Source organism: Osmerus mordax, chromosome 24 (assembly GCF_038355195.1).
Source record: "Osmerus mordax isolate fOsmMor3 chromosome 24, fOsmMor3.pri, whole genome shotgun sequence".
Classification (NCBI taxonomy): domain Eukaryota; kingdom Metazoa; phylum Chordata; class Actinopteri; order Osmeriformes; family Osmeridae; genus Osmerus; species Osmerus mordax.
Genome location: NC_090073.1, coordinates 10,099,356 through 10,171,444, shown reverse-complemented (window position 1 = coordinate 10,171,444; position 72,089 = coordinate 10,099,356). Strand labels below are relative to the sequence as shown.

Sequence of the window (72,089 nt, the reverse complement as noted above, 5' to 3'; positions counted from 1 at the left end):
AACAAAGAGAGAAATGTATTTGTCTCAATTCCGACTAGGCTACTACCCCATAACATTGTTCTTGTAGTACATTAGCAAGCTTCAATGCTATGTGCGCGTTAGCAACCGATCGAAACTTACCTTTTGAAAAGAGAGGCCAAGCGGACAACTCTCATCCAGGGGCACTAAAACATCCTATAGGGAAGGGGAAAAATGAAGGAAAGAATTGAAATTACAGTGAAAGCTTGGGAAAACGAAACCCGGGCAAATATCTAAAATTACTAATTGGTTTACTGATCAGTTGTACTTTGTTCGATTGATTTGCAATTAATTCTGGTTTGTGGTGCATAAAAGACAGAGGCTGGCGCCAACCTTGGAGCCTGTGGACACCCTATACCCACTGAGAGGGCGATGGGAGAGAACATCAATACCATGTTGTGAGTCTGAGGCAGGACTTCAGGCGATGGGGTTTTCTTCAGCTGTTGGGTCTATGGGATTGAGTGTATAGAATGATACATTTTCTGTCAGTCTTAAAAGGGAAGTGATGGATTATAATCTGTTACCATGCAGGTGGAAAATGCTACTGTGACCCCCCCCCCCCCCCCCCCCCCCCTGTGCCATTAGAGTGAGTCTATTTAACTGAAGTGCTGGTTTTGAAGCTAAACTAATAATATCAACTATAATGTGATACTGGTTGCAAATATAGCTTTATTTCCCCCCATTCATATCCCATATCACTGTATTAATATGTTACAAGTCAATACACTACCATTCCCATAAGTGTACTGATGATATAAACTTCTTCTTTTTTTATACACATCTACAGATGAATATCATGCTATCCTTAGCAGAACCCAAGTATGTATTTGGCTATTCTTACCAAACAGACAAAGAGCCTCTATATATGGAACTATGACCCAATGTCTGTCCAAAATTGATCTTTTAACCACATGTTGTGCCTAGTATTCTTTTGGCCTTCTCCTTTGTTCAGAAATGTCCTGCAATATTGACTTTTGGGGGTCTGAAAGACACTATTTCTCTTTTTTTTGAGGGGGAGGGGGGGGGGGTTAAGCAGTGTCTTTAAAAAGACCATTATCACCTCGCACGTGATAGAGGACCCATCGTAAAGATTGTAGGGAGAAAAAAAACAAGTTTGCAACAACTATTTGAACCACTTTGTCTCGCTTTGCAATTGCTGTTTCAGTATCTTGGCTGTGAGAGATCTTAAGGACAGATTAAAATACGTAATCCTTTCATATGGTAAAACAAAACAAAAAACTGCCCGAAGAAAGCAGTAACTGCCTTACAAAAGTTCTCATTGACTGACAATCATGAGAAGTAAGATAGCTCAGCAGGCAATTCTTGTTCTCCAACTGTCATTTACATTTACATTACATTTAGCAGACACTCTTATCCAGAGCGACTTACAGTAAGTACAGGGACATTCCCCTCGAGGCAAGTAGGGTGAAGTGCCTTGCCCAAGGACGCAACGTCAGTTTGCATGACCGGGAATCGAACTGGCAACCTTCGGATTACTAGCCCGATTCCCTCACCGCTCAGCCAACTGACTCCGCCTCATGCGATGACAAGTCTCTCCTGTGGTTCATACACCTTCTATGGGTAGGTGTCTTTCTGTATGTGAAGAATTGTCAGAAGGTTATTATGGGAGTCAGGTGGCTGAGCGGTGAGGGAATCGGGCTAGTAATACGAAGGTTGCCAGTTCGATTCCCGGTCATGCCAACTGATGTTGTGTCCTTGGGCAAGGCACTTCACCCTACTTGCCTCGGGGGAATGTCCCTGTACTTACTGTAAGTCGCTCTGGATAAGAGCGTCTGCTAAATTACTAAATGTAAATGTAATGTAAATGTATTATAAAGACCAATACACGTGCCCGATATTGTGTATACTCTTAGCTTGCCGTGGAATGAAGATATACAGTCTGTTCCATGATCCTGACCAACAAACAAACCAACAAACTGTAGAACTTCTGATCCTCACTCTTCAGATGTACTTTCTATAGGCACTATTTGCTCATTGCTCTGGATAAAACGAATACTAAACGAATAAAATGTAAATGTAATGTATGATATCATTGGGTTTAATTGTCTGATTGCAAGGACAGCTGACATGTTGTGCCTGTGTGTGATCTATGGCCTATGCACAAACTGCATCTTGATCATCATACAGACAACTTGATCTCATCATCATCATCATCGGCAGATTTGTTCTGTCCTTTTAACTTCTAAGCCACAGAACACAATGATGGATATATGATTGTATAATTACTATAGTTTTATCAAATTAGTCATGCATCATACTTTGACAACACACACAAACATTGTATTAGGACAGGCCAAAGAATGCCTAATCTTGTCACTATTAAACTAGCTGGAAAAAATGGACACACATTAATTATCCTGAAACGATTAGTCAAGAAAAAGTATTAAGGTTAAGAAAAATCCTCCCGTTACATGGATGGTATTTTTCCACCAAATACAGACATGGCTGTTGGAAACGTCGCCCCACACAGGCCCCACCAGGATCATGAGGGTCCCAGACGACACATCTCACCAGAGAGAGCTGGACCCTGGCTGAGCTGCCGGAGGAAACCGAGATAAGGATGGAAGAGGCCGAGGGAGTGAGAGAGACAGCGAGCCCTGACCACAGACGCCTTCCCGGTCCAGACTGTTAGCTTTTTAGCGCAGAGTGTGCAGTGATCTGGTTACCGGCTGCGAATGCAAGCGCCGGGAGGGTCGTCTCCCGCCCCCACATTAGAAGACACGCTAGAAGGTCTCCTGAGAGCCGGTAGCAGGTTCTCTGTCTCCAGCAGCAGCAGAAGAGGGGCTATCTGTCGCAGACGTCATCATGTCTGTCTGAGAAACCTGGGGGAGCCGGGTGCCTGCCCAGTCCTCATCAGCTCCCACCGTTCAGACAGTGTTGCTAAGGAGATCGGTGTGTGTGTGTGTGTGTGTGTGTGTGTGTGTGTGTGTGTGTGTGAGAGAGGTGTGAGTGTGTGAGAGGTGTGTGTATGAGAGAGAGAGACAGAGAGAGATAGAGAGACAGAGAGACAGAGAGAGAGAGTGTGTTAAGGAAAGGTGTCTGGTAGGAGATACTATGATGGAAGGAGGGAAGGCAGAGGTGAAGAAGGTAAGGACACTTCTGAAAGGGAAGTGAGATCTATGGCATCAGGATTGTTGGTAGAAAACAATAGAATTTAAATGTTTTTTGTTAGTTTGCAAGTCAGTAGATGAGAAGAGACCGTGAGTGTGATGTTATGTGGAGACCTGAAAGGAACTATTGTGTGTAGTAACAAAAGGTAGCCAGATGCTCAGCATTTATTGTCATGTTGTTAATAATAATAATTAATAACTTCCTAAATGAAAATACAAAAAAAGATGAATGTCCAGTGGCTTGCATCTAAGTTGTTGTCTCAGGGTTTGGAGAAAGATTGTGAATTATTCTTGTCTTGTGTCAATGGTGACCTCACCACTAAGAAGAAGTTGGTCTCCTGGAGTTGGGCTACCGATAGCAAGAAAATGTGTTAATAATCATTAAAAGCTCTTTTGAATATTCATTTCTATAGACTCTTCCACAGACAATCGTTTCTCGCCCTTGAGTACATCAATCAATTTAGTTTATATGAAAAATTACACAGGTACTCCAAGGTCTGAATAATTATTCGGCTGTTTGTGTCAAATTAGTACTTAAAAAGGTTTGAACACCTGATGGCAAAGAATATGAGCCTTAGAGATGATTACCAAGGCCCTTTCATTCCAGTTATACACCGTAAGGCTACCTTGATATACCTCAACAAAATTCGTATTATTCCGTTAAAGAAATAGATTACGTTTACCTCACAGTGGACACTGTTATTATGTGGTGAGTGAATGACACGATCCCTGGTGATATAGTAGTTTCCATTAGACAGCCACCAACCAAAATAATGGGCCCCAAAATCTATTTCAGCATTTTTGTAAAGATTTAGTATTATGAGGGTCTATAACCCATTCATTGACCCTTGACGCAAAAGTCACATTTTTTCTGGGTCTTTATATTCACCCCTCAAATAAATCCTGGGCTCGACTGAAAGACACAAATACGCTATTGATGCTAGTATTGATTCATGCGTACCAAATTATCTAGTTACTGAGGATGCTAATCTTGACACACACACACACACAGACACCTCTCCACACACACACACACAGAGTTCATATGCTGGGTCAAGGAAAGTGACTGCAGCTCAGACAAACACGGATATATTCTTAGTTTAAGCAAACCACTGTTATGATGCATTTTATAAACAGCGTTGCAACAGCACAGAACCGTTTTGCAATTCATACATGAAACTGTGTTTTGGCTACATTATAAATGATCAGAAACTGAACAACGCCACCCAGTGTGTTCCCTTGCCTAAGAACTCCAAAGGAGCAGAGGGCCAGCGAAGTATTAGTCTGATAAACCGAAGGCTTCATTCAGGACTGTGCTCCCTTGTCCCTGCCCTATAATGTCAGCAGTGGTACTCCATGCGTACGCGTGCACACACACACACACACCTTTTATGCATCACTAAGTCTGCACTGTACTGTTGGACACCAACTGATTTATTAGCTTTTGTGAAGACAACTGCAAATGCTGCTCTATAAATAACAAAGCCCTGATCCATAGCCACCTTTTGCATGGCCCCTATACAAAGAAGACTGGTTGCTAGGTGCAGAATAGCTGTTCACCCATTAGGGAACTGATGTAGTTTTGCTTCCCCCTTCACCATGGCTAAACTGTAATTGGAGATTAATTGGGGGCTATATTAATACCTCCATTTCCTCTGGTTCCTGTGTGCGTGCGTGCATGTGTGCAAGTGGAGTGTGCGGCTTACATGAGTGTATTACCAGCCTGCAAATGACAGACTTTGAGAGATGGAACCCCTCTGAAAAGTCCTCACATAAGACAATAATGAATATGTACAACAACAATCACGCATGCAGATGCAATAGACCCAGACAAAAACATTGCTCTTCAAGACAATACAGTCTAATGCCTTGTTCTTACAATCAGTGTAGATCAAAGCTGTGTCAGGAAGACAGCAGCTAGCCATCCCTGCCCTATCCCCTCCAACATGATTACCTTAATTGTACAGTAGCATGTGATACCTGGCTTAAGCTGCAACATATTCTCTCGTATTTTCCCTCAGATACTGAATAGGCAAGAGGCCTGAGCTTGATTCCTGTCTCAAGGCCTTCGAAGGAAAATTACTTCATTGTGGATGAAAAATTGCGTTTTTTGGGGGGAACCTTCCCTCATCCAATGGCATGTTGTATCCCTTTGAAGCAGTGCGGACCTCAGCTAAGGGAAAATGAGAAAATTGAGGTACTTTTCCATCATTATGACTGGCTATTTCGAGTCAAATTAGATCAAGGATGTTGCATCTGCCTTGTGTGGCACAATGAGATGTATTTAGTTTGTGGAAAGGTGGATGGATACATCACAGAAAATCAAAAGATTATTCTGTAAGGTTGTTTGTATTTTCCAGCTTTTTTGCTTAACAGGATTTTTGTGAAGATTTTGCTTCTGAAAGAAGCCAGGAAAATAAAGGCTAACAATAACTCAGAACATGGGTTTGACAGCTTTGCTATATAGGTACACAGGTGATTCTTTTGTGCCATGGAGGCACTGAAATAGCAAGAAGCTGTCAATCATCTTTACTATTTATAACAATATTATAACACAGAATATAAACAAGGGATAGCATAGTGGTGGTGATAGCACAGTGGTATCATTTGGTAGCCATGAAATTGCAAGTTCAAATCCCCCCATTCATAATGAAAGTGCCTCATTGAAAACATTTGCATGGGAAACCTGACAACTGTTCTCTGGGTTAAGGACTTGGTGGTTGACATGTGACATGCATGCTTAATTCGGTACACAAACAATAAACCAAAATTGATTGTGTATTTTTATGTATCCTTTGCCCAATTTTACTTTAGTCATGCAAAATCAGTACACAAATCCTCTCTAAAAAATGTATGGGTTTCAATTTCATTTTACACATCATTATCTGATTGAGTTTAAATGAATTTTTCACGTGAAAAGTCTGTATGTTTTCTCTGTTATGTTACTCTGCCTTCCAACACACAGATACACAATCAGGAACACACACACACACACACACTGCTGGACATGGTGTGGCAGAATATCAGACATATTCCATCTTTATTTAGCTTAAAACGTTGGTATGTTGCTAGACATGAGGTCTTGACCTTAAAAAAAAAAAAAGTCTACCTATCACTTGTCTGTCTTTTAGTCATATGAAATGAGGTTGGTGCTTATGACCTTGAATTTTTGTAAAAGGGATTTAAATAACATACTTTTATTTAAGAAAACCCACTTCAAAAGGCATTGTGTTGTGAAGGTTGTAGTGGATTGTACTCATGTGTTTCCCCTGTGTTAGCCCGTAGAGCTAAAGCTAAGATAAAACTGTCCACTTTCTCAGGTATTCAGGTTTCAAACTAGGTAAGTCTTCCTACAAGTCCTCACTGTTCAACGCTGAATATTCATTAGGCTACAGCATTTGGTGAAGCTAGCTCAGCCATAAGTCATATTTGCCCCCCAACTCCAACATCGGCTTTCGTAGTATAATATTCTCCCCATCACCATGGCAGCTGAGATTACTCTATCTCAATAACGCGATAACAAACTGTACATGCGTACAGTACATCGTTTGCACGTCAGAAGTGACTGGCTGCCAATACGAGCTGTGTGCCCTTTTGAACAAAGATAAGAATGATAAGGCGTCAAGGGAGTCAGTTGGCTGAGCGGTGAGGGAGTCGGGCTAGTAATCCAAAGGTTGCCAGTTCGATTCCCGGTCATGCCAACTGACGTTGTGTCCTTGGGCAAGGCACTTCACCCTACTTGCCTCGGGGGAATGTCCCTGTACTTACTGTAAGTCGCTCTGGATAAGAGCGTCTGCTAAAATGACTAAATGTAAATGTAATGTAATAAGGCAGGGGAGGACGTCACACGCTGTTTAGAGAACCAGGCCCACGGTTATCCAAAGCCAACAGTGATTGTGCATTTTTCTCTGATTATCAGCCTGGAAAACAGAGGATAAAAACTTGAAGACTGAAAAGCTGAAGACGTAAGATAACTGAATCGCTGAAATAATTTCAAGCACACTTCTTAATTTCCTGCTGTAAAATCTCTACCTAATACAGACTAAGTGATAATATAACCTTTACTTACAGACCTTAAAGCTCGAGTTTGTGACCTGTGTTATAAACAATCAAGCTGTCGATAGCAGAACAATGACTCAGGAAGTGATTACATTACTCTACAACTCTACCTCAGCAGATACAATTAATACTCACTCCTCAAATATTCATTTGAATGGTCAGAATCACACACAATATCCTTCTGACAAGGTCTGGAACGGTACGTAAAAAAATAAAAAGAATTTGATAAAAAAAAATAAAAAAAGGTTTTAACCTTCCATGCTTACTTAGTGTGAGACTGCCCTCTGCTGTAGTCTAGCCTTAGCCTCAGCGGGTGATTAAGACTGACTTCCTGTTTCTGACCACCCGCCTGTGTCACCGTCAGGTCCAGGGTAGTCCTGCTCCTGTCAATCCTTAGTCTCAGATTATGGATTTAAGATGGGGGGGGTCCCTATAGAGCACTAAAACTAGTAAGTACCCTGTAACATCTGGGCAGGACAAAGATAATTCAAATAACAAAGGACAATGAAAGCTAAAAGCAGATTAGAGAATATAAAGATTAGTCTATGATCACCGCTTAGAATACCTCACTAGCAAGTGTGAATTATAATGATATGACTGAATGACCTCAGATGAATCGGTTCACCACATGGTCACACAGCACATGTAGCCATACCATAACCAAGACCACAATATACGAAGATTAGATTACTAATTCTGATACTGAGGACAAATACATACTTTACAGTTAGATTTTGATCTACACTCCGAATGCCAAAGGGGTGAACGCATGCTTGTCCTAGACTGTGAATATGATCAGGAGTCAGGTGGGAGTCAGGTGGCTGAGCGGTGAGGGAGTCGGGCTAGTAATCTGAAGGTTGCCGGTTCAATTGCCAGGCCGTGCAAAATGACGTTGTGTCCTTGGGCAAGGCACTTCACTCTACTTGCTTCGGGGGGAATGTCCCTGTACTTACTGTAAGTCGCTCTGGATAAGAGTGTCTGCTAAATGACTAAATGTAAATGTAATGAGCAGCTGTCATACTAACGTTTGGTACACAGTAACTGGATCCAGTGTCAGGATTGTTGATTTAGTTGGATACTGTAACACCAGTGGATATGATCATTTGTGGCCAAACCAGAGCTGTCATCAACAATGATCTTTCCCCCTAATTATGACAGACATTAAACTAGACATGAATTTTGTACGAATCGTTTTCAGTACACAGAAACATGATAATAGGCTGTCATTTAAATGTTTTTTGCAATTAAAATAGATTTGACATTTTCACAATGTGATTTTTAGCATTTCACAGTGGCAAACGACTAAACCCTTGAAGACAAACATGAAATAAAATGTCAAAGGCCAACACGTCATCACAACACGGCTTCAAGGCCATCTTCGAAAATAAGAAATTAGAATTAATTTCCATCAACCTTTCTTTCTTAATGTCTTAGAACCCATTAAGACAGAACAAAGACACTGGAGTGAAGAGGCGTCTCTCAATAGCCATCTGAATAGCCTCTGTGTCAATTTCAATTTAGTTTTTTAGTTTTTTGAAAGCTTTAAAGTAGAACCGAGGTTCTCCAAAGAACATCGGAGAGAGCACCTGTGTTTGATTTCTCCGGCGGCATCAACACTCATTAGCTGAACATTCAATTAGGCTGCATGTGCACTGCATTGTGTTCCTGAGATCTGGGTTAAACGATTGGTCACTTTGAAGGGTTTGAACACTCCCCCGTGTTCACAAGGCAGCCGTTATGGGTCTGGACATGCATGAAGGGTGTATGAGTTTAAGGCTTTTGATCAAACACTTCTGGATGGCAGTGAATGGAGGGACAAACGTTTTGTGAATGAGTCACTGATTAAATGTTACACTTCTGTCTAGCGCCACTGACATTTCTACCCCGTATGAAAAAGCCAATACCCACTTTTGGGATCTCTTCATAAAGCGGGACCTTAAACTATATTCATGTTTGTTTCATAACATTTTTGTCATATGGTAACAGAAGCTTACAAGCGTAACAATGGGAGACACTGGCATGGATTCAGCCCCCAAACCAATATCCCAACCTGTCATTTGCTGGTACTTGAGTTATTAAAGCTACACAGTACATGGGGAAGATACTCAGGAGCCTTGAGAGGTCTTCATTATGGCAGAAAGGCTGAAGAGTCCTGTTACACTGGAAAATAATGGGGAGGAAGACATGAATTTATTCCTCCAAGACAAGTAAACATGACATTTCTTTTTACTGGTTTAGAATAATACGTCCTACTTCAGAGAAAGACCTTGATGTCGGTTCATCTCGTTGTAACTCCCCAATTCTGGAATGAGTCAGGTAAACATGGTTTGATGAACAGTTTGGATTACCTGACAGTATTATTGTTATATGAAAACACTTCATAATACCTCTATAAATGTCCATTCACTCAGGTTCGCAGAATGTTTTGAAATGTTTGCAGCACAGACAACCAATTTATAATATTTAATAACAAAATGAATCATAGACTGCACCGTTATGAATTATCAATTAATTCATAAAATTATTTTAAAATATATCTAAAACAGATGTATATAAGATATAAGATCATAGAAATTTTAACATTTAAATTTCTAATCAGGGAAACTTTATTTGATAAAACACAACAAAGAGATAAACCTACATTTAACAAAACACACCATTTCAGTCAGGTCCACCCATGTGGAGCGTGGTTATAGTAAGCAGAGGAAGTCAAATCCCGTAAAAGGCTTTGGATTGACACGTGAGCATCCTGAATGCTCGTGTCTCGCCTGCCCTTCACGGATCAGCGATGCGCTGGCGTAGAGACAACCCGGCAGTGGCCAGTTCCTCTAGCTCGGATTCTGTGTCAGATATGGGGTATTTCTGAGGCCAGATGGTGGCAGAAGGCCTGAGCTCTTCCCTAAGGTCTTGTCAGTGTCTGCTACAATCTATTGTCAGACCCTGTTTGGGTAAAAGGATCCTGGCCCGGTACACGGGGACCGAGGAAGCTCAATAGGATCAGCAGGGTTGTGGGTTTCACCACCTGTGTTGGGCTCAGGTACACTGTAATAATTACAATTTTTATCTCAATCACTCGACTCCGCCAACACATATCTTGTCATCCATGTGCGTTTGAGGGAACAATTTAGCAGATGCTTTTATCCAAAGCGACTTCCATTTAGCACTAATATTAAATTTTTTAAGCTTTTTATATAAATACTGTGTTATCTCCATGTGTAGAATATGCCGTATGTACCACTACAGTATTCTTAGACCTGCTAAGTAGTCCTGTATGTTGCCTTTGGAAAGCATTCAGCCCCTTAATAAACATAATAATCCTCTTCTTGATTTGCATTGCTGGATTCAAGGTATTTCTCCCATTTCTCCTTTCTGGTCGTCTCAAGCTCAGACAGTTGGACTGGGAGTGTTGGTGATCTGCGATCTTCAAGTCCAGTTTCTGGGGGTTCATGTCCAGGCCTTCGGCAGGCCACTCAAGGAAAGTTGGAGACTTTTCCAAAAGACCCTGCAGCTGGTCTGCCCCGGCAAGGTTTTCTTCAAGGATCTCCTGTTTGGCTCTGTTTGTGAGGGCCTGTTCTGTTCCTAAACCTTCCCAAGTGTTCTGGTCCTGGTTGCTAATAAGAAGGAAGGTTCTCTGGAAGGTCCTCTGGGTTTGGCCGGTCAACCTTCTCCTAGTGCTTCCAAATGTCTTTCATTTCCCAAGGATGGAGCGCATTGCTCCTGTGAACTTTCAATGCTGTATTTATTATTTCATAACCTGTAGGTGTTTCTTCTAAATCTTTGTGTTCTAGATCTTTCTAAATGAGTGCATCATGTGCACTCCAAGTTCTCCAGACATCTCACAGATGATCAAAGGATAACAAGATGTACCTGGGTCTGAATACCAAGGTTAATAAGTATTTTTAATTTTAATACATTTGCACAATTGAAGTATACAGGACACAACAAAAGGAAGCGGTTATGAAGATTTTTTTTAAACATTGTATACTTTTCTACCTGCTGCACTAAAGCAATAACGCATAAAGTCAACATTCAAATGTCCTTCTAGGGTACGGACAATTACATGCGCTTCTATAATAGTGGTAAAATGAAGCTTTATTAAATTGCAATGTTCTCCATATACCACCTGCCAGTTTCCTAATGAGGAAGCAAATAAGGATGCAAATCAGGGTAAGAAAAGAAGAGTACCCGTTCTCTTTAATGACGACCAATTGCAGCCTCATCGCATTGGTGAATATCTCAATAGGCCACGTTACAATGAAGGCAGGAGAGGGAGAGAATAGGCATACGAGAAGCACATCACCACAAAGAGGTTTACAGCACAGGCTTATGCATTTGAGGAAGCCCTTTCACCACGCACAGCCTCGCAGCAGTGATGGTGATGTTGATTCATAACGGAAATGGTTTTACGTTGAGAGAAGCATTTGTGTTGCATTAATATGCATTCATTATGTTCCTTAACAACAATCTGAGCTGATTTGGCATACTGTTTCATTGTTTAATTGTGTGTCGTGAAGAGTACTGAAAGAACTAAATTTAGTTGGATGGACTGGATCCTTACTGTGGATTTTTTGTCAGAAAGAAAAACACTTTTATGAAATGAAACTTTACACAAATTATTAAGAGTTATCATATTGTGGATAGTATGTTTATCTCAAAGAATATTTTTTATATTTTTTTGTAGAACCTCCTTTCATTTTCAAATAAAGTATGTTAATCTTCCAGTATGTGTCCGGCTTTTGTCACTACACAATATGCACAGTAATTATATTCTCTGTAGATTATAGCACCCAATACAATTAACAATTTAAGTAGGACAAAATAATGTTTTTAAATAAGTCATAATACCCTATTTATGTACCCCCTTCAGTGGTCCTACAGAGAATTAATATCAAAATGAGAAAAACCTGCAAGCTGCCAAATCAATTCCAAAAGTGAAAGCCATCTTCTTATTGTCAAACTGCAGGAAGCAAAATCCAGAGATTTTGTATTTTAATACCTGAAAACAGTCTAGATATTTCTGACAATCACAATATTGTAAGCATCCAATAAAGAAATGGCTTTTAGTTTATGAAAAGGTCATCAAATCGAAAAATAGCCCCCCACCCCCCTACACACCCTCCCCTACACCCCGTTAATACAAAGTTCTACGAAAATAACACAATTTGATTTGAGTCCAGAAAAAAAACGATGGTGGATTTCAGAAGTGTTGGTTTTCATTTGAAATGACCTCCAACCTAACAACTTGTGACTTGTGGACTGGGCCGTTAAGTACAGCTGTGACGTGCTTGTCAGATGATCTTCCAGTTTAATGGAGATGAAGGAGAAAAGTATTGACTGTCTTAAAGAGCTTTTAAACTCACTTTGTACTGTACGGTACCATTTTACTGTGATATGACCCCATATCTTAATATCTCCCCATGTTGCCTCCACCGTCATGTACACACAGGGTTCAACAGAAAAACCTTGGGGTACACCTAATGCAGCATCTCGACCCACTGCATGTACAAGAGGTCTTTGAAAGCTCAGCTTTAAGAGATGTTGAGAAGTGGGTGTTTGTGCTGGTGACAGGTGGCTGAGCGGTGAGGGAATCGGGCTAGTAATCCGAAGGTTGCCTGTTTGATTCCCGGTCATGCCAACTGACGTTGTGTCCTTGGGCAAGGCACTTCACCCTACTTGCCTCGGGGGAATGTCCCTGTATTTACTGTAAGTCGCTCTGGATAAAAGCGTCTGCTAAATGACTAAATGTAATGTAATGTCTTCTAAGATGTGTCCACAGCTAAAGACAAGTAAAAACATGAATGGTCTGCATCACTGGTCCACAAATTCCCTTCTTGAGGCAATGTTCAGAAACAGGAAGAGCTTCCTGACACACACACACACTTCCCTGACACCTGTCACTCACAGAGTGCAAAAGAAGTAAATTTGAAAGCAATATTTTTCTCTCTCTGTGACATCTCATTTATTCATGGTAATCATCATTTTCTTTTTACACACCCTTCCCTTCTGCACGGCAAACCCCCCACCCCCCTCTTCCTCCGTCTCCCCCATCTCATCTCCCACATCCCTCCTCTCCTCCCACAACCCTGTCATTTCTGATCCGGTCAGAACCCCCAGCCATCCACGGGTCATCGCCTAGTCTACCGGTCGGCTTGTCTCTTCAGAGGGGATCCTGGTGGGGATTTACATCTCACAACAGAGTTTTCCCCTCCATTTGTCTGAATGCCAGGTCACTGCACCACTCCTTTGACGGAGGGAAAGATAATGGCTTCACTGCACTCTACCTTCCCATTCATTACACACTCTGAGGCATCGACCTTGTTCAGGGCTTCAGGATGCATTCTGATTTCCTGTCAGCTCCTGCTAGCTTGCTAGCTAGCTGGTTGGCTAGCTAATGTTGATCTGCTAGCTACTTTGCTGACCCTGCCAGTGGCCCAGTCAAAGTTCTGATCTCAATCCCATTCAGAATGTGTGTGTTTGTAAATTGCGGCCCCCAAGCATTGAAAAAATTGTCCAGACTCACTCTGACATGCTGTGCAATCCTAGTACTAACCCCAAAAGTCTGTAACTATAGGTCATACTGTACAAAAGTGTCTATTGAAGCGAAAGGTGGCTAGCAAATATCAGTGTGAGGGGGTTGAAAATGTATGCAATCCAGATATTTCATTGTAAATTTTGTTTAAACTATTTATCCGAACATAAAACCAAGATCCCATTACAATAACTGCTATTTCAATATTTTAAAACACAATTTCAACATGCCATTCATACATTAATAAGAGAGAATTGATGAGATGTCTGCAAGGCACCAAGTGTCATAGACAGTTTTCATCCAACTTCTAAAATGAGGGGGCCACAAAAACAAAAAAATAAAATAAAGATTCCCTAATTTTTACGTAAGCAATCCAAAATCTAGGGGGGCCGGACACATACACGAGGGGCCCTAGCCCCCCCAGGCCCCGTTGTGGCTACGCCACTGGTTTACAGGAGTGAACCAGGAACCAGAGTGACGTTGGCCCTGTCAATGCTATCTCCCTCCAGAGAGCTTGTCTCTCCACCAGCCACCCCTCCATAATAGCTGTGATCAAAGTGGTGGCGATGGTGAGAGACCGCTGTGCACAGAACAGTCCTTCTCTGGGGCGGCAGGATACTCTCCTGGAAATAGCCTGTGCTGTTAGTCTATAACTGCCCCTGTGCATTCTGTGTAATTACAGTCACTTCACAACCCAAGAAAATTGGGACGTTGGCTTGCAGGAAAGCTCGTTTTCTGGAGCCAAAGCTGGGAAGTGCTGCATTTGGACTGTAGCATGCGGCGCTATGTACATTCGATGCATATTTAATTTGTATAGAATCTTCACCTTAAACTTCTCCCCTGATGCTTCTGCAGTGGTGTAATAATGGTCGACGGCAGAGTACCATTTTACTTATGACATGTTAAACTTTCAGAAATCCGGTACTATTCACAAGGTGCCTTTTGAAGCCTACGCTAGCTTATGGTCACATATAAATATTCTCCACTAGTAAGACCAAGGACAAAGTTAAACAGACAGATGCCCCGTTCTCAAGATGACGAGCCACAGAGAGTTAGACACACACACACACCGATTCCTGTATTTTGAGTTAGATATCAGAATGCCCCCCCCCCCCTCCCCCCAAGGATGTCACAAAAGGGAAATGCTTGGATGCCCAATAACACTAAGGAAATTGAAAAAGAAAACTTTGTATTTTTCTTCCACCGTGTCTTGTTGTTACTGACATAGCCATGTGGCACCTAGTGTCACTGGGTGGTGACAACGTGTCTTTCTGCCTGAGAACACAGCCATATCACACAGAAGAGTGACTAAATGAAAAAGAATAGAAGAAATATATAAATATATGCATTCAAGAGCGTGAACACACCGAGATGCACACATGAAACAAAAGTACCTGAACACGCACGCATATGTAGGCCTGCACACACACACACACACAGCTTTTCAAGGCCCTGTCATCTCAGGCCTGTGGAGTCACTTTATTATAAAATGTAAAAATCTAGTCAATTTTATTTAATCAGCTGAAAAGGCAAAGCACTTCCGGATCATTAATCAAGTTCCCCCTCTCAGAGGGAGGGCCAGAGGGGGGCCTGTCCTTCCACACCGCTCCCGGAATCATTAGGTGGAAAAAAAACTCAGGCGGAGAATGGGGCAAAATTCAGAGGGACCCAATCATTTCCCAGACAGAGACGTCCGCACTCTAATGAGTGAAACCAAGCACACAGCGCCCACGAGACACCGAGGTAAACACCAATGGATGAGTCTTTTGTGTAGAAGAAGCCAGCGTTCGCACATCATAATGTACAAACTGACGATTTTTAGCGTTAGGCAGGCAATTTATGTCGGATTATAATTTCTCGTGTGCGTTGTTTGATGAAGTACATGGGGGACAAAAAATACCCATTCCAGAGGCGTTGTTAGACATAAAGCTGTACAGTGGGCACAGGCCCCCCTCACTGGGGCACAGGCCCCCCTCACTGGGTCACAGGCTCCCCTCAAAGGGGCACAGGCCCTCCTCACAGGGGCACAGGCCCCCCTCACTGGGGCACAGGCCCCCTATTCATATTCCTTCTTCCAAGCTTGCTGCGCACAATACACTACTCAGCTATAGAAATTCCCCTTGCTTAACCCACTATTCAACAGTTCGGGACGCAAGTTTGATATCAGCTTTGGCAGGGACATCAATAGTTAATGCGAGTGTGCTAAAAAAAAAAAACATTTGAGCGCAAATACAGTTTTTTTAGCTTAATGTAATATTGTTTTTATGTTTCAGTCAAAATAGGATGATCGGTAGGCCTATCATTTAGGCCTACCGATGGAATGGAATTCTGCGGGCATCGGTTTGTGTTTTCGGTTAAACTGCTTTGATTTTACAAGCGTTGATTGGGATACTGCATTTATTTTTTCCGGGATTATCAATCTAAATGAATGCACTGACTAATAAAGTAAATTGTTAAAACTCTAACTTTTGATTTTACTGGGGTACAGCAGATTTATACTGGGGCATTAGCCCCAGTAAAAAGGGTCTAACGACACCCCTGACACATTCCTCTTCGCTCTCCGATCGGGGCATATTCATTTTCCTTGCTTTACAACGCCCGCTATCTGAAGGAGTGCCAGAAAGAGGAAGAAAAAATAAAATAAAATATATATATATATATCTGTTTTGCACCATGTTGTTGAGGAGCCGGGCTCACAGACAGGCCTGTGATAATTACGCACCTTCCAGGCAGCATCGATCAAGCACTGTGCAGATTGTTGCACTTTCAAAGAAGGTCCCTCTTCATCAACATCAAAACCATTTGAGCAGAAAAACTGCAGTGTCCAAATGATGTTTACACTTCGGCTTCAATGTCTCTACTTAGTGATCTACCTAGTGTACCAGGCATACTTCCCCCGCCAGCCCAGGGAAAGATTAATGATGCATCGCAGTGGCAACCCAATAACATTATGTGACATTTATAGAAGGCTAAACAGCAAAAGCAGAAACACAGCAATTTTCAAAGGTCATCCATTTGTGTGCTTGAAAGAAGCAAGCTTTGGAAGGTGGAGGAAAAGGAAGGAAAAGGAAGTAGGCCTATATTCTATTCTGTGTGGTATTCTGTTTAAGGCATTGTCGACTATTCTTTACCTGATTATCTACAGGTTCATCCATTTACAGATTTGTGCTTAAACGTGTGTGTTGCTGATAAATGAAACCTACCAGGAGTGTGGTCTGAGTGGGTCAGTGGGAGTGAAATTAAGTTGTTACACAAATGTGTCACTTAACATGTGGTTGACAAACTTTCCTCTCTGAGAAATAAAAGCCACTGTGACATGAACTGACCTGGAATCTTGTCTGACAGTGAGTTATTACAGGCCTATTCATAGAAAACATCATCAACTTGTACCTTTCAGATGCTCAGTTACTATAGTGAATCAGTTTGATACATCCAATCCTTTGCAAATGTTGCTCTTGAAAAAGCCTTCATTTAGCATATAAGGTATACTAAGGTATACATATTTTCTTAAACAATTAAGTGAAAGTACGCTTAAAGTATATAAAGTGCTGTGATAAAAATATACAATGATCCTGAACTCTTGGGGTGAAAGATGATTAACTAACGATCTAAACAATGATGAATGATCAAAGAACAAAAAGTTAAACAAAAAAATACAAAACTGTAGCTTGAACTGTAAGTGCATCTACAGTACGTAAAACAACGACCCAGAAGCATAAAAAAAATCGAACACATCCAGCTCTTTTATTTGTGACCGCAAATCTGTGCGCAAAACATATGGTCAAACATATTAAAGTGCTTTGTTTGGTACACACACTTCACACGACTGGACTTCACGTTTGAGCTGGCGAGGGTGGGGTGGATGTGGGGGTGGATGTGGGGGTGTAGGAGGGCGCTAATGCTGTGAGACGAGGGAATGCTGGGTCCTTAGCGGAAGGTGCTACGCTACCCGCTCCCTTAATGGCATCCTGGTAAACAGCTGCTCGTCTTCCGTCAAATATTTATTCGGTATGGTTATCTGACATGGCGTTGCCTTATCATCGTTCAAACAGCTTATATAAACACCTTTAACATGACCTGCGGAGCAGACCGGCCGGGCCCCTTGAGTGAGAGAGTGGGGCTCCGCACTCTGTTTCTGAGTGCTGTGAAGCTATAGCGAGTGTCCACGTGGGGGAATACGAGTTTGGAGGAGGAAAAGCTGGCAGGTAGTTGATATTTGACGTATGTTTCACAACAGATGCGGGTTATTTTTCTAAATCAACATCTACTGACACAAGACTCAGTCTGTTCACAAGTTCGTGTAGTAAAGTAGCGGCACACAGACAGCGTAAATCAACCACCCCCAAAAAACGTTAGTTCCGACTAATCGAAATGCGTTCGACAAAGCAGGCTTTGTACATTTTCGTTGTCGACGGTGTTACGTCCGGACACAACATTCAAGTGTCATTGTCTGGTATAATGCAGCCGTTGTGCAGTCTGGAGAGACGATCATCACAGGCGGGTTGAGTGGCTTACTGTATGCCCCCACAGCGTAAGAACAAACAGGTGCTGTCTATCTAGAAACCGTCATCTGATAGAAAGCAGTGAAAGTCTAATCTAATCCGGTATCATCTGTAAACATCTCTATTCTCCACTTTAAGGATATCGACTTAGTTTCCCCTCCTCTCTGGGTAAAGCTCTTTAGCGGAGAGTAAAGCCAGCGAGGCCGTCTGTTGCGAGTGGAGCCTGTGCACGGCTGAACTATAGCGGACGGGTCACCCAGGGTCAGGAACTTCTGTCAGAGCTTGTTGTTGTTTTATGTGATGTACGCAGGTTATTTCAAACAGGTAATTTTTTTGTTTGTGGTTGACATTTTTGATCCTTTAGATTGGTTTAATGAATCGATCTATAGAGCGTGGCTCTACTAAGCAGTTTACTATGACGGAAGCATTTATTTACAGTAGTCTGTATCAGCGTATTAATATTCAGTAGGTGTCCATTGCCTAACTCTATTCCACTTTCCCGATTGACTGCATTTTATACTTATTTTTCGACAATGCATATTATTCATTTTTTATTTTATCCACATTACCATCTCGAGAGGTAAACTTCTTAATAGGAAGTCTTTACTTATTAAACCACACTGCAGAACCCTAAAGAGGGTGCACACCAGAGGCATACATGTTGACTCCCCTGTAAGAGAACCCTATGTTAGCATCCAACCCAGGTCAACCTTCTCTATGGCCCTGATCCTCCTCTCCTCCTGTCCCCCCCAGACCATCAGCAGATGTCCGGACACTGTCAAATGGCCTACAAACCAACCAGAAGCACTTTAATCCTATGTGTAGCCAGCATTAAAAATTGGATTGTGGTGGATAAGATTAGATCTGCTGGATTTAGATAGGGGGAGGGGGAGGGGGGGGGAATATAAGGAGAGAGAAAAAAAGCAAAAGCTCCATTTAGGCTTGAACATAATCTCCTTTCATTCTCAGCTATAGCACCAAGCTTGCAAGCAGATGCCAGATATTTTGCATGTAAATCTTTATCGCCATTTGTTTTCAAAATAATATTTTGGGGGGTGGTTTTCAATTAGTCTGTTTTCTTTTTCATTTGTTTGGGGTTTCATATTGGACAGTTTCTAGGTTTTGTCCTAGCAGGTTTTGACCCTTATGGAGCAGGTTCGTTGGCTTGAGCCACAAGCTTTTACGCTGATTTCCTATTTCTTCACAGCTAGGAATCTGATTCACGTCCACGGCTGTTACATCACTTTTAACCAAATAAACCAGAGTGCTTTTAGGATATTACCTTTACCCCAGAAAGCAATTTATAGGGCATTTTGGGTGGGGGAAACGTAATACAATGTGCAATCGCAGACACAATCATATCAGGATACAAAGTTATATTTTCTTGATTGAAAGATTGAAGGGAACAATGTTATTTTTATATGATTCATTTATATATAAATATATAAAAATAAAAATATATTTGAGTATTTTGGGGGACTGGGGTTGTGCTCAGCATGTCCCTTTTTGCAACAAGCACAATGAATATCAGATTATGCCGGCTAGTTCCAGCCCCACGGCAGATCTTTAAGCACGTTTTAAGAGGCTCTTTGCCCAAAATGTGTCCTTAATTTCCCCCACGTCCCTGAGACATCCCTGAGACCCAACTAAAGTGGCCTGCTGCTGGTGTCGTCTCTGAAGGCTTTAAAAGAGCATACACACACACACTTTCATACACACACATTCATACACACACACACACACACATTCGTACAAGCACTCATACACACACACTAACAAGCCATCTTTCCCCGGCAGCAGTTTAGCATGGGCCTTGCTCTTGGGTAACATCTTAATCCTCCAACTCCGATCTGGCATCTGCAGCACAAGAATTACACTGATCTACACTCATCCCCCTCCGCCTCCCACGTACCACGTTAATGGACATAGGAATAGACAGCTTAGACTGGAGGCTGTCACTTAAAGAGATAGCTGTGATATATGATGAGAAGTGATGTCAAGGTTCAATGCAGGCAAGACAGTTAAGGTATGTTACTTTGTTTACATGTGTGATTTTACTTTGTAAATAAAGTAAAGGAATTGCTTGTTTTATGTTATATTATTAGGGAGGACGTCCACATAAAAAAATAAATTAAAAAAAAAGATAAAAAATACTTTACGAGGATGTGTCAGCTTTACACTTTTAAATAATCTTTTAAATGTACTTCAAAAGTATTCTTTCGGTTTGGGGTACTAAATTGGGCAAGGCAAGATCTCCACGAGTACTATTGAGATCCTCTTGTGACCACATGATAGCACTATGATTTGGCTGCTTTAAGAGCAGCCTGTCTTTGCTGCTCACTAACAGCCAAGGATAAGAGCATCTACCCTGGCAGCAGCCTGCTAATCCATGGCCATGCTACTTAGTAGGCTAGTAGCAACATGCTACTTAGCAGGCTAGTAGCAACATGCTACTTAGCAGGCTAGTAGCAACACCAGGGTCCCCCCCCCCCTCCACTCAACTTGAAGAGCAGCAGCGGCAGCTCTGGGTGTGTGTGTGTGTGTGTGTGTGTGTTTGTGTGTGTGTGGGGGGGGGGGGGGGTTAACTGTGTGTGAGTGAGTGAGCTTGCCCGGTGAGTCTGTGAGAGGGGGGTGATGTAGAGATAATGTCCGTGTGCCTCTACAAACGGGTAAAGGTGTGTATACTCGTGCATGCTGTGTGTGTGTCTGTAGGAAGGACGGAGGATGGTGTTGGGGGGCAGGGTGGGTGGGGGGGTGAGGCAGCGGGGGTGAGGAGGGGGGGTAGCAGGACAGCTGTCAGAGTGGAACTGGACCCCACAGCCTCCCAGTCGGTCCCTCCCCATATGGCACAAGGCCAGGTAGCAGCGCCCGGGGTTACAGGGCTGAGGCCCAGCAAGAGATCTGCTTTCAGAGGCCAGCCTGGTCTCCCTGCTCGGAGGGGAGGGGGGGGCCCTAATCTGGCCCCTTGGCCACTGGATTAAGAGGGGGGGAGGGGGCAGTCTCACCCGGACTGTGGAGGTTTGTCTGGGAAAGAGCGACAACTCAGCTCCTTCCCAGAATTCTTTGAATGACCTTGGGAGTAAGTGCTCTCTTTCTGCCTCTGTCTCTCTGCCTTTCTCTCTGTTTCCTTCCATCTCCATTGCCAGTGACAGCAAAGCATCAATGAATCTTAATATATGATTTACAATTTTTTTTATCCTTAATTATTTTAATATTTTTTACTCAGTAGCGCCTCAACTCCATCTCCCTTCCACACTAGAATGGAGACGGTAGTGTCTGAGACTGGCTGAGAGTGTGGACCTCCTCCTGCTCCTCATCAGGTCGACCGACCGTCTGTCCTTCCATCCCCGATACAAGAGAGAAGCGGAGTGGATGGAAGGATGAGAAAGGAAAAAGGGATGCACAATGAGCTGTGTCGCATGACTGCTTCCTGTCTTCCGAGGTAGTGGATCTGCTGCAGTTTCAAACCTTCCTCTTCATGCAGGAAGTGAAGCGCGTCCAGGCTGTCAGGTGTTGATGACAGAGATTCCAACTACAACTGGTATGTTTTGATTTGACAGTTGAACCCAACTGCAATATACCACGAGCATATTTCTCGCATTGCATCAAGGTGTTGAAATGCAGTCGTCCACGTCACGCTAAATACTTGCTTTATCGCCAGAATAACAATTCAATGTTTTTACTTGCAGACAGTAAAAAATTATTCTCCTCGGCCCCCCCTCACCCTCAATCATGTCGCATTATCTCTAACACAACTCATTCGCTGAACCTCGCAAATAAAAAGCGTCCCCTATTTCTGAATTTCGGCTACTTTTTACCACTTGGTCTGACGTCACCTAGGCTGAAACCGCACAAACGCCGGGTGTTAATAACGGCCTGTCATTCGCCGTGTACCCAGACTGTGGAGATATGCGAGGGGGTAAAGGCACAAATCTTCCCCTCAGGGCAGTAGGTACTGGGATCCCTGCCATGGCTTTGAAGTTGATATTGCCCAGAAATGAGTCCAGGACAAAGAGGAGATGAACTAGCAGGGCAGGGAGTCTATCGGGGCCTGTGTTTTGACGGAGGACAAGGAGGGAGGGGAGCATCCTTTCTCTTGTGATTAATCACTCGCTTCCTTGCAGTTCAATGGACTGACGGACAAGTCTGTGTGTGTATGGATTACACCTGTAATAATAGACAACAGAAACGCCATTCATCACCCCCTTCCTCCACCCTGCCCCTCCCTCTTTAAGGTGTTAGCTGAGAGGAAACATCACACCTTGGTGTAGCTGCTTTTCAGGGTCATAATCTGGGCTCAGAATCAGATCTCAGATATGCTTATTGTCAAACTATTAGAGAACATATCTTTTGCTTTGGTCATGATTCTGCTGAGACAACAGGTAATAATTTGCACCACATGATGTTGTATAACCAAACTATACATTTACATCTATACAAACTGTCACACTCAAAGTCATGTATACAATATGAATGGGAATCAGGGGGGAATCTGGGCCTGGGCCGTTACACATGTACACACACACACAAATGTATATATTAATAAATAATCAGGACAATAGTTCTTTTAAAATGTGTTCAAACAGGATGTGATCAATAAGAAAGTGGGCTGAGGGCTGTGGAGGTCATGAGGGGTACCATCTGGTCTGTACAGTATGTGTGGGGAAGGGTGTGTGTGTTGAGAGAGAGAGAGAGACAGATCTCCAACACACACATTATATATTCATCATAAAGTTTCTCAACTTTTTTGTCGTATAAACCTAGTACAGAACATTCTAATCATATTGGGGGCATCATGGATATTTTATTTCAGATTTTGAGATGTTGTTTTTCATTCTACTTTTCTGTGCTTTTTTCTGTTCATTCAATTGTATCCTTTATCCCATGGGCCTGAAGAAAGCTATTAGAACTGAAACAGAACAACAAGAAGAGTGTGTGTGTGTGTGTGTGTGTGTGTGTGTCAGAGTGAACTTACGGCCTTTTACATTACCCCGAGCACCTGCAGGGGAAAATGATCTTCTTATTTTAGCCATGCCAGAGAGAATAGGAGGTTTTAAAGAGAGAGATGCCTCAGAGGGAAATATTTGAAATCCACTCAAACATACTCTGATACATTATACAATAAACATGTGCCAATCACTCCTATTCAGCCTCCTACATCCACTGAAAAGTGCAGCCTGGATTTAGGAACATCACTCTACTGCCCCCCTTTGGACCACACGGTAACTACATCCCAGAGACCTCTTGCAAAGGTGAACAATTTGCTAATGAACAATCCCCAGCAAATTGCAATCCCCCCTCTCTACGCGCAACATATTAATTTCTCTAATTATACAGTTTATTCGTTTTCTTGGTTCGGCAGGTATGAAGGCCTCCCTCGCCTCACCTGGGAACGGCCAAGTCCAATCACATAATCCAAATCCATGAAATAAATAACGAGCAGTTTGACTCAGAGACGCGTTTGACGGGGAGGGCGTACTGCTTATGTTGTGTTTTAATTGTATGAGGATGCATTCACTTTGTCAGAGCTAATTATGGATTAGCACTCGCTAGCTCTAGCACTCGCTAGCTCGGCCCGGCTGGGGAGACCTTTAATTGTACGCTGACTGGCTGTTGGAAACCTGTCAACAAACCTCCATGACAACCACATGCACGCCTGTACCAAGGGGTTTTCTGTTTTCTTTTTTTTTTCCTGAGATTAATTAAGATTGCATTATTTGTTTTCTATAGGCTACTGTATAAAATACATTACCTATTTTAGTGGCTGTAAACTGCGACAGATTTAACTTCTAATTTGCTGACTTGATTTGGCTTACGTTAGAGAAACCTGCAGCTTGTTTACATACAGTGCGCTGTGAAATAACTCTAAGCCCTTCTTTTATTCTCGAGTAGCGTTCGCAATGTATCATGAATTTATACATTGAAGTGTTTAATAAAACACAGTGCTTTAATTAATAATACACTATGACTTGCTGGTCCTAGTCAAAGGTTTGCGTCCATGTTGTGACCTGGGGCCCCTGTTCCATAAAGCGAGCTCACCGAGTAAGCCAGGCTTAAGGTGTCAGTTACTTTCCCTGACATTAAGCCTGGCTTATTCTGTAAACTCGCTTTATGGAACAGGCCTCTGCTCACCGCCCAAATGAACAGGAAAAGCACCACAACAAATATCGCCGGTTTCTCCTGACAGTGTGACCTTAACAAAAACTGGAGCGAGCCCTACTTGCAGCCTAATGCACACAGGCTGTCCCACCCTCCCACTACCAAAGTGCTAATGAGTTTCAATGACGGTTTTGCCTTCATCCCAAATGGCCTACTGTAACTCTTCCAAAGCCTGTCACCCATTTGACCATATGCATAATGTATCAAAAACAGAGCACTACAAGAGCTTTTCCTCCCCTCCTTGAAGTATTATTTATAACCCCACCGAGACTAAATGATTCCTGTAGGAGCAAGTAGCGGTTCAATAGATAGAGATAAGTGAGAGAAAGGAAGAGAGAGAGTGTGAGAGGTAGAGCGAGAGGAGGAGGAGGGGTTGTGAATATTGCGGCAGACTGGCATTCATGACTTATTCATGTGTGCATATCAGAAGAGGACGCGGCCATTTTTAATGTAAGATGTAAGAGTTCCAGGGGGTCTGAGGTGCGCTGGCCGGCTGACTAATGGCCCACAGTACACTCCGAGGTTAGACAGTACAGCCCAGCCAGTCTCCCCACACAAACAGGGGAATCATTTGCTTCTCCCCCCCATCCCCCCCCCCCCCCCAAGTCTGGTGTATTGATTGATTAATCACTCTGCCGATGAACTAACAGATACTGACCTTTCAGAGGTCCATGAGCATTTAGCCTCCTAAAGTCTGCAACAAAAAAAAGGGCATCGATCATTTAATGGAACATCAAGCCTCGGCACAGATTAGCCGACCAGCATTTTGTCAAGCGCGCACCCACCCCCCATCCCGATCAATGGGCCTTCGATACATTGACCTTCCCTGAAAGTAAACAACAACACAAGAGGCCAGGGGATTACGGCTACTAACCCTCATCATCATTATTATCATGATCATTGTTGTTTGGATCTGAGATAATGAACATACGCCTCCATCGTGGCAGTCTGTAGGGATTGTGTTTTGAACAGAGACTACATGCTAACATCACAGGGAGAACTAGCAGTGCTGCCTACCCTGTGGGGTTGGGCTTAAAGGCTGCGAAACTTGTTTAATTTCTATAGCTTGTTACTGTTACTTGTATTTCTTGTTGTTTTGGTTTTGTGTGCACAATCGTAATGCGTAGCACACACTCCTGGGGAGACGGGAAGTTGTCATCCCCAGGAGGAAGTGACACCGACTCTTAATGGCGAAAAGTATGTCAATGATCCCATCCCCGACCAACTCATCTTTAAACACGATGTTCCACAACCCAACGCTACATCCTTAGTGTCCCAAACAAAACAGCGAAACAAACAATGTAAACATGACAGCTGGAGCTGTACTATGGGGCTCTGAGGGGGTCCCAGGCCCTCACGAGGACTGCGGGCATGAAATGAACTGGATGCACAAGTAAAAAAGAGGCGGCTTAACAAAAAAAAACGACAACGCAGCAGATCCATCCTGCATATCGGCAGGAGAGGTTGTGGGGGAGACTCCTGGAGCTGAACTGGCTTTCTCAATAGACATCAGGCCCATCCAGACTAATGGAGGATGACACGCAACATCATGCACCAACTAGATCCCAGACAGGCAGGAGTAATGGGTCATAAATTCGAGGCCCCGAGCAGGGTCTGTTAAAACTCGCCAGTGCACGAATGGCTAATGGTTTTCATCCACCCAGCCCCCACCCCGCGTCCCCTCCCCTCCCCCACCCCGCGTCCCACCCCTCACCCCCCTCTGCTTCTAGAGAAACCGCAAGCACTGCTGTGTGTCCGTCCGCGTGCACGCGTGTGTGTGTGTGTGTGTGGGGTAGAAGGGGTGGGGGGGGTCAAACTCAAACACACAAAGACAAACACACACACGCACCCCTCCTGCACTCTGTACCCTAAGGTGAAAAACCCAACCACCCTCCTAAAAAACGGTTTGCTTTTTAATTAATCACGCTGATACAATGGCGGCCGCCGGCTCGAGAGGCTTAAGTTCAAATCAATAGCACAAGCCAGGGCCCATGCCGTCAATACTTTACGAAGTGCAAAAATCATTGTGAGTCCTAGAGGCTCTGGCTGTCCCCAATAAAGCGCCCTGGGGACGGATACAGCCCTGGCAGACCCCTTGCTGTGCCCCGGATCTCCCAGCATGCATCACTCCTCTTTTGTTCTCTCCAGTCAGGCATGGAGGGCTCGATTCAGCTGGCACCCATCTCGGCCAGCGTGACAAAGACGCGGGCCGTGACCTGGTGTGTCGGGTCACGTACGCCCCTGGCGAGCCTTTCACAGACGCACTTCGCCCTGTGGGGCCAGAGTAGTGGTGTAGGAGGAACGGTTTTTATTTGGTTCGGTGTGCGAAGGGATAAAAGTTTCTTCAATTCCGTGAGCAGGGCGTTTGATCTCAAAGCCGACTACATCAACGTTGCTGGTTGTTAATGTGCATTGTGATCTAGTCCTTCATTGCTCTGATTGGTTTTCATGAGCAGACTTAATGTTATTGGAACAACTTTTACCTTTGCCCCTACAACGGGATATGTCAGTATGAATATAATATACTTCTGTAGTAATAATTGTAAAAGATTTTTTATATTGAGCCATTTTCAATACCTTTGATCTTGAAATTGCCTATGTCACTTACCTCCTAATGGTGGTTTTCCTTCTTTAAATTGAACATGATGATCTGCTTTAAGGCTCGAGCGCGCTAAGCTGGCAGGTCTTCCAGAGAGTGAAGCTAAAACAATGTGATTATAAAAAGCTAATGAGGTGAGCAATGAAAAATGATCCAGTGGTGATTAACTGTTCTATTCCAGAGTTACACTTCCCCAAAGCGATTACTCACTTCATTGGTCCAACACATTGCCTAGAAACCAGATGACCACTTCATGAAGCCAAATTATATTTTACATTTAGTCATTTAGCAGACGCTCTTATCCAGAGCGACTTACAGTAAGTACAGGGACATTCTCCCTGAGGCAAGTAGGGTGAAGTGCCTTGCCCAAGGACACAACGTCCTTTTTGGCACATTTGTGTCTTTAAGTCTTAAGTTTTTATAATGGTCCATGGCAATTAAAGACAAAACTCAACTAAAAGAACAACTGTAGTGTAACAACCCAACAACACCGTACCTACCAAATGAGGCTGGTATTTCTGCATTCAGCACACACTTGTGGCCCTAACTCTGTCTATCACTGGATGTCTCCTCTGAGGTGATTCCTGGTCTGCTATTGAGCCGCCCAGCTCAGCAGCTGACCCAGATTGATTCTGGATAGTGTTTCCTGTGGAACATAACCCTGTCTGACCGCCAGGGAACCTGGGGACACCCCTGTGCTCTGATCAATGCTGCGGGTGCTGGTGAAGAGAGAGTCAGGAAGACATGCTGTCTGGGGCCATGGAGGACCTGAACACCTCCACACTCACAGGACACACACAGGCCAGGACTCACACACACACACAGGCCATGACACACACAGGCCATGACACACACACACACACAGGCCATGACACACACACACAGACACACAGGCCATGACACACACACACAGAGGTCACACCCACACACAGTCGAAGGTCAGGACACACACACACACTTGCAGGCCAGGACGACACACACACACAGTTAGTTTTTGAATATTTTAGGCATAACATTATGAAAATGTACCTAATCAGCATTTACCAACTTATAAATGACCTATTTTATGTGTTGATGTGCATTGTTTACCTAATTTATCATACATATACATGAATTCCTTTAGCCTAGACACATAATATGTCAGAATTAAAGGACAGTCCCAAAGTGAATGTCATTGGCGGTCACTGGTGCAGGGCTCTTTTTAGACTAAATTAAAATGAGTCTAGGTACACACTGCCATCTGGTGGCAGACAGATGTAATGCACATATCTGCGAGGGGCCTGTTGTGGGCCCTTAAACATAGGTTATCTGGAGATGCCAGACAGATCCAAGGGTACATTTACGGCGACGTAAGGCCAGAACTTGGAGAAATCAGGCGAGCAATTTCAACACAGTGGACAGTGACGCGGATTCACCATTTAGTTTAACTGTGTGACACGGCGGTCTGAAACCCAAGCAGCAGCAGCAAAGCCAGTTTCTGTGACGACAAGGCTGTCATTCCATACAAATAATATGAAACACTTTATCCTACCATTGATGTCTTCATCCAGCGAGGCCGAGGGTCAGGTTGAATCCAATCCAGCACAAAGGACACTGAATCCACTGTAGCTGCCACGAACTGTCCAATTTCTCAATCTCAATCTCGTTTGAACACGCCAAAAACTGTATTGTGTCCTGATATTTTGGCGCCATCATCCTCTCCTTTGTCCTTGGACACTTGTTATCAATAACCACGGTAAAGTGAGTTTAGAGGGGGCCTTCTCCATTACCGGATAGTTTCAAAATAACTTCTGTGACTGAAGCAGCGTTCGAAAAAATCTGGTGACGTCTTTTGTATACCCCAAATACGATGTAGCCGATGGTCACAAGGCCCTTTTCATAACAGGTGATAATAGGGCAGGCAGCTTCTGTTGTGTTGAATTTCCACTTCACTACATTTAGTAGTATAGCAAAGAAAAGAAATTCATCCCAAACCCTCTCAACTGTGGACACATCTTCTGTATTGACGTTTGCTAGCTTCGTGCTCCTCGTTAGCGACGTTTTCACTTTTTAGGCTAGTAGTAACCTAGACTAGAGCTAGGGTCAGGTACTACTAATTTGCCAGACATGAAGATTGAGTTGTTTAGAGTGAGAATAAGTTTATGAAAACATAAGGCCGCCATATTCTTTCTCTGCTCTAGCTCCTTTTGCTTTATTACGGCCGACGTTTACTTTTTTGACATTTTAGCCACCACAGACAGATTACGGTTAACTTACTACTAACGAACAGGAGATACACCGCGTCGCGTGCACTTTCAAAGTCAGAGGTCTAGTTCGTCCAAATGACGCACTTGACCTACGCGCACGGAGAGAAACAACAGAGGGGGGGAAAGCTGAATGAAAGATTGACGTGGGTAATGATTGATTGTCACATTATCTCCTCTTGATTTGAAAATTATTGTTTCGAAATACAAGAAAGGAAACAACAACCATTTCGAAACACATGAAATATTTCATTTCTCTAACAATAGACCCCCAGAATGGTTCACCAGAAACAGATGCTGCTAAAAGTTATTGTGGGTGCAGTCGGGTACTGGGGAGGACAACAGAACGTCACGCTACAGATTCCTGACAATTTCAGCGATAGACCACAACCAAGGCGCCTCAGCATAATAAGCGCCTTGCGTTTTTGTAATTGTATAACTGAACTGCACACTACAGGACATCGTTCTTGTCCTGTGAGTCTCCAGTCCGTTTCAAGATTAAAACTGAGAAGTCTTTATTAAACCTGAACCCGTCTATCAAGCCAGGTCTTGAGGGACAAAATAAATAAATAAAAATGTTTGAGAATTCCTCGACTAATACAGTGGGGACAATGATTGGCTAGCCTACATCTGAGAAATGAAATAAAATTCAATGGATAACTCCAAATTGGTTATGACACCATTATTATGTCTTTTATATATATATATATATATATATATATATATATATATATATATATATATATATATATATATATTGCGGTTAAACTATACGTATCCTTGTTATAGGATGCAAATAAAAGAGCAATATTTAGGAACGACCAAACGTCATCGCTGACTCATGAACGCCCAGTCAAATCTAATAGGCCCAGTCATTTATGGAGCAGTCTGCTAAAAGTTTGTCAACTACTGAAAGGAACAGAAGGAGGGTTAACCATCATTACAACGGACGTGAAAATGTTATCAATCGGAAAGGATATTCTCGTTAGTCTTATCATTCTTTGTAAGTAGAATCATTTATAAACGTAGGCACAATACAATCATTATGCAACCTTTAGTTTGTTAGTATTAGAAGTAGATAACAAGCGTGATAAGATTGGTTTAGGCTACGTGTTTCTCCCATTTGACAAAGTAAAATAGAATACTTGTTTGTAAATATGTATCGTATTAACGTAAATGTTCTTTACATGGTGTTAAGCAAATATCCGTTTTCCCATTATCAAGTTTCTTTCCGATATCCATACAATAACATATTTGACATAGCCTAGTTACATTAAAAGTTTCAAAAATGTTCAGTAAACTTGCACCTGACACACATTTGAAGGACGACCTAATCCCTAATCATTACACAAATAATGTTGAGGATATCAACAAGTTGGTTGTCTGCTATAGGCTACTGTGCGGAACCTAATGTATTAAACTGACAATAGAATTCTTAGTTTCAAGTTGTATAATGTTACCCTTTTTGATACTACACAAACACGTAATGGAGGTTGGGATGGATTTTTCTCAGAGAAAATAATAATTAAAACCAGACGCATTCTAATACCTTGTGTTTTATTTCTGAAACAAATACAACTCCCAGTTTTTTGGGGGGGTCTCTGTTAAAGCATACATCATAGTCACAAGCTATGGACTGCATGCATACACATCGGTCTGACAAGCTTGAGCTTGTGGGTGAAAGCTGTATGGAGCAAGTACATTCCATGCCCTCAGGAGTATTTTTTTCTTTTAAGGACACAGCCACTACCTGTGAGACGTGCGCCTCACTTTGTACACCATTTTGGATCGCACAGCGGTTTGGTAGAAATATGTTGTGTTTGAGGATGTTTTGTGAGGATGATGGAGAATGTTTGCTAAACTCAAGCCCACTCCTAAAAAGGGGGATTCTAGATGGATGTGAGAGATGTATCTCTAACTTGTTACTTTAGTATTGTAACATGTATATCATTCAGCAAACTATAAAAACTATACCCAATCATTTCCCAAACCCTTTTTGTTTCTTCCCCAGTTGACAGGTTTGGGTCGTCGGTGCTCTTCAACGTTGGCACATCCGGTGCCAAGATCTTCTCTGGGCCCACTGATGGACAGTTTGGCTACACCGTTCAGCAGCTGACCAATCATCAAGGAAAATGGTACAGAATGAGGAACTCTGATCACCCAATGCAGACACACTTCCTTGTGATTCTGAAAGACTTCCTGTTCTTAGATATTAATGTCCTGTTATAGACGGACGATTAATTTATTCCTCAGAAGATCATCTATTTTTAAATGTTCCCCCTTAAACATGCCCTCCATACTTAGAAATGCCTGTTGACATGACTGTCAAACCCATTCATTTTCTCATGAATATTTCAGGTTCAGTATTTTCGAGTATGACTGATCAGTGAGTGTAACCACTACACTCAGTTGTTGCACAACTGTGCTGCTTTCAAGGCCATGTTTAATATAGTGTCATGCATTTGGAAATATGAACACTTTCATGGTACAAAAAAGAATATGTATGTATAAATGTTTATAAGCGTGGAGGAAATCCAAACGTGAGGCGTTTCTGCTTTCTAGGCTCCTGGTTGGTTCTCCCTGGAGTGGTTACCCTCAAAACAGGAAAGGAGACATTTATAAGTGTCCTGTATCGGGATCCACAATCAGTTGTGACAAGCTCAACATTCAGGGTAAAGCCCACGTACACACATTTTAAACCTTAAGTGAGACTGTCACACACACAAAAAAAAGTTGTTTTCATCATAACGTTAACCTTTGACCACATTATCAAAGACATGGCTCCCTATTGTAACAGGAGTTATCTAAACTACATTTATTTCACAGTGTCTTGTAACTGGAATTATAAACATTGAGAACCCTTTCTGTGTTGTTAGACTCTATGGATATTCCCAATGTGAGAAACATCAACACCAACATGAGTCTCGGTCTGGCTCTAACTCGCAGGACCAATGGATTCATGGTAAGACATTTACATTACATTTAGTCATAGAGGCAGACGCTCTTATCCAGAGCGACTTACAGTAAGTACAGGGATATTCCCCCCGAGGCAAGTAGGGTGAAGTGCCTTGCCCAAGGACACAACGTCATTTGGCACAGCCAGGAATCAAACTGGCAACCTTATGATTACTGGCCCGACTCCCTCACCGCTCAGCCACCTGACTCCTACTTTTCACTGCTTCTACGAAGGCTGCAATTGTTGTGATGTTGTACTGTATTCATTTAGCCCACACTTTTATCAAAAGCGGTGTACAGGGAGGATTTGAACCTGGGACCTCCTGATCTACAGTGAAATGTTCTACCACTGAGTGATGCCTTCCTGTTTTGCATGTAAATCATTGACACTTTTAAAACTAGTGTGAAAACTCAACATTTAAAATGAATCACACTTCAAACGCCAACACCAAAAGGATGCTATTCAAATCTTCAAAAGTGTGTGTGCTCAGAATGATGCTTATTTTGTAGAGGAAAAGAGAAGTAAAAGCTCAGTTTTTCTGTCCGTGCAGACGTGCGGTCCACTGTGGGGGCAGCAGTGTGGAAGTCAGATATATTACCCAGGGGCTTGTGTTGAAGTCAGTCCTCTCTTCAAACCTCACCCTGCCTTCTCTCCTTCTGTGCAGAGTAAGACACTTTCATGTACCAGAGCATGTTGTTCCTGTTAAAAGATAAAAAAAGATTTTAAAAGATAAAAGACAGCGTGACAAAAAAACTTAAACTGTTATCAAAGTAATGTGATGTTGATGAAGAAAAGTTATATCTCTTCAGGAACAGTGTGACTAGTCCGTTGGATTCTGGGTTTATGAGTATTAAGCAATTTGCTGATTGGAGAGAATGTTTAACACACACCTTGACATGACAAGACAGAATACATGAACAGATGATAAGGCAACCGCTGATCTGCTGATCGTGATGAACATAAACACACAAACCCCTGATATCTTCCACACACGTGTTCCTCAGTAAGAGTTCAGGACATGTTATTGTTAAGGGTAATAATGGAACATACTTTTCGGACACTTTACTGCCATATTATTATGGAACAGTGGTTCAAGTAGCTGTGTAATGCTATCCATGTACCTTATTAATCACAACTTTCGACCATTCTTTCTCCAGCATGTGGAGGACCTATGGACATCCTCATTGTTTTGGATGGCTCGAACAGCATTTATCCTTGGACACCAATGAATGACTTCCTCACAAAGCTAATTCCTGCTTTAGACATTGGACCACAAAGTGCACTGGTTAGTATACAGTATAATGCATTGTAGATATGAAACTGAAATATTACAGGGCTCAAAAAAGTAAGATGTCCTGAATCAATTAATTGTGACCCTAGTGTCAGATACACAATTGGATATACATTTAAATTATCTGGACGTTTTTTGTTTTTCACCCAGGTAAGCGTCATCCAGTATGCAGTCGAAGCCAAGTTTGAATTCAGATTGAGAGACTACAATACCAAAAAGGGAGTTTTGGAAGCTGTTTCCAAAATCAACCAGATGTACGGTCACTCCACAAACACATTCCACGCCATCAGTTACGCCTGGTTCGTATTACTTTGTGGTACTTAAATCAACCAAACATTTAATTTCAGTTACCTTTCTGGCTGTAAGACTTCTAGGTAGGCCTATCCACCTAAAAGTTGATCACACTGTCCTCGTAAAAGTATTTTTAAATTGTACTTTTTTTCTTCAGTCTTGGAAAGCTTTGCAAGTTTGTTAAATTAAGTCAAATAGGTTGTCAAGTTGAGGGTTGTTTCCAGTCAGTGGGGTTTTCATGCGGATAGCGGCGGTAGGCCTGGCGTGCCCAAGGTGATGGTGGTGATCACCGATGGGGAGTCACATGACCGCGCCTTCAGGGACAACGTCATACAGGACTGTGAGAAACAACAAATAACCCGCTTTGGCATCGCTGTAAGTGATCAGACGACTCCTACATCATCTTTTCGGCTTTCGTTTTTATCTTGCTAATTTAACGATTAGCCTACCATGCAATACGATCCCCTTTCTTTGCGTTCTTAGCTTACTTTTTGAAACGTATTTGGAATCATTAGTTGTAGGCTACCAACTGTCGGAATTATATATTTTCTTTCACTTTGTCATTTCTGTGTTCTGCTTCTGGTCTTAGGTTCTGGGGTACTATTCTAGGAACAACATTGACACAACAAACCTGATAGCTGAGATCAAGTCCATCGCCAGTGTCCCCAGCAACAAGTATTTCTTTAATGTCTCCGAAGAGGCAGCACTGTCCACCATCGCTGGATCACTGGGAAACCGAATCTTCAGTATCGAGGGTACAGTTTTACTCAGAACTGTGTAATTTTCGTTGACAGGCACAGTAAAGAATTTCACTATCCAGAATGACTGGATAGTGAAATACTTTATACTGTGCACATGATAAACATATCACGTTACTTGACTGTTGACTTTGAGGTGTGAGAAAGCCAGTTTGAGATTTAAGGAGAGTATTCGATAACCATATTCAGACCTTCCTCATAATTACTTGAAGAGCAGCGTATTCTGGTTGTCTTGACTCACTAGGCACGGGGACCGCTGGTGAGAACTTCAAGATGGAGATGTCTCAGGTGGGCTTCAGCGCTCACTACTCCAGCTCAAAGGTTGGTCCCTGTCCTCTCCAGAGACAGGCTAGAATGCTAGCTTTAACAGGAGGGGGAACCTGGGCTTATTTTATTTTTTTCTAACAGGATGTGATGATGCTGGGGGCGGTGGGTGCGTACGGCTGGAGCGGAACTGTCGTTCACCTGACTGGAGCCCAAGTCAACATCTTCCCCTCCTCTGCGTTCGAGAACATCCTGCATGATAGAAACCACAGCTCCTTACTGGGTAAGCCATCATAAAGAACAGTGATTTTACTGTAAAAATATCTTAGGATCCAGTTATTTTACCTTCACTGTAAGCACAAGCACTACATTGTTGGCAGCTGGGTTTTAGAACATGTAAATGCATCTGGAGGTTGCAGGTTCAAATCCCCCTCTGTTCGTTGCTTTGGATAAAAGTGTCGGCTAAATGAACAGTGTTGCACTGCCCCATCCTACCAGATGTGATGTTCAGGTTGTGTATCATAATGGGGAGTCAGGTGGCTGAGCAGTGAGGGAATTGGGCTAGTAATCCGAAGGTTGCCAGTTCGATTCCCGGTCATGCCAACTGACGTTGTGTACTTGGGCAAGGCACTTCACCCTACTTGCCTCGGGGGAATGTCCCTGTACTTACTGTAAGTCGCTCTGGATAAGAGCGTCTGCTAAATGACTAAATGTAAATGTAAATCATAATGTTCCATGTCAAACTGCTTTTTGTCACAGGTTATTCTGTGACCACTTTAAGTGATGGAGCCTCTGAATACTTTGTGGCTGGGGCTCCCCGTGCTAACCACTCAGGTCAGGTGATCGTCTACACGGTCAACTCCCAAAAGCAGCTCACAGTGGTGGACTCAGAGAGAGGGAAACAGGTACTCACAGCATCCTTCTACAACTGGCAACAAACGCACCAAAAAATGCGGTGTCAACTTTACAGCCTGATTTCAACATTTTGAAGATTTTGTAAAGTAAAGACCCCAGTCTGTCCTCAGATTGGGTCGTACTTCGGGAGCGTGTTGTGTCCTCTGGATGTGGACCGAGACGGAGTGTCGGACCTGCTGCTGGTCGCGGCCCCGATGTTCATGAGTGACCTGAGGAAAGAGCAGGGGGTGGTCTATCTCTACTCCGTCACCAAGGTAACATCCAGAACGGGCAAAGAAAGGGGTGTTGGTGACGGTTATAGAATTAAGTGATGGCTTGACACCTTTTGTAGAGCACAGAGTCTTTGTAAATAAAGCTCCCGTCCTCTCTTTCCTGAAGGGGGTTCTGAGCGACCACGGCGTCCTCCAGGGTCCGGCCCCGGGGGAGAACGCCCGGTTCGGCACAGCGCTGTCGGCCGCCCCGGACCTGGACCTGGACGGCTGCAGTGACGTGGTGGTGGGGGCGCCCTTGGAGGACGGCGGGAGGGGAGCCGTCTACCTCTACAACGGGGAGAAGAAGACGCTACGCACACAGTTCTCTCAGGTGGGGGACGGGAGCTCGTGATGGGGTTGTGCCGGTTCTTTCAGGTGGGGGACGGGAGCTCGTGTTGGGGTCGTGCCGGTTCTCTCAGGTGGGGGACGGGAGCTTGTGTTGGGGTCGTGCCGGTTCTTTCAGGTGGGGGACGGGAGCTTGTGTTGGGGTTGTGCCGGTTCTCTCAGGTGGGGGACGGGAGCTCGTGATGGGGTCGTGCCGGTTCTCTCAGGTGGGGGACGGGAGCTTGTGATGGGGTCGTGCCGGTTCTCTCAGGTGGGGGACGGGAGCTCGTGTTGGGGTCGTGCCGGTTCTCTCAGGTGGGGGACGGGAGCTCGTGTTGGGGTTGTGCCGGTTCTCTCAGGTGGGGGACGGGAGCTCGTGTTGGGGTCGTGCCGGTTCTCTCAGGTGGGGGACGGGAGCTCGTGTTGGGGTCGTGCCGGTTCTCTCAGGTGGGGGACGGGAGCTCGTGATGGGGTCGTGCCGGTTCTCTCAGGTGGGGGACGGGAGCTTGTGTTGGGGTCGTGCCGGTTCGGTGTAAGGGTGTTGATTGACCTTCCAAACACCGTCAACAGAGCAGAGATCCCTGCTGTTGCTGATTCATACGTTAATTTGTTTTATTCCAGAGAATCCTTGGGTCTAAACTAGACTCTAAAATGCAGTATTTCGGGAGGTCTCTGGACAGCTATGGAGATTTGAACGGTGACACCATTCCTGATGTTTCAGTCGGTGCGCATGGCAAAGTTATCCAGCTCTGGTGAGTTAGTCTTGTCAGGCATCATTGGGCAAGGACTACCAAAGTTTTTAATACCAACAAACACTTAACTAGCCTACTGAAATATTGAAATCAAGTTACCTCATAAAATCCGGTACATACAATCACAAACTGTTCCTGTCTACTTATTGTTCCACACCACTTAATTATACACACAGACATATCTTGAAAAGTATCTTGTGAAATGGATCAAGTCTTAACATCCTAGCCCCATCTGAGATATTTCCATTATGGATATCTAATCAGAAGCTAACGTACACCTCATGGTATTTTCCACCAGGTCTCTTGGAGTTGCCACGGTGATCGTCCGTGTGTCCTTTACACCTGATAATATCAACATCCTCAACAAACCCTGTTTGATTAGCGGCCGAAAGCTTTCCTGCTTTGAGGCCAAGGTGTGCTTCACAGCCTCCTTCAAGCCCAAGAATCCTGTCGGCCCTGTAGGTAAGGTGAGCATGCTGGCTTTGGAGATGGGTTTAGCTTAGCGGTTAGAGCATTTGAATAAATCCTCTTAAATGTAAAAAAAAAAATCAGGGAAAAGGTTAGAGGTACATAACTAACTTTTATTTCTCTAGTGATATCCTACAATGTTCTGCTTGACGCTGACCTGCAATCAACACATGTGACCTCCAGAGGGCTGTTCAGTCAAAACAACGATAGACTTATCTCTGGAAACCTGCAGATATCGTCTGTTCCTGTGTGCCAGCCCTACCAGATATACGTCCAGGTATCTGATGACACACGCACCAGGCGAAACTAGCAGGACAATACTAACCCTAACCCTAAATCTGTGTTTTTGCAGATTAGCAGCACTCACTGTCAAAAGTCAAAAACGAATCAAAAAGAATATCGGTGTAAATTGAAAAGCCTAGTTCTGTCAGGACAGGCTTAACATTTAAGTTAATTTTTAGCCTCACTTAACCCTCAGAATAGAATTTTTTGTGGTATAAATTTATTAAATTAATAACTTTAATATGTATTAATTTAAATTTGTATCTTTCAACAGGAAACCCCAGACTTTGTCAATTCTATCAGTTTACGTGTTGACATCAGTCAGCTGAACTCAGATTCCAACCCGGTGCTTAACGTCTTCTCCCCTCACGCATGGGAGTTTTTTGTAAGAATATTTACATGCTTCTGATTTATGCACACAGTCATATTTAGTAAGGCTGTTTCATCCGTCATATGGATTACATTTTCAGTTTGTGTCCTCTAATCATAACCTTTACAAGCTCTGCTGTGATATTATTTGAAAGCTTGGTGCGGAATTAGCTGGTATGGTCAGTTTAAAGGATTTGTTTGAATTCTTTGGGGAAACTGACGCAGAATGTTTGGTGGCAGATTCCCTTCTCCAAAGACTGTGGCTCCGACAAGGTGTGTGTCAGCGATCTGGTGTTGAAGGTAAACAAAGGAAAAGAGATACCTAGGTGAGTTCTGTCCTACTAGGACAACCATCATGGAAGAATGTGTGGATGTCTTCCATCTTATTTCACTGATACTTTCCAGTCAGAGTATCTAGGGTGATGATTCCTAACCATTGTTTTACCGACCTTTCTCACAATGTTGTGTTTAAAAGGAACAGTGTATTTGACATCCCGGACTTCATTTGTTCCGTAGATGTCACACCCTGCATGAACGTTTTTCAAGAGTTCTATTTAATTTTATACAAGCCTCTTTTACTAAAGAATTCCTTTAAAACTTATTGTTCAAGCTTCAACTCAGAGCTCAATCCTCATAAAATGGGTGTGGCTCCTTCAGCCAAGGCAGAACAGCTCAGAATCTATTTTCAGAACCTGGAGTGACAAACGATTAATAATACCAGCTCAAACTAAATACAATTTGAATGCCCCATTTTAGTGTCTGACCTAAACCATATTGTCAATAGAAGTTTTTGATATTGTATTATAGATGTTTTCCTGTTCTTGTGGCTTGTAATGGTTAGCTGCACACCATTGTTTATCTTGATTATACAAATGTTTCAGTTATCAGTTGTTGGATCTCTTCCTTGCAGTGATTCCACCATGCTGGTTAGCTACAAGAACCGTAGAATCTCATTTGAGGTTCTCGTGAGTAACAAGATGGAGAACGCATACAACACTCGGGTCTTGGCTACGTACTCAAAGAACCTCTTCTATGCTTCGATAACTCCCCCGGTGAGCTTTGAGTGACTGGTTAACCCTCGTGCTGCCTTCGGGTCACATGACCCAAAGGTTCATAACGAACCATCGTTGTGTTTACCCAATTTTACCCAATACAAAAACAAATAAAAATAATTTTCTTTTAACCATTCCAATGTGGGGGGTCTGAGACAGCCCAACAGTTAAAAGAAAATGCTTCACTTTGTTTTTGTATGAGGTAAATTTGTCGCAATACGACGGTGGGTCACAATGACTGATGGGTCAGAATGACCCGAAGATAACACAAGGGTTAAGGTGTTGAACTGAATCACCACATTAGATGGGCGTTTTTACCCTGTACACAACTGAGTCTGTAATTAATCCAAATTGTATTTAAAATCCAACACTTCCATTTAGTTTGGATATAAAGGAAAATACAAAACTAAAGACTGAATTGATTTCCTGGAGAGTTTGCTTGGAAAAAATATAACTGTGACTTGTTGTTCCAGAGCGAAGGGACTTCAGTGAAGTGCTCCACCTCTGCTGAACAGTCAGGCACCTTGGCCTGCCAGGTGGCCTATCCTGCCTTGAAGAGAGACCAGCAGGTCTGAAACAGTGATTCAACATGAGCTCCACACTAACATGCAACCCCGGCAACGCTTCCTGAACAACACTTCAGTATCTGTGTTTTCTCTCCTCTGCAGGGGAAGTTCTGGATCAACTTCGACTTCAACCTGAATCACTTACAGAAGCAAGCACAAGTCACGTTTGAGGCCAAAAGGTAGATTAGTTTTACATTTGCCTCATTTCTGAAAGAGAAAGATGACAAAGACAACAGTCAAAAGTACATGAACTCGTTTGTGCCTGATGTTGATGATGTGCAGTAAATGACTGTAATATCACCGACAGTGATGGCGAGGAGAAGAAGCCTAAAGACAACAAGGTGGTCGTAACGATCCCCGTCAGCTACGACGCAGAGGTCATCATGACCGCGTGAGTATCAGGACCGTTCGGTCTAGTGGGACCGTTCAGTCTCACTCAGGACAGTACAGCTTCATCAGGTCAACAGCAGGGTTTCCCGGCGACAGGCTTGTGTTGCTTAGGCGGCCGCCTTAACTGGAAAGTGCTGCGGGAAACCCTGAATAGCATGGTGGTTAGTAATGATAGAAGCACACATTTTGTATTTGTTCTAAATATGGTTAACTAAGAGTGCTGTAGTCGGTTTAAGTGACTGTACAAATGCCAAGAAAAAAGATAAAGTGAACTATTGGAACAACATTGATATATCAATCGCTATTTTGTAATATCATGTAATGTTTATGTCCCCAGGCAATCCAATATTAATTTCTATGTGGTGGACGAGGCTAAAGCAGTGAAGACCACCATTAACAACCTGGATGACATCGGGCCCGAGTTCAACTTTTTCCTAAAAGTAGGTCAATAAATATTTAAAATAATTGTGTGACAGTATTTCCATCATAAAGTAATAGTTACTGTAATATTTTAAATAAGTTACTGTATAAAGAACGTGTTTAGGGACGTGGTTAGGGAGGTTTGACGTCCACATGAGTTGAGAGTGCAGTGTGAATTTGATCAACATTGCTGCATATGTCTTTGGTTTATCGGTCCTACAGTAATTTCCCTTCTAGATTTCCACAGGCAACATTCCCGTCAGCCTGGTCTATCTCACCATCTTCTTACCCAACACCACCGATGCTGGAAACCCACTGCTCTACTTTACAGGCCTGAGCACGCAATCGGTGAGAGTCCAATCTGAAATACCTATTAACTAGTGCTTGAAACTACAACTCTTCTTCTCAACTGTACCTACAGTGTAATTCAACCATGGAAAATTTAGAATCTCGATTTTCCACTTCAATTTCCCTTTTCTCCACACATCCGTCCAGCCCCAAATACAACTTCTACACATGTATGCTTCTCGTGAAAGCTGGGGCGTTGCTGTCATAGTCATCCCGTTCCCCTCTCTGCTATGATGTGAAAGACACGCATGTTCAGAAGGTGAAAGACACGCATGTTCAGAAGGTGAAAGACACGCGTGTTCAGAAGGTGAAAGACACGCGTGTTCAGAAGGTGAAAGACACGCGTGTTCATAAAGTTGAAGACGCGTGTTCAGAAGGTTGAAGACACGCGTGTTCAGAAGGTTAAAAACACGCGTGTTCAGAAGGTTAAAGACACGCGTGTTCAGAAGGTTAAAGACACGCGTGTTCAGAAGGTTGAAGGGGCGTGTTCAGAAGGTTGAAGGGGCTTGTTCAGAAGGTTGAAGGGGCGTGTTCAGAAGGTTGACGGGCGTGTTCAGAAGGTTGAAGGGCGTGTTCAGAAGGTTGAAGGGGCGTGTTTCCCTTCTCCAGGGCAGTGCAGTGAGCTGTGACATCAACGGCCTGGTCGATCCTCTGAGGGTCGGTGTGAAGCAGCACAAAGTGTCCTTCAAGAAGGACAGCTTCAGAGGTCTAGATCAACTGGTGGGTGGTTCCTCAAATATAAATGTATAAATGATGTCGTCAAATACCAGCATTGTACTACAAACAAAGTACCCTATTTAACCATTGCTAAAAGTGGTTCAAATTGCACAATGTTCTGCCTCAGAACATTCCAAGCTAAACAAACGAAAGCGATTGAATGTTGACAGCTCCCACTATCCCTCTGTGAAAATGTTTGGAGGTGCTGTACCACACTAACACAGCGTCAACAATCTCCTACTTCACTTCCCCAGGATTGTGAGCATGCTCAGTGCACACTTGTGAAGTGCATCCTCAAAGACATGAAAGAAAAGAGCCACTACTTTGTGAACGTGTCATCCCGGATCTGGAGCAGCTCATTAGTCTCAGTAAGGATAAAACACTGACATCGTGAAATATTTCAGCATCACTACCAGTCTGTCTGCCGGACACTGTTACAACTCCATGTGCACGGTTAGGGTTAGAGATGTATAATTAAGATGAAGTAGGATAACAATACTTATGATTTATGATGTTTCATTTACGTTGTCGAATCACTCTCTCCATTACCTATTCTGTCACACAGTCGACGTTCCAAACAGTTGTGCTCACAGCAAGTGCAGAAATGAAGACTTCCCAGCCCAATCTACTCGTCATTGCCGTGAAGAAGTTACAGGTGATGGAAAGTGTATTTTACATCTACAATACTATGCTTCCAGCTCTGTCTCCTGCACCTGAGAATCATGGGTCGAAAAATACACGCACAACACATCTGAACGACAAGCCCAACTGACAAGGAATGATGAGGGAATGCTCATGAAACAGTGAATTAGTTTCAGACAAAAGGCTAAGAAACATGAGCGGTGTAGAGGCCTGGTTCTCTGTGGTGGAGACTCACCCGTCCTGTCCCTTCCAGGTCCTCCTCACGGTCAGCAAACCGGGGGAAACGGCAGACGTACCTGTGGGGGTGATCGTGGGTAGTGTGATAGGCGGGCTTCTCCTATTGGCTCTGGCTGTCGGCCTGCTGTGGAAGGTAACCATCTGTTTTCAACCTGGATATTTTTTTGCATATGGTATGCAAAACTGTATACAGTTTCACCCCTAAGGATTAAGACTGGATTAATCTGTCGTGCCTTAACTGTTTTTTTGTTACTGGCTTTTTTTATGTTTTAGTTTGGATTCTTCAAGAGGAAGTATAAACAGCTCCAGAAGGCAGCAGGGGAGGCGGAGAACGAGGACGAGCAGGGACCATGACGGAGAACCCAGCGAGGCCAGAACCTCATCTTGTATCCCACGGTGACGTGGGGCTGCAGAACCTCATCTCGTCTCCCACGGTGACGTGGGGCTGCAGAACCTCATCTCGTCTCCCACGGTGACGTGGGGCTGCAGAACCTCATCTCGTCTCCCACGGTGACATGGGGCTGCAGAACCTCGTCTCGTCTCCCACGGTGACGTGGGGCTGTTTCAGGGGACAGATCTTGAGCCTGATGAGGACTCTGGTCTGTAGGCCTGATGAGGACTCTGGTCTGTAGACACCCGACCTCCAGTACACTGGGTGGGGACTGATTCTGGTATTTATGCAGTAGGATTTTGTTATGTCTTTTTAAATGTTTATTGACCTAAAAAAGCTGTTTTAATACATTTCAATGGAGGGATTTAGCTCTTTATAAATTGTTTTTGTACAGAGGATTATTTATACATTTCAGATCATTTTCAGCTTTTACAAAATGTGTTTTTGTGGTCACAGAATCATTTTGCTATGAGATTCCACTTTACATTGTATTTTACCTCTGCAATTCAACAACTTGGCCCAGTCCATTAAAGGATACATTAATAACCTGTGGTTGGCTGTATGATTTACAAAAAACATTTGCTTCCTTGATCACACACTTAATTCACGCACAACAAACTTAAGATAGTCTACAAAGCTACCATGGAGCAAGGCAGACTTGATGGGGACTCTACTATACTCTATTGTACTCTGCTCTAATCTGCTTTACTCTAGGCTAGTGTACTCTACAGTAGGCTTCTCTGTTCTCCTCCTCTCCTCTCCTTTTACTGTGTGAAAAAATATTTTCGAAGTTTGGAAAGAGCTCTGCTCTGCTTTACTCTACTCTGTAGAAACCGACAACTGTCCTACTATGTACTTTTCCTGGATTCAAAATACTGCCCTGCCCGTGGGTTTAACCCTTCTACCGCGAGGTGGCAGCATCACCTCAGACACTTTTCCACAACGTCTCGTTCATCCTTTTCCCAAGTCCTGTATCACGTCAATGATCGGACTCTGCATCTTTCAATGTCTACGTACTGAGAGGTAGTATATATTAGTAGTATCTTTATAGTTTGTCATTCATAAACGTGTAGCATCACGTTGACTTTATCCGACGCTGCTCTTGGTAGCTATTTAATTGGGGACCAATTACCGTTTATCTTTGTTGTCTTGAGGACATTTTCCAACTGAGGCCTATTCCAACTGTACTCCAAAGGTAGCGTACTACATTTAATTTAGCCAACTGCCAAGTTATTAGTTATTAACGTTAACGCAGTGAGTTGCCTGGAGCCTATTAGGATAATAATGAATTGATTCAGGGTACTATGTTCTTGTTATTATACCTATTTAATCAATTTAAAAAAGAACACAGTTTGAATCACGGCCCAAACATGTGTTCCGTGACTAAAACGAAATTAAGCCTATTGAAATTTGGTTTTCTGACTAAATCCATATTGAATCACTCATGCACCTGTTTATATGCTTTTGTTTCATACATTTACTTAGAAGCTGTTAATTTCCTGTTTTGAGGCACACAATTTACTGATACTCTCGCTCAAACATTAGGCCTACATATTTGCTTTTTCAATCAGTGGTTTACAGAATCGATCACTCAATCTAGTAGCCTATCCAAATGTTACATTTTGAACCTGCGTTTGAAAATTGTATATCTTGTTAAATTGTTAGGCTACATAACATACTGTATATTGAGGTATAATATAAGGGAAATAAAATGACACATTTGACAGTTTTGAACAGATGAATATGCCTTACTTATCTGTGTCTGAACTGAGTGTGTTACATTTGAGGCTGACGAGTTTATGAGTTTGGCGCGCAGCTCAGTCGGTGACGAGGAGGCAGACTTTGACAGGTCGATGAAAAGTTAAAAATTAATGTAAGCTAACAATAATCACAATAATAATTTTTTGGCATATCACTTGGGATAAGGCGTAAGGAGACAAAATATTTACTCTCCGAATCCCAGACGACAAACTTCTCGCGCTTGTTTTACAAAGGTTCAGGGTATAACCTGGAGTTTGCTCAAGAGGTCGCACGCGGACCTATGAATAAGATCACGAGGCTATAAGTGGACATGAGGTGTTTCTGCCCTGTGTTTCATTCAATGAAACGTAACACCCAACCTCTACTTCTCTCTGAAGCCCCTTCGGAAACAGGACTGATTATATTTAAAAGCTTGACACGAAAGAGCAACCCAAACAACTGTCTGTTCTAATATTAGCATCCATGAAGGCCTCTGAAATCTATTATTGTCTGTGCATGGATAGCTGTTTCCAATAGTCAGACACGTCTCATTAAAAGATTAACACATTAATCTGCAGTTGGTGGGAAAATTTCAGTTATCACCTAGTTAATCTCAAATAGAAGGTTGGGTGAAAACTAACCAAATAATAAACTTGAATTGAACAAAACCGCCTCTCAATACAAAACGTTTAACACGTATAGGGTGTTATTAATAGTTTAGTTCATTGTTAATAGTATAAATATGAATATATAAACCATATACATTGATTGAACCCTGCAGATTTAGTACGGTATATGTGTTTAAATTAGGCTACCTATAATTGGCCAAACGTGCATCCTTTAGATAAGATCAACACAAATTAGTTAACTATGTAATTGTTATCTAACATATAGCTATTTGAATGCATAACATTCTGTATTTTATGTCTTCCAAGCATCCTTGGTTGTTGCAATAGCAACACTTCTGTGGCTCACTGGGATTAGTTACGCACTGTGGTTAGCCAGAGACGTATTTTTCACAAAACGTTTACTTTACAAATTCAGAGAAATTACGACTAAAGATGTCACCTGATTGGGATTGAAAGAATTTCGGATGAACAAGAAACTCCCCCCTCCCCCAGACCAGAAGACCGCCCACCCCAGTCCACCAGAGACCCCTTATAGATTTAAAAAGAGGCTGCATTCTCAGACTGACATTCGTTCAACACTGCTACCATAAGCAGATTACTTTTTGCGCTGCTTGTGTCAATACGTGGTTCACTTGGTCTCCATCATGCTCAGGATGCTACAGATCGATCACTTCCACCCTGGTATAATTCTTTTGTTGATATGGCTCTGTCATTTCATGGAAGTTCAGAAAGTTCAAGGTAGGTTTGTTAGTTTAATGTGTACTTAAAACATTTTCTGGCTCCAAATGCGCCAGCTGAATCAGCTGCATTTCGGTTTGGATGAACTTAAAACCATGACAGTGATATAAACTTTTTTAAAGAAAGGTTAGTTTCTTTCCATTCATTTTGAATGTCCCAGTATCGAACAGAGCATGTGCAAATGTCTCTATAAAACAGGTGCCATAAGGGTAGTCTCAAACGAATTGTATTTCAAGTTTTAAAAGGTGTTTAGAAATAATTATTACATTCAACTAGACTATATGGATATGAAAATTCCTTTCTGGACTTTTGCACATTGAGTTGTTTTCGTCATTTGAAAATGGGATGTTTTATGTAGGTAAATAGGACAGCCTTTGTCAAAGTTGTGCTAAACAAAGTTTACGGGGGGCGTGGAAGTGTTTAAAGATGATGTAGTTTACATGACATTGAGACACTCAGCTGCAAAACCATTCATGCGGTGCAAATTTTATCCAGTATTTCGATTATAATCATCACGTAGCATCCATGTACAAATAAATCACCTTATGGAGGCGCATTGGAGTTTGGAATCGGATAACTCAGAATATGCGATATGTTTTTGTAACTTGGAACGTGACTTGGCCAAAGATTTTAATCTTAATAACATGTTACCAAACCATTGACCATTACCTTTGGTGCTCATTTGATTTAGAGGCTTCCTGTGTCTGTAAAAATAATAATAATGTAATTCAAGCATTATTCTTCTCGTTGCAATGGTCAAGTGGCTAAACATTTAGCAGAGCAGTTTCAGAATCTTCACGCTATATCGAGCATGCCAAAACATGGGCCAGTGGCTAGCCTATAGATTTATGTGAATGTCGATTATCTGAGACGCTTGGGTTTGACACAGACATACAAAAGTGTCTGGACAGTTCAGTTTGTGTCCTGATAACACATGGTCTCTCAACGTATTAATAACCTATTTAAAAATGCTTTTATAGTTGTCATTGTATATTTCGGCTGTCAGTCATTGAATGTTCAGTTGAAAACAGTCTATTTGCGCTCGACAAACCTGACCCTGCCTCGAAGGAGGGAGAGATCCAGATTATACAGACTGCACTTGTTTGTCAACGGTTAGGCGATTTCGGACTTTCGGACTATAATACGAACGTGTTTTGTTTCTTGGTTTACAGCTGGTAACTGTTGGATGAAGCAAGGGAAGAATAATAAATGCCTGGATATCTACACGCATGGGATGAGCAGAGAGGATTGCTGCAAGACCGGCAGACTGGGGTATTCTTGGACGGAGGAGGATGTGCCTAACAGCACACTGTTTAGGTGGAAGATCTTCAACGGTGGAGCCCCTAACTGCATACCATGCAAAGGTGGTCATTTGTATAAAACCTATCACACTTTGAGAATGTTTTTGACGTGATTAAAGTATGCTTCCGTTTAAACGATGCAAAAAAAACAGTGTACCGTTTATGATGCACCGAATTCCCCGTGGATATGTAATGGGCTATTTCGGAATGCATGTTAATCGGGATTTAGAATTAGTCAACCCGCCAGGTGTATAATTACTGCAAGCGGCACTTCCAATCCTTGCCATTAAATAGCGTAACATTAATTTTATTTTAGAAACCTGCGACAATGTGGACTGTGGTCCCGGAAAGAGGTGCAAGATGAACAAAAGAAGCAAGCCACGCTGCGTGTGCGCTCCTGACTGCTCCGTCACTTGGAAAGAACCTGTGTGCGGATCGGATGGAAAGACATACAAAGACGAGTGCGCACTCCTGAAATTTAAATGTAAAGGTCACCCGGACCTTAACGTCCAATACCTGGGAAAATGCAAAAGTAAGGAAGTATTTTTTCGAAGCAAACGAAATGTTAAACTGCACCGCGCTTAAGTGGTGATATCTCAATTCAGGTTACATAATAAATTACAAGAGAATCTGTACTGCTTTGTGGAACTACAGGTGTATATATATGTCGTTTGAGTTCGCTAGGCTATGTTTTCAAATAACTTGTTACTAATAACCTTTCCTTTTTTTGTCCATCTTTTCTTTTTTTTACAGAATCGTGCCGTGGCGTCAAGTGCTTTGGCAGCGCCACGTGCGTAGTAGACCAGACAAATAGTGCATATTGTGTACATTGCAATACTGTTTGCGCAGAAGTGACTTCTCCTGACCAGTATCTGTGTGGAAATGACGGTATCATCTATGCCAGCACCTGTCACTTGAGAAGGGCAACCTGCTTTCTTGGCAGATCTATTGGAATAGCATATCTGGGAAAATGCATCAGTAAGTCTGTAGATCCCTGCTCTAGGCTGTGGTTTTCACAATGCTCTTATCAAATTGTTTGAGTGTACCTCACAAGTTATAGCCAACATCCTACAGTTATTCGGTATGTTTAAAAACATTCCACTTAAAAGGAATGTTCTAAGTTATGTTTGATTAAGAAATGATAGACAACTTAGTGTCATGATGCTGGCAGCCTTTTCAGCCAGATGAATTCCGTTTTTTAGAAAACAATTTCCAAGTATTTCCGATGTTGTGGAGGTGCCCTTGGTCGAGCTTGCTTTGCTGGAGGGCAGAGATACTGGGTCAGCCACAGAACGTCGATACAAATGCAGCCCTCCTCAAGGCAAGACCATAACGTGGCACGCAATTACGTGATGCGATGACGCATCTAACACAGGTTCCCTTCTTCTCTTGCGCTCAGAGGCCAAGTCGTGCAAGGACATCCAGTGCAGCGCGGGGAAGAGGTGCCTGTGGGACTCCAGAATGAGCAGGGGCCGCTGCTCGCTGTGCGATGAGGTCTGCCCAGGCAGCCGTCCGGAGGAGGCGGTGTGCGCCAGCGACAACACCACATACCCCAGCGAGTGCGCCATGAAACAGGCCGCTTGCTCTTTGGGAATGCTCCTGGAAGTTAAGCATTCAGGATCTTGCAACTGTAAGTAATCATCCAAGCTAAAGACAAGTCCATGCCCCCCCCCCTCTCTCTCTTACCCTTCCCACTCCCCACCCCAAAAACAACCTCAGTTGTAACCCTGGGTTACCTCAGGGTTACCTCAGCAACTCCCTCTCCTTGGTTCCTTATCTCCCCGCTAAACGCGCTCCCCGCACCCCCTGCCCAGCACATCTTAAGCAAGCAAAGGGACTTGAGAATGGGAGAACTTGCATGATGTTGTCTATGTCGCTGCCTTTTGTTATTTTTTGCATGTCTTCTGCAAAAACAAGTAAACAAAAAACATATATCAATAGGTTAAAGATAATAGTTCCAACATACTCATTTTGGGAGTTTTGGATATGCTAACGTCATTAAACTAACAAGTATATAAAGGAGACTAACTTTTATTTTGCAGTTTAACAATCGTGGTAACTTTAAAGTTTAGCTGAGTTAGCTCATCCTGTGTGATCTGCTGCTTAACCAAGCAGGTTCCAGAAGTTTCCAGCAGTTTCTTCATTGTCAGTGTTTTCTTTTTCTTTTTGGACTAGAGAGACATATTAGAGATCTTTACAGCTTGTGAATCCCACGGTCACATTGGTAATTTCATGTTAATCATGTATTTATGTTTTGTTTTTTGCTTTTGGCTGTAATCAATCAATTCAAAATGCACTATATCATGTGACAAACATCACTTTTCCAACATGTAAAGGAAAACGGAATATATTTGCATAATCCATATATGTGCATAAGGTGATTGTAACATTGGAGCCAGACCAAACCTTATCATACTATGTAAAAATATATAAATGTGAGCTATAACCTCCGTAAGGTTGGGCTGCCATCAGACTTTGCAACATCCTCAAGGAATATCAATTTTCAAAATGTATTTTCAAATGTCACCATAAAATCGTTTTTATTTCTTATACATCCTCCCCACTCTGACTGCCAACCTTAATGTAACCGTGGTAACCGTGCCTTAAGGTTTGAGATCAACTCTATTAAGGGACCAACTTTATAATCACCTCATGGGTCAAACAAAAGTGGCATTTTACAGTTTGCAGGATAAGCAGAAGGAAGCTTGTAGGACACGGTCTCATCTCTCTTCTACCATCAGACAAATTAACACTTATCTGCTGACTTTGTGTGCTGTTTCAAGTGAATGTGTCTACCTGAGTATACATACATATATATATATATATATATATCTATATATATCTATATCGAAAATATCTGTAGGGATTTATGAGGGATTGCCTGTTTGTATTGTTGCTCTTGCTTGTGTGCTTTTTTCATTTCCAATTGTTAAACTCTTGTGTAGAAAAAAATACCTCAAAACTGTGTTGTTGACCTTTGACCTGCCTGCTACTGGTCAGTCTGTAACACAGCCTCCTCCTCCGGCTGGCAGCAACAGTATGTCTGACACAACAAGGAGACGTAAATGAGAAAAACCCTAGAACACAGGGGCTCTTTTGTGTGTGAGAGTGTGTGTGTGTGTGCTTTTAAGTCTTGAGTGTATGGCTGCTTCCAGGAATTTGCCAAACAAGACCTGAGACATTGGACGCTTCATCCCCCCCGACCCGCTCGCCCCCGCCACTCCCACCCCCTCCCTCTCTCTCTCTCTCGTCGCAGCCCTGACTACCTAGTGTGTGTAAATAGGGTTGCATAACTGGGGGGGATGCCCACAAATGCATTATGGACTGCCAAGTTGCATAATGATCCCAAACACATGGCTGTAATGGGGGTTTGAAGGGGGCTTTTTTGAGAACATTAAGTCAGTGATATTCTGCGCTGTTGTGGTACCTATTCATACAACAGTTGCCATGTATTCTCCCATGTAGCCATCACAGAAGACCAGGAGGAGGATGAGGAAGATGAGGACCCTGACTACATGGCATTTATCCGTTTGTCATCTTTACTGGACGGATAAGCGATCGGCAGTAGGGGGAGGAATCATGTACTGCACACATGTGTATGCTTATTTATTTTTTAAAGAAAAAAAAAAGTATACATATAGTCCAGTCTGCTAGATGTTTATTTATACTGTGTTTCGTGTTTTATAATTTATACATTTACAATGTCAGGTTTCCTATCTCCCATGATATCTTGAGTTACCACTTTTTTTTTCTTTCGTTGTATGTTTTCCTTTTATTTTTTATTATGAAGAAATGTATTTGTCCAAAGAGAAGCAGTGTTATTTATTTGTTGTGTACCGTGTAAGTATGAGTCTTCTGCAAGCTGTAAATTGCATTCCCTGAGCTGTAAAAATCTGCTTATTACTGTCAAATCTTTATCACAGATGTTTATGTCACACATAAATGCATGTTTAGTGTGTGTTTATTTATTGGAAACCTGTCAATCATTATGTACAGAAATGTTTCTGGTTTGTTTACAACTCATTATAACTGACCAAAGGGATTCTCTCAATGGTTCTGCAACGGTACTTTATATGGTGCAGCATTGTAACTAATCCTTTGTTTATCCTTTATCCATTAGTTATACCTAACGGTAATGTCAAATATTATTCAATAGCATTAATATTTTTCACTAGAACAGAGATGGGTTTTGGACAATACTTGATTTCTTTGAAAAAAAATGTGCCATTAACATGTGTGCTGTCTTCTTGCCAATGTGTTGCTCCATATCGCTCTTGCGGAGCTTACAGGATGATATATAAAGCAGTACTTACCACTATATCAAACCATATTACTTTGCTTCTCACACAATTTTTCAGAATGCATTTTTATTTCCAAACATCACAAAGGAAATACAAAATTCAGTTATAAATATATAGTTTTGTATTTTTTTATGTAAATGTCATATGTACATAAAAAGTTTGATGGTATTTGTACATATATGAAGAGTTAAACAATTAAACTGTTTTTTCCTTAAACTTTTGACTCGTATATAGCATTTCATTCTTGGTACATATGGTATTAATGTTTAGCTGTCCAGTCCTTAAACACTAACATATGACCATTCATTCCAACACCTACACGACAGTTATAAACAGTTCAAAACAGGGCCTAAGCATTAGCTGTCAATGTAGAAGTAAGGGAGGTGGAAACCTGTATTGAAGTATGGAACAACTAAACAATCTGATAAATTTGCTTTAACCTACACTTTCATCAAACATGCCTATTTTCCTAAATTCCAGCAGATCTTTATAACATGAGAATGCATGTTTATAAGGAAAAATACCTTGATTAGGAATCTTGAGTAAGCCGATTTGAGAGGTAATTAGGAAATAATAGCATTACTCAAATGAGTAATAGTGATGCATGAATCACCGTGTAAAGACGGAAGTCAATTTACTGATTACAGCAATTATACATTGGTTGAACAGTTAAACTCCCAGCTCCTGAAATGTTATGAGCTGTCGCTGTCAGACGGAAACGCGATTTACTTTTTGAACTTCGTCGGACTCCGTAGTGTAGCCGTGTTGACAAAATTATGGCGTCCTCAATGTCACTTCTTGGGTTAGGACGTCTCTTTCTGCTGGATTCAGGCACAAAAATATTTCTGAATAACACCAGGTAATGGCGAGTCCTTTTCTTATAAGACTTTGTCCCTATTTATGATCATTTAAATGGTGTCAATGTATGCACCGTCCATAGCCAGGTAAATGAAGATGGCTAGCTTAGCAAATGCGCTACTTAGCTGTCAGCTAGCTAGTGCTAGCTGGCTAACGTTAGATACACACCGCTAATTATGCTACTCAAAAATGTCAAGCTTCATCACTTGAACATGTATTAAACATGCATGCTGGATTTGGGGCATATGAACTTTTGGGGAACTAAATCTAAACTGCACTGAATTTGCAAGCCAGGAACTCTACGCGTGTCCTCTGGTAAACTTGCTAGCAAAGGTGGCTGCATAGCTAGTTTACATTTGGGTGGTAATGCAGTGGTCTGGCCTTGCTAAGAGAGCGTAGCTTGGTAGCTAGTTAGCTAGCTAACGACATTAACAAAGACTAAAAGTCAGGTTTTCAATTAATCAAACCCACGAAATCGCTCAACATGTTTAAAATGTTATCCTGAAATATCATTGAGGCAATCTGATATATTTTCACGCGTTTACAGACTATTCCCTCCAGATTGGCAGTCACTCGGCTAGAATATATCCAGGTGAAAGGAGAACCATGTCCTTGGTGAGGTAGTGGGTCTGCTGCATCATGATCTCACTCCGTCCTCTTCAGGATGTTGGCATGGTCTCAGTATAGTAATGCTTCTGCAATAGCAGGATGTTGGCACGGTCTCAGTATAGTAATGCTTCTGCAATACGCTGTGCTTATGTATCGTCTGAGTAGCTTTTGAGTCAGGGTGCTGTCCAGGAATGGATGTAAAAACTATTATCCTATAGCCTGTTGTTGATCATTTCCAAACTGGTATTTGTAACGTGGCTTGCACTGGATTAATTTTTAGGTCAAATGGACCAAATAGGTTGGTAAAGAGAGTCTTGATGTCGTTTCTGGTACATTTCCAATAGCTCCCAGCCCTAGGCTTATCCTTACTGACAGTTAGTATTTGGGAAACTAGGCCTATATTTTTATTCAATTTTTTTTTGCAGAACATCACCTGCCAGCTCAACTAATAACATTTGATATTCTTGTCCAAGATAACGTGACAGACTGCAGACATTAATCCTGAAGACAAGGACCTGTTATTTGTTTGTCTTCTCCGCATGGCCTGCTGGCTCAGCACACAGGCCCCAGAGCTGTCGTTCTCCTGCTGGCTGGTCTTCCCCAGCCGAGGCAGCGAGGTACACAACAGTATCGTGACAAGCTGAACCCTCTACGCTCAGAGAGCCCACACAGTCCCCGCCATGGACCTGATGACAGTTGGTCGTTGGGCCAGCAGAACGTGCAGTTTGTCGGTAGCAGGCCAGTGGGAGCTTGCCAGAGGGCTCCAGACAGAACTAATGGGGGGAGAAAACAAACTCCTTCCCCCTACTCCCCTCCCCCCTACTCTTTCCTTTCACTCTCGGCCCCTACACCTCCTCTAGAACAGCTAGCCTAATTGCTGTCGTGGTAGCCTGTTTACGTAATTTCTTTTTTGCAGCTTGTGCATTTTTTCCTTGCTTCTGCCATTTAAATATCTCTCCAACTGTCTGTTTTGCAGATTAACAAGCACCTCGGCATGGAGGCTGGCAGAGAAACAGGGACAAGAAACGCAACTCATCACCGTGGATGAGAAACTGGTGAGGATCTCTCCCTGGTTGAAAACCTGGCAGAGGTTTGGAGGAATGTTAATCGATGTGTGTGAAATCATGCTTTCTCTTTTCGTTTCAAATGTGTCGGCATTCCGGTGACTACATTTGACACAAATTGTGGCCTTGGCAAAACATTGCCTAGTGAATGTTGAAAGCATATAAGCCTGTTACCACAAATAACTGCAAAGAACGCAGCATTATTAGGGAGTACTGAAATACTCCCTTTTCAAGTATGTAGTCCTGAAGGTAACTATCACGGTGCTGTAAGAAAGGCCTTCGTGAGTGTACATGCAACAGCCTTTAGCTAATTTAGTTTCATCTCACCACCTGGTGTCTCCTTCTTAGTCAAAACACTGATAACCTGACCCACAGGCCCACTTTGAAGCTGCTGGGGTTGGCACAGATTTCAGAATATATTATGGTTTTGATTGTGCAAGTGTTAGAAGATGATAAATATGTTTAAATTTAAAGGACTAGAAAAATAGGCTATGAAGGCTGAGATATGCAGCAACAGAGTCCAAGCAACATGCGTTTGTTCAGCATGTTTTAACTTTCATATGATAGGAGCCAACGAGAAGACTAGAAACTGCATGATGGTGAGACTGACAGAAGTCGGAACCTTCGCGCTTGTGCGGAACCTTCGCGCTTGTGCGGAACCTTCGCGCGTGTGCGGAACCTTCTGTCTCGTGCAGGGTTCATCTCCCTTTCAGGCATGCAGCAGTATGGACCCTTCACAGGAAAAGATTGATATCGATCGGCGTGTAGTACTATTCTAGTTCCTCCAATCAAACACGTTTGGCCCATAACACAGAACGCCCTCTGCTCTGGACGGGGCTCGTGTTCCGGTTTTCAGGAGTCGCCTCAATGTTTCATCTACAACTTTTTAAACAGACTTATTGGATCAGTGAGTTGTTGTATATGAGAGTAATATTACAGATTTTAACTGAACCAGTTAGAGTAAAAGCTCATTGTTGTCACATTTCCCGGTGAAATGCAAGACACAAGGAGGAAAACTTGTTAGAGTGAAAAATTAACTGGTGTTGAATTGAATTGTCATAGCTTGCTAGAGTTATGCTGTCTGTTCCTTTGCGAACACAAAACACTGCGCGGCACGAAGAACCAAACATTCCCCGCAGCCCGAGGCTCGTCTGCTCTGAATAGCTGCGGAGGAACAAATCGACCATGTCGAAAAACGTCAGAAAAACCTGCGTGATGGAGACCCTGTCCCCAGAACCGTCCATTCTGATGTCTGCTCTGCACTGACCCGCTTTTGTTAGTAATTACTGTTTGATTAAGCATGCTGGTCTGCCCCCGGGGCCAGGCACCGATACACTGCCTCACACGGACATCCTCTTGGCCTCCACACAAGGACACAGACAGACAGACAGGCAAATTAGACGGACTGCTGATTTGCTTTTTCCCCGGCCCTGTCCACAAATAACCTCCAAACCCCTCTCCCTGGCCCCTCAGAGACTTGTGGGAGTTCTGAAGATGTTTAATAGGTGCAAAGAAGATGGTTGAAAATACCAGGTCATCCAATTACAATGCTCCGTGCTCTGGAACAGGGCCTCGCTTACTGCCTGTCTGCTCTGGGACAGGGCCTCGCTTACTGCCTGTCTGCTCTGGGACAGGGCCTCGCTTACTGCCTGTCTGCTCTGGGACAGGGCCTCGCTTACTGCCTGTCTGCTCTGGGACAGGGCCTCGCTTACTGCCTGTCTGCTCTGGGACAGGGCCTCGCTTACTGCCTGTCTGCTCTGGGACAGGGCCTCGCTTACTGCCTGTCTGCTCTGGGACAGGGCCTCGCTTACTGCCTGTCTGTGGCCGATCACCCTTTCTCCTTCCACATAAAGACAACACAAGAATCTTAAAGTGCTCATGAAGTTTGTTATAGAGTTGTCTAAAGGCACTGGGGTTTAACGAGTTGGAGAGGGAGGTGGTGAGAGTGAAAGATGCGTAGGAAGGAAGAGCGGAGGACAGCACTGAACTGGCACAACACATCTTTGGGTCATCTGATTGATTTGACTGGATTTCATACAGAAGTTAAGTTTGTCCACGTAAATGTATATTAAGGATTCCAAATTATTTTTTGTCCAATGTTTCTTGAAAGTAAAAAAAAAAAGAAAAGAAATTAATGAGTTATTTGGAGCTAGTGTTTCAAATACAGGCTCCTGCTATCAGTCTTTAGCATACCCCTCAGACAGTTCCGAATCACAACCAACTAAGAAGAATTCCACAGAATGTTATTTTTAGCTTGAGTCAAAGCCTGCAGAACAGGGGTGCAGACTCAGTCTAGGGGATGACTCAGGGGAACAGTCTAACCCTCATCCCTCCCACCCATCATGCTCTCTCTTCCACCCATCATCCTCTCTCCCTCACTCCTGTCCTCACAGACCTCTCAAGTGTCTGTTTTGTCTGGTTGTCCCCTTGGGATGTGAGCCTGTGGAAGTCTCACGACTTGAGACTGGGGGAGGAGGGGGGGCCATGGAGGGGAGGGAGGGGGGGTGGTTTCATCTAGACTGCAAACTTGTAAGTAGAGAGCATCTCTTCAAGGGTCCTTCAGAGTGAGGAAACGGCATGTTGCTAGCTGGAGAGGAGTGTTTGCAGCGCGGATTAAGAGAAACGTTCCCTGTTCTCTTCTCTGTAGCTTTGCAAGGAACCCCATTAGGAACCCCTTTAACCCGTAACCCGATTTCAAAATGGATACAAAACTATCATTTGAAATCAAGGCCATTTCTATTTCGTCTCATGCTTTGTCTACTTAAACACGTTCTTAAAATCCTTGCATTTTCATCAAAGAAATGCTTTGTAAATGTAATTGGTTTGAACCTGGCCAGTAGGTTATTTGATCACCTATGAAACTTAAAATTGTAAAATTACATAGTAGAATTATTACTATTAGTGTTATAGTATTTCATTTTTTTATTTTTTTTTATTGCATGTCACAGCCCCCTAAATGGCCAGGTGGCATTTAACCCCACGTTACCCTAGATGTATTATCTCTGTAACAGAGGTTGCAGAGGGCATAAATAAACTAACTGGTAACGTAGCAGTAGGCAGATGAGACACTGCCCCCCTACCTAACCCCGTATCACTGCTGTAGTGTGTAACGTGAGAATTAAACCATCCTGGCCGCCATCTGCTCCTTACTTCCATGCGCAGTCACTCCTTCACAGAAGCAAAACCTCACAATATTTACGTCTGTGGGAAACGCCCCTACAAGTCCGATCGGTAATTGGCACACTTTTCACACTTCAAAGATGACCGAAGGAGGGGAAACTCGAGGGCGATGAGTGAAATCTGCATCCTGGAAACGGTTTTCCTGCTGGAGGGTTAAGGGTGTGATGTTTTAGCTTTCTTCTGACCTAGCGCTGATTCGCCATGATTCAGTTTGGCTGACCTGTTGACCCCCCACATCAAACCACGCCGGCTGTGAGGTTGTGGTTTTGGCATATGGTGGTCCCGACCGTACACGCCGTCGAAGGATAGGGTGGCCAGTCTCTCAGCACACCCGTCAGATCGACCCTCCTCCTCCGCCAAAACATCCTGATGGCTGAAAGCCCCGTGTGACAGACACACACAGGAAACTTCATTATCAAGCCTGGTTTCCCCTCATACTTTACAAAAGGGTTTTTGACAAGGAGTTTGATTCACCAGTTTAGTAGTTTGTCAAAAGCAGAAAGAATTGCCCCGTGTCTGGTTGATGTCAGGTTGTAATGTTTAAACATTCAGTTGTTTTAACATTTTCAGTGAGTGATTCATTGTTTAGTCATATTTGGCTTTTGGGAATTTCCCGGGTAATTGAATTTGCAGTCGAGCAGTTCAGAGAAGACCCGCTACTTTCGTCTGTACTAGTCTTCATCTTCATGTTGTCAGATGTCTTGGGCCCTGGCTCTTTAATATGAACTAGTTTTCAAAGCCCAAAACAGATGATATTGCCATTGGAATCTAAGTATGTAATGCAGCTTGAAGTTTTTACTAAATGAAATCCTAGACAAGCAAGTAATTTTTTTTCTCATTGGCTTTGAACCCATATCATGCTTTATTTTCTAAAACCAGTCCCTGATGTTTTAAGTAATGGACTCAAACCAAAGGAGGAGAGAGATTACTATATTTATGGAGGACAAGCAGTACTGACAGGCACAAAACATTGTCTGTTATAACAATAATAATAATAATAATATTAAGATAACATCTTGGTTATGCATTTGGATTAATCCTCTTTCTTTTACGCCACCTTTGTTGTTTCACATCAGTACATGTCTTGTTCCTTTTGGACCAGACCTGTAGTTGCTATCAGAATATTTCAACAATATTTTATGGGATTGACTGGTTCAAAATGGGTCCAGTTCAGACGGCAGTTGAATAAACTAGTAGCGTATCTTAGGGTAAGTGGGGACACTGACCTGAGAATCAGTGAGTGGTGGATGGATTTGAGGAGAGAGGAAACAGGTTTTCAAAGAAGCACATCTAGAGATTCTATAGCTTAGTGCACGATGGGGTCAGGGGGTCTGGAGCCGTATCACATCAGTCATATGTAGTTCACTCAGTCTTTTCGTAGTCAGAATTTTTTGTTATACCAGTTGGCATGAAGAACCATATTTCTCTCATAATTATCTGGGATGATTTCGATCCATCTATCTTTTGGGGTAAAAAAGGTGGGGTGTTTTTGTTCAGGTTTTTACAACTTGTAAAAACTTGTTTACACTGAAGTCTTCCACCCTGGGTCTTTGTGGAGTTTTTGGAAAAGCGACGCTCAGACGTGCAGCACTGCCCTGACAGCCTCAGGGCACCAGCCCCCTTGCTCCTAATTCTCAGACGGAGCCTGGAGGTGTCAGAAATATCGACACGCTTTCACGTGATGGAGATTTCGCCAGCCTTCTCCCCCCTTTTCTTAAGCCAGGCTTTCTGCCTGCTCTGCCAGGTATTGTCGTCTCTGTGAATAGTGTCAAACTTCATCGTTCTCATTTTACTTCCTGTACGTGGCAGAAAAAGGGCTCTCCGTGTGGGTTTTTCCTTTGTGACGGCCCTCTCTAGTCTTCCTGGGAACCCGCCTCCTTCACCCTCTTTGAGGCCCTCTGGTTTTGTGCTTGTTGTGCCGGTAGCCCTCCTAGCTTTTACACTAATGTATGCGAGCATATTATTCCCCCCCTCAAAAGAAGTCTAGACGTATTTTTCTTCAGGACAGTGTGAGGAATATCGGCTGATTATCCTAAGGACGTTTCTATATGTTTGAGTCTTCTCGACGCTCCAAGCTTATGATTTAGGGTCTGTTACAACTGGAGAGATTATCCAGCCACGTGAAGCGGTTTGTGTAGCATGCTTAACCGTGGACCTGTGTGTTAATCCCAGGGGCGTATGATCTGGGATGAACACTAATGTGTCTGGAAGAGTGATGTTCCTGCGTTCGTCTTAGAGCGCGTTCTCACAGGGACCTGTAGCACACAGTACTCTCAACCACAAAAAGACCTCAGAACAACCGTGCGGTTGTCCTGATCCAACCACACCAATAACGAATGGCTCTATTAAATCATAAATAAGGTTTTACAACTGTGGCAGTGGCCCTGATGTAAGTATGTGGCTGAAAACTCCCTACAAATGTTTTGTAAGAACAAAGCTTTGATGGGTTTGTCCTCTGACATACTCAAAAAAACAATCTTTCATCAGTTTTAAACCCCAAAATAGTACGTTCAGGTCCAAGCCTTTTGTTCCTGTAACAAGAAACACTTGTGAAATCTTCACCGTATTTGATGACTTGTCGATGCTTCTGAGATCAAACAGATCTGGGTTCCTTCGTTTTTCCCGCTCTGACCGTGTGTTATTGTGTCATGAACCAGCCCTTCTGCTGAAAAGAGGCTGTTTTCCTCTCCAGTGTGAATTGTTAAGGTTAAGTAGATGGGGCAACCGGAAATAATGAGTACTCTTGAAGTGCCTGCCCCCCCGCCCTCCTCACCCTTCCCTTTCTTCATGAAAGGTTTATTGTATTTTTTTAAGCGGAGATCTTATTTGTGAATAATTTTAACACAGTTTAGATCTTGAGGTGTATTAAAATTGTTGTTTCAGTGAAGCAAACTGTATACAGACCCAGTCTGTAATTTTGCCGGCTTAACATCGAGTGGGGGTGGTGGGGAAGTTTTCTGCAGCACAGTTAGCGAGCGGGCCTTTTGTGTGGAGTTCATGCAAAAAGGACCCCCTTTATACAAATCAACTGGCAGATGACAGACAATGATGAAAATTTGATTCTTTGAAGTTGTAATGGGCATTGAAATGTGTGAAATTCTTGTATTGAAAGGGGAGCGCCCTGCCAGGCGGAGGCCTGGGTGGCGGCAGGCTGGGAGGTTTGTCTGTGTTTTGTCGCAGACTTCCCATCACTTGTTTGCTAATTCCCTAAAGAATTGGACAGGGTCTTCTATAGGAGACTGAAGGAGCTTTAGCTGGCCTGGAATATGCATATATGACACCCAAAGTGCACCACCTCCCTCCCATCCTTTTCATGGACTTTTTTTCTTCTGTTTTCCTTCTACAGACAGTTATGCTTGTGGTCTATTTTTATTTGGTAGAGTTGCATCAGCCTGCTGCATCGGCCTATTTTTACATTTATAAATGTATATTTGCAGTTTGCATACAGTCATTAAACATTTATATTTAAAGGTAGGTTAGGCGATATGGCCTAAAATTCATATTCTTATTTCTCCAAAACAGTTAGGATGCAAGGTATTTAAGGCAAGGCTCTGGTATTTAAAAAACTGTTCTATACTGTATGTCTAATTTCATCTCCGTATTTTGCTAGTTGTAAAGCACACCACGCTGAACATGCTCCACTAGACCAGCCACTGCAATGCACACAATCACACCTTGAATTGGCCTTCCTAACTCACTAAAAGGAAGACTAATCGGGGCGTCAAACCAGAGGGGGAAATCAGTGTTTTTAATATCTCTATTAGTGTGTATTTTTTATGTTCAGGAGACTATTGTTGTGTATGAACATGGTAAGTGTTGGGCAGTCTTTGGTCTTTGTTTTGTCGTGTCCCTGAACCAACCACACTTTTTTCTCCTGTGTGATTTGGTCATCATTACGGGATGGCAGTGAACCATTAAGTCATTATCAATGGTCCACTTAATAGAACGATATCCATTGTTTGTCTAAAAGGAACTCATGCATGCTCGTCCAAGCAGCTAGCGGGGGGGGGGGGAGGCCTTTGCTGTCTGGGAAAATAGCAAAATGGGATCTCTCCATCCGTCTCAATTTCAAAAGTTAATCGGAAGGTCAGTGAGACCGGGGAAATCTCTTTGATGGCTGAAGTTTGGTTTGATTTTCGCAACCAAAGGATTTCAAGTCCCATTCAATTATCAGACCATGATATGTTAATATTTTTTCGAAGAATGAACGATACCCGTTACTTGTAATCGTGAATGTTGTCGCAACAAACGTAATTAGTGTGTGTTTTTATGTGCTTTGCCCTCTCCTTAGGACATCACAACCTTGACGGGGGCTCCGGAGGAGCACATTAAGAATCGCACGGTTCGCATTTTTGTGCCGACGCGTACCGCCATGCAATCAGGCATCAACAGCACCAGGAAGTGGAGGCTGGACTTCGACACCAGGGAACGCTGGGAGAATCCACTCATGGGCTGGGGCTCCACGTAAGTCTGCAAACCTACAGTTGGTTGTCTAAAACCCCCCTCAAAAAGCTATTTCTGAATCTTTTATATTCACGACTTTACACTCACGTTTGTGGCCGTTCGGAAAATCCTCTCCTGGTGAAAGGGAATCAGATGTTATAATGCTACTTAATGGACTCTAATGCTAAAATGTTTAGACTGATGTAACATGCCTCACCCCTGTCTTACAGAGCTGACCCGTTATCCAACATGGTGCTTAACTTCAGCTCCAAGGAAGATGCAATCGCCTTCGCAGAGAAAAACGGTATGCCAAAGCTACCCTTCCCCTCTGTAACTTCGTTAGGTTAGAGGTGCCAGTTATGTGTTAAGTATGTGGAAGTATGTGCTGTTTAAACAACAGGATGGAGATAACTGCAGTTCTGTCTATACACAGACCTCAGATGTCTACGAAGCACCTCAATTGTGATTGGAACCGGTCCAAAAGGAATATACGAAGCTGTCCACTGCCTGCGTTGCTTATTCAAGCTGTTTGTTTTTGCAGGTTGGAGCTATGATTTAACAGACAAGAGGACATCGAAGCCCAGGGTGAAGTCATATGGAGCCAACTTCTCCTGGAACAAGAGGACGAGGAGGTCCGCTAAGTAAACCGATGACACCCATTTGCTAGTCTTGGTTCATCGCATTGCTCAGTGACAATTATGTATCATAACATTCTGAATTTAAAAGTAAATAAATAATTACATGTTAACTCTGAATGTTTTCATTCTTCTTTTAAACTATTGTTCAAGAAAAGGGGTTTGGGTAGTTTGAGGTTCTTCTGAGGGTGTTTCAGAAGACGGGAAGTTATAAATGTTGTTCTGAGCACCCCCTTCCCCCACCTGGAAGAGTTTAGATATTTAATTCAAGGTTAAAACATTGGGAGCATTGAAGCTGCAAGATCACATTAAATGGACTTGGATGTTTGGAAGTTATTAGGCAGAGGTAAATTACTTGACATTCCAGAGTTTGAGAGAACTCATATTGAGCACATGTAAAACTCATCGATCATCAATCTGATAAAAACTAAAAAACAATATAACCAGATTGAATGACATTAGCACAGGTCTCCAACTGTGTTGTGAATCAGGTAAACTGTTGTGTCCTTAAATACAGCCATCAGGGCTCTACTCTGACAACAGCTATCCAGGCAGCAGAAGGATTGTTGATGATCAACGCATTAGTCCTGATGAATCAAATGAGCCATTGAACCATCGCAGTGGCTTGAGACACTACAGCCCTCAAGATCCTTACGGTAAAAAACCCAAATCCTATCCCAATGGCTGGTCTACTGCCATCTTAACGAACTTTCAGTTATTGAAAGTGGTGAGGGAGCAGAAAAAACACAGAATGCTTTTCTTGCCGAACTTCACAATTAGAGGTACGCTTGTTGCCAGTGCTTGTTTTCAGTCTTTGTTTGTGTTCAGTAAACAGAGTTGCTTTCCATGTCTGCGTGACTGCGTCGATCTTCACACAACCAACTGGCCGGTCTAATTGGTATAGGCCGGCGTTAATTAACGCAATGCATTGCAAACCTTTTCACAGTCTCTCACGCTCAATATATATTTTGACCCATCACTTGGCACATCTAAAAGACCCGCTCCAATATGACCCATAGTTTTTTGACCAGGGACAAGAAATGGCGTATTCATAAAGGGTCGGTATGAGCAGGCTTTTGCTTTGAAATCCTAAACAGAAAGACATGGAGAAGAAAAAACTATGCTGCTTGGCTTTCTACAGCAAACAGTAATGTGCTGTAATAAAAGTTGAAAGCATTCCATCAGTCGGTTGAGTGGAATTGGAAAAAAATAAAATAATAATGTATCGTGTCCATTGTTGAGATGCGATTTAAGTTCTTGCCCCTTCGTACAGTAGAATGGCGCCATGGCATACAGACTTTGTAAATCTAATACAAAATATTCCTACTGGATCAAAGATGTAATATATTCTTTAGAGATTCATCACTGTAGTTGTTGTACAATATTTCAACTGTAAACTTTTCTGACGTTAGGTCAGACCTAGTGTTTACATGTTTAATGTAGTTCCACTACCTTTAAGTTCTTGATCCAGCAAAAAATATTAAAAAGCCTAACATACTGAAATGATTAAAATAAACCTGTATAAAAATATATATAAATGTATATATCAAAAATCATAAAGTACACATAAATCGTCAATTTTACCATGCTCTGCCCCCAGCAAATTAAAAAGAAAAAGGAGAAAAGGGTTATCACCAAAACTGGGAACAAACAAAAAAAACTGTCAGAAAGCATCTGTGGTGCTTAATTTGAGTTTAGGTCCCTTCAAAGGATCCCTTTTAGATGCTTCATCTTCCTTCTCTGGTCTCCACTTAAGACAGAAAACTCTCCTGGGACTGAAGGCATCCTAAGGAGCCACACACACACATTTTCCGCTATCTGTTCCAGTATTCATGGTGGCTGCTTGACCAATCACACTGATATCAGGTTGGCTGTGTGTGTCACTCAAAGGGATCAGGGCCCACTTCTGAAAGAGATCAAAGGTGCTATTGATCAGTTCAGTGAAGAAGCTAAAGGGCGGTTTTGGAAATCCACTTCAAACCTAAAAATGTCACATCTATTTTAACAACAGGTCCTTTTTACCATTCAAACCAATACCCAACAACTAGGGAATGTATGAAACAGCTGTTCACGTGTTGTTTTTGTGAGGGTATAGTCTGTTTTCATAATTTGTCCTAATATTTATTTTGTGTGAAATCACAGTGCGTGTAAAGTATCAGACTTGGTAGCCGAATTATACTAATATGGCCAATTACCAAGATTACAGTTCCTATGAAATTTAGTTATTTTTTTGTAAGAGGACTTGAGTAGGTAGGCTACAACATCCGTTATGGCACTTGCGTTGTCCACAGGACCGCTGTCCCAAAGGACTGACTTCCAACGAGCGGGAGGGTGATACTAGTCTACTAACGCGTTTACCACCGTGTGTTTGAAGTGTGTGAATGAATGGCGGGCGACGATGAATTGTCCCCTTAAGAGTAGGAGAAAACAGAGCAAACTATAACCTTCGTTTTTTTTCTCCCCTGTCCCGTTTGAAGGAGATGCGAGTTGGCAGCACTGGAGAAGCTTGAAGATTAATGGTGCAGAGGAGGGCTTTGACAGCTTTTCCGCTGGTTGCAGTTCTCCTGGGTGGCCCGATTGGTCTTGGATGTCACTTTTGCTACTTAATCTTGTGTATGTGAAACAGCCTGATTTGAAGAGCCTGCGGGCTGCCCAGTGTATAGACGTCAATCCAGAGAGAAAAATAATGCGCGAATGCCTCTACATTTTATTTAATCATAAAGTAACTAACACCGAAAAGTAAAGTAGACGCCATGGATAGCCTACTTTAGCCGCCATAGTTTATCGCTTGTGCCCAAAATAACATAACATGCCTTTCGTAAAACATAAATATTATGCTGGGGCGGGTGAAGCCATTTTCATTAAGATGTAGGATATGGCTGTTGTACCGCATGCTCTCGCTCATATAACCCAACATACTGCACTTGACAAACTCACTCTTACACAGGCATCACACAATAATTATGCAATACACCTGTAATGCAAACAGCCTATATCAAATAAACTCTGCAAAATATCTTACATTATCTAGTCCCACAATCACAACTGATTAGCTATATTATTAGCGTACTCAAATCACAAATAGCATAATAGCTCTTACTTTAGAAGTTCTTGTCTTTTTCTTTGCAAAGTTGCAGATCAAGTTCAGCTCCCTCATCAGCTTGGACTCGATGGCCATCAAGGACAGTGTAGAAACACAGACCCACAGTTGTCCTGAGAATTTTTATTTTATTATTCGTTTCAGTTGTGAAAATATCCTCTCTCGCTCACAGACAGAAGTTAGCTACAGTTGGCTGAGGCTAAGCATAGCTAGATGGCGATGCTTCCAAGGTAACGTTGGCTAGCTTGACATCCTTCGCTTCATTTCTAGCTTTTTTAGGGATATCTTATTATTGCATTCATTTTCCTACTGATACTCAATCAGTACGATGTAAAGCACCTGCTCATGCCCACCCATCATTATCATTAGCCAATCTACAGTGCATTGCGGCCTGTTCCCAAACATTGCCTGTCCAATCAAACTGACACACAACAGACAATCATGATACTTAATTTTTTTGTAAACAACTTTTATTTGATTCTGATTGGATAATTATCAAGATCGAGGGCCAATCAAGCCTCGTGTAAACTGTATGTAGCCTAAACATAAAAAATAAAATAAAAATGTACAGATCACGGAGGGCCCCTCTATGCCCAAGGGCCCCTGGGCACGTGCCCAGATTGCCCATATGGGAGATCCGACCTTGTACCTTTTTATCATTGTGGATGTCATGGGTCTAATATATAGGCATTGTTATAATCGTCCTATCATTGCTGTTGCTAGGCTTCTGAAGACACCACAGTTTGGTTCGTGATCTTCCGGTGAACTCACGCGCCCTTTAATTTCCTAACAGGTGAAAGCTATTTCAAACTGCACGTGGACGTGAAAGATGTGGCGGGAAACGGATTATGTCAGGAGAGAAGCATGACTACTCAGCAATTTGTAAAATAGACTACTGGCTTATGAAGAAGTCTATAAACCGCCCAGTGATAGCAATGGGACCAACGGCTAAGCTCAGTTTGTAGACGACTTAAAATCACATAAATCTAGCAGTACAGTTATGGACCTCAGCCAAGAATAGCTTACTAACCAGGCTTTGTATAGGGTATAACTAATATGTATAATATTATATTTGTTCGACATTTAATAAATGTTTTATCTTTTTATGAAAGATATGGATCCTACTCTACACATTAAAGATAGCTACATTGGCCAATTGATTTTTAAGATGCATTCTATGTCCCTGTTTCAGGGCAATGTTTACATGCATTGCTGCATACATCTCTCCAGTCTGCTCCTCTAAGCCAATCTAAAGTAGTACTTAACATGACCTTTCTGACTTTTAACCCTAATCCTACACACTTTAAACCCTATTTATGGCAGCCTTCCTAAGCCTATTCCAATTTTCTAACACCCTCTTGTCTCATATTCATGACTACAGGCTAACAGACCCTCATATAGCTCCAGGGCTGGTAAACACACACAGAGACACTGAAGTGTTTGTAGTTTAGTGTAGTATAGACTGTACTATACATTAGGCCTATAGTAGACCCACTAGGCCTAATGAAAACATGTTGTACACACTGAAAACCGTAATTAAAATATAATTTTGTATTATTAGGTCAAATTTAGTTAGAAGTATTAGTCACTAGGTTTTAATGACAAATCTGTGCTGATTAATGGCTGATTTATTCACAATCCTTTTAATAGTTTCCTGCTGTTTGCCAAATATGGTTCTGACATCCGGTAAATCACAAATCAGGCAGAAAAGTGTTTTGTGGAACCAGGTGTTTTCCCTCCATGGGAATCATGTGTTTACAAGATTGTGCCTGTGAAAGACCTCATTTTTCTGACTTTCTCTCACACGAAACGTTTGTATTTTGAAAGCTGCAAGCTGCCCACATAGTGTCGTCACCCGACTCGCTTTCCGCTGTAAACTGTTTGGATTCAAAGAACTAATCCACCTACAGCGATTGGCCCAAAGCCACGCTGCACAGCAAACAGATCATTCCGTCTAAAAAGTCTCAATTTAAAGGGACTATTTAATTCTTACAACACATTAGAAATGTATTCATTATATGTGGCTCTTCACAATGTTTTTTAACCCTTGTGCTGCCTTCGGGTCGCATGACCCAAAGGTTCATAACGAGCCATTGTTGTGTTTACCCAATACAAAAACAAATTATTTTCTTTTAACCTTCGCAATGTGGGGGGTCTGAGACAGCCCAACGTTTAAAAGAAAATGCTTCACTTTATTTTTGTATGCGGTAAAGTTGTCGCAATACGACGGTGGGTCACAATGACTGATGGGTCAGAATGACCCGAAGATAACACAAGGGTTAACAAGTTACTATTCAGGGAAATATATCAAAAGGAATGGTTAGCCTATGTTTCATTAAACAAGTTACAAAGTATAAACTATTAATCTGAAATCAATTGCTTCATGCATAGAATGTGTGTTAATTTAAATATATATGAATACAATATTCTTTGTACCATTTGGCAACATCAGTCTCAAGAATAATAGTCTACATTAAACATATTTTCCTCCCCAATGTCTAAAACAAGCAATAATTATAACCATCAGTCATGTTAAATACTGAGTTGATTGTTACATGAAGACCTCATTAGGATTTTGGAGTATAGCCAAGACACAGCTGTGCTCCTAACAGTCCATCCAAAACAGAAAAAAAAAAAAAAATCCTTGTCCTTTCCTCATTGCTCCTAACAAGATAATACAGCAGTCTAGGATTAGACCGTCCGTCCATTCAAGCACTGAATTATGACTTAAAAAGTCACTTGTTTGACAAAGAACCCAACCGAAAATGATCATGTGTCATCAGAGGTTGGGCCCGTAGTAAACTGAGCACTGAGAGTCTAGACTGATCGAGAAGGGCATGTTAAGGTCATACTCATAAACGCGCTCTAGACAAGGCCCTCCTGCCCCCCCTCCCCCCTCGGGGGGGAGAGGGAAAGAGAGAGAGGAGAAGAGAGAGCAAAAATCACCTGCAACAGATTGTGCAAGAGCTCCAGTAAGGAGCCGCAGAGAGGGCCCATTGCAGCTCTGAGAAAGCAACAGGATTCATATGCGCTACGCCGTGAATCAGGGCCTTGTCAAGTAACTCATGGCAGAAAGAAAAGGATTGTGACTGATGTTCGTTGTGTGTGGTATCCCACTGCCGACTGGAAATGTGCGGTGAAAAGTGACGGTTAAAAAAACCTTGAGTAAAAAATTCATAAAACATTTTTGGGAGTGTTGAGATTTTAAGTTAATGCTCCTGAAGGTCTTAGTAATTTGTGTTTTTTTATTTTTTTATTTTGTGAAAATATAAAGGCAGGAGTCCTTATCTCAAAGGATGTCACCACTAATTGAACTGAAGAAGGAATGCAGTGCCTTTGACTTCATTTCCATAGCTGTGGGAGGGAGATGTGAGGTTGTGGAAGGTGATAGCGGAGGAGATCTTTGTGAAGATAATGCTCCCTGCCCACATCAGACAAACAAAGAAAGTGAGTGATGTTTGTCCGGAAAAACCAATAGTTGGGATCCCCTCCTGTCTTGATGTGTTGGCCACCTGGGAGGTGTCTTTCCATCAGCTCTCTGCTGGTGGGAGAGCTGGAGAAGCCCAGAACACAGGAGTCCCCTTGCACAAACAGCCTGAATGACAAGTCAGCTGGAATCTAGGGGAAGTCACCCTGACGGACAAGGCATTCAAACATGCGACGGAAAGAACAACAAGAGACATTTGGGGCCGCGACAAAGGGGGGTGGATTTGAAATGCGTAGCAAGGATCCCACAGTTGTTTACCAAGGACTTCTAAATAGAGCTCTGAACCCTTTGAAGAGTTTCCTTGGAGCAGCACAGTGTTGATACGTTTTTTTTAACTTAAAAGTAACTTGATAAAACCACATGCCTCGTGAAGTTGTGTGACTACATCCTGTGTTGTCTGTTAACTTCAGAAGCTAGGAACAAAACAATGCAAGGAAAACCATCAGCCCAGAATCTCTCCCTTCAAGCCCTAATGTCTACTAAATCGGTCTGCTAATGAGATCACATTTGGACGAAATGCCAAAGCATCTTTCTAATGATGTGTGCTTACATAAAGTCCACTTCCTGTTTGGGGAAAGTCTAATTAATTAAGATGGAAGGCTAGAATAAAATCCTGCTTTACACCTAGATCATAAACCTCACATCTCAAGACACATACGCAAGGTTAACGGAATTTATATTTGCTTTACATTCATCATTAGATTGTCAGAATGAAAGGAATCTCCCTAGGCACATTCTAGAACACAAGAGCTGGCAAGGATAGGGTAAATAAATCATGTCATTAGCAAGACAGCGTACCACACAGCAATTCATTTCTCATTTTGTGACCGGTTTGAAGAGGTCTTTGGTATCACTTTCAGGTCCTCTCATATGATTATGTTTGGCGAGACGTATTCCTGACGGGATGCAGACAGATAGCGTTGAGACGACAGCTGCAGGAAGATGACGTCTAAATAGGAACATCAAAGTAAACGTGTGTAGCTTTCCTCAACACACCCTTTGAATCCCACAGGCCCGTCAGCATGACCCAGAGTTCCCTACACCGACCACCCCACTGAAAGAGAACTCTGCCTCTCTGCTCTGTTCATCTGAGATCACTCCTCCAGCTTTTTACACAGTGATTGTTTGACTAAGGATGCGTTTCTCTCTGTGTGTTTTCCATCCGGAGGTGAGTGAGTGTTGACGTGAATAGGGTGGACAAACTCCGAAGTTACCCCCTGGGTGATTTTCAGACACCACACCACCAGACATGGAACACCACGATGTATTAATACAGGTTTTCTAGTATTAGTACTTTACTTCACTATAAATAAACCCAACTTTTTACTTTAAGACTCCTAATTTTTTACACAAATATCTGTACTTTCTACTTCTTACATTTTCAAACCAGGCTCTTTACTTTAGTTTTAATCAGTATTTGGTGTCATGATCAATTTTATTTATTGTTATTGCCCACCTTTTTCCATTCACTGGCTATCACGCACAACAAACATAAGCTAGTTTCCGAATTCGTAACTTGAGTGAAAAAGTGTAGTCGGTACTTTATTAACTTTATTATGTTGTTATTACACTATCATTAAACTGAGTGCACTTATCACACAATTACACTGTTGTTACACTGTTACTACACCGTAACAGTGCTTTTCACTCCTACAAGTTTTTACACAAATATCTGTACTTTCTACTTCTTATATTTTCAAACCAAGCTCGTTACTTAAGTATTTAGTATTTATTTTTCATGTATGTGGTGGCATGAGTGTGACACTAAAACAGGTAGTAGTAATGGCAACTTTTTTACTTAGGTAGACTATATGTCAAAACCCATAATTCTTTACTTTCACCAGAAAAAGTGTAGTCAGTACTTCAACTTTCACCAGAGTCTTTTTAAACATGAGTATCTGTCCTTCTACTTGAGTGAAGGATGTGTGGACTTTTGCCATCTCTGCACGCCACAGAAAAACTAAAAACACACGACTGATTGCTTCTATCCAGCTCGTTTTTCGCGGTACGTCACCACTCCAGAATTGATCTCGGGGAGAGACAGGCCACTTATTTATCTAAAATGCCCCTGTGGATTGTTATCAGGGCTTAGGGGTAGCATCTACGGGGGGCGACCCCCTCACTGTGAAATGGGCGAGGAATGTGAAGACACAGCGGACCTCCTATGCTCAGCGTCCCAAAGCAACCCAGGACCACCAGGACCAGATGGGTGTCCAGCCAGACATCTGTTCTCTTCTGAGTTCCCTTATCAAACAGTCGTGAGTGATCAGTCTATCCACAGGGAGAAGGAAGAGAAAGTGGTTGTTTTTTTTTGTCTCGTTAACAAAAAGTTGTTCTACCAGTTGCATTTTACTTTTGATCAATAATAATTTAAAGAAGCCTGGAAGATGGTTTCTGAGGTTGACTATCGTTCAGTTGCGAGTGATTATTCTGTTGACTACACATCGACAGGGAGGAGTAAAAGGGAGAGATTTGTATTTGTCTTATGTACAAAAGGGAGTCAGTTGGCTGAGCGGTGAAGGAATCGGGCTAGTAATCCGAAGGTTGCCAGTTCGATTCCAGGTCATGCAAACTGACGTTGTGTCCTTGGGCAAGGCACTTCACCCTACTTGCCTCGGGGGAATGTCCCTGTACTTACTGTAAGTCGCTCTGGATAAGAGCGTCTGCTAAATGACTAAATGTAAATGTAAAAATGTGTTCTTCCAGTTTCATTGTACTTTTGCTTTATTAATGAATAATTTATGACTGCAAGGTGAGTTTATTTTAGTGGTTCTGCAACCTTTAGCCATAAATCTTTGACGTTTGGGATGGAAAACTTGAAAACAATCGTTAGCCACCTGAGTAGCCATTAAAACCTTTTAAAAGGGCCGACTTACTCATCAACATACCATGGGATTTGCAGTGTGCAAATGCTCACTAACTTTATTTTGAAGGAGAAAGGCTGTTGTATAACTTAAGCCAGCACAATAACCAGCCTAACAGGGCTCAGCTTTGACACCTGTTTCAGTTCTGTAACCGTTTCACTGTACCGCAAGCAACGTCACTAACATCTCAAGCAGTTCATTCATTCCCTTAGGAGA

The 72,089-nt window shown here is 42.5% G+C and overlaps 3 protein-coding genes across 3 annotated transcripts; all 3 read left to right on the top strand.

Moving 5' to 3' along the window:
- The first annotated feature begins 30,197 nt into the window (after positions 1-30,197).
- Positions 30,198-43,134, top strand: LOC136932710 (integrin alpha-2-like). Its single transcript, XM_067227933.1, has 30 exons — positions 30,198-30,243; positions 31,252-31,375; positions 31,803-31,912; positions 32,117-32,202; positions 32,747-32,861; positions 33,354-33,481; positions 33,638-33,786; positions 34,003-34,153; positions 34,368-34,533; positions 34,781-34,857; positions 34,945-35,083; positions 35,560-35,705; positions 35,826-35,969; positions 36,094-36,297; positions 36,912-37,042; positions 37,341-37,504; positions 37,636-37,787; positions 38,067-38,177; positions 38,402-38,487; positions 39,072-39,213; positions 39,687-39,782; positions 39,882-39,958; positions 40,087-40,170; positions 40,507-40,609; positions 40,827-40,937; positions 41,547-41,657; positions 41,909-42,022; positions 42,220-42,309; positions 42,550-42,666; positions 42,807-43,134. The coding sequence occupies exons 1-30, from the start codon at positions 30,198-30,200 to the stop codon at positions 42,885-42,887; spliced, it is 3,555 nt and encodes a 1,184-aa protein (XP_067084034.1). The 3' UTR covers positions 42,888-43,134.
- A 2,767-nt stretch (positions 43,135-45,901) lies between these two features.
- fsta (follistatin a) lies at positions 45,902-51,849 on the top strand. Its single transcript, XM_067227728.1, has 6 exons — positions 45,902-46,031; positions 47,204-47,395; positions 47,649-47,864; positions 48,086-48,310; positions 48,732-48,962; positions 50,798-51,849. The coding sequence occupies exons 1-6, from the start codon at positions 45,938-45,940 to the stop codon at positions 50,884-50,886; spliced, it is 1,047 nt and encodes a 348-aa protein (XP_067083829.1). The 5' UTR covers positions 45,902-45,937; the 3' UTR covers positions 50,887-51,849.
- A 482-nt stretch (positions 51,850-52,331) lies between these two features.
- ndufs4 (NADH:ubiquinone oxidoreductase subunit S4) lies at positions 52,332-62,542 on the top strand. The gene is made up of 5 exons (XM_067228019.1): positions 52,332-52,492; positions 54,077-54,155; positions 61,636-61,808; positions 62,018-62,091; positions 62,329-62,542. The coding sequence occupies exons 1-5, from the start codon at positions 52,410-52,412 to the stop codon at positions 62,430-62,432; spliced, it is 513 nt and encodes a 170-aa protein (XP_067084120.1). The 5' UTR covers positions 52,332-52,409; the 3' UTR covers positions 62,433-62,542.
- Positions 62,543-72,089: the final 9,547 nt, after the last annotated feature.

Bases quoted from the DNA above. Each gene is read 5' to 3' on its own strand.
- LOC136932710 (XM_067227933.1), top strand. From the start codon at position 30,198: ATGTTATCAATCGGAAAGGATATTCTCGTTAGTCTTATCATTCTTT. The intron at 33,482-33,637 runs GTTAGTATACAG...TTTTTCACCCAG, and splicing joins TTGGACCACAAAGTGCACTG to GTAAGCGTCATCCAGTATGC. The intron at 38,178-38,401 runs GTAAGAATATTT...GTTTGGTGGCAG, and splicing joins CTCACGCATGGGAGTTTTTT to ATTCCCTTCTCCAAAGACTG.
- fsta (XM_067227728.1), top strand. From the start codon at position 45,938: ATGCTCAGGATGCTACAGATCGATCACTTCCACCCTGGTATAATTCTT. The intron at 47,396-47,648 runs GTGGTCATTTGT...ATTTTATTTTAG, and splicing joins TAACTGCATACCATGCAAAG to AAACCTGCGACAATGTGGAC. The intron at 47,865-48,085 runs GTAAGGAAGTAT...TTTTTTTTACAG, and splicing joins ATACCTGGGAAAATGCAAAA to AATCGTGCCGTGGCGTCAAG.
- ndufs4 (XM_067228019.1), top strand. From the start codon at position 52,410: ATGGCGTCCTCAATGTCACTTCTTGGGTTAGGACGTCTCTTTCTGCTG. The intron at 52,493-54,076 runs GTAATGGCGAGT...TCTGTTTTGCAG, and splicing joins ATATTTCTGAATAACACCAG to ATTAACAAGCACCTCGGCAT. The intron at 62,092-62,328 runs GTATGCCAAAGC...TTGTTTTTGCAG, and splicing joins CGCCTTCGCAGAGAAAAACG to GTTGGAGCTATGATTTAACA.